This window comes from Arvicola amphibius, chromosome 13, assembly GCF_903992535.2.
Source record: "Arvicola amphibius chromosome 13, mArvAmp1.2, whole genome shotgun sequence".
In the NCBI taxonomy this organism is placed as follows: Eukaryota; Metazoa; Chordata; class Mammalia; order Rodentia; family Cricetidae; genus Arvicola; species Arvicola amphibius.
In genome coordinates this window covers 5823646-5895734 of record NC_052059.1, presented here as the reverse complement: position 1 = coordinate 5895734, position 72089 = coordinate 5823646, and the positions used below count along the sequence as shown (strand labels likewise).

At 44.8% G+C, this 72089-nt stretch overlaps 1 protein-coding gene across 2 annotated transcripts; it reads right to left on the bottom strand.

Annotated features, from left to right (window-relative positions):
- Positions 1-27575: 27575 nt before the first annotated feature.
- Positions 27576-62705, bottom strand: Dct (dopachrome tautomerase). Of its 2 annotated transcripts, XM_038310588.1 has the most exons (9): positions 62411-62705; positions 54804-55103; positions 52453-52553; positions 51633-51799; positions 48244-48423; positions 46308-46443; positions 31341-31542; positions 28822-28827; positions 27576-27748 (listed from the first exon to the last, which is right to left on the bottom strand). In XM_038310588.1, exons 1-9 carry the CDS (start codon positions 62703-62705, stop codon positions 27576-27578), a joined length of 1560 nt encoding a protein of 519 aa, XP_038166516.1. The 2 variants fall into 2 exon arrangements, with proteins under 2 accessions (XP_038166516.1, XP_038166517.1); XM_038310589.1 differs by lacking the exon at positions 28822-28827.
- Between the last annotated feature and the right edge of the window lie 9384 nt (positions 62706-72089).

Genomic DNA, 72089 nt, shown 5'->3' with positions numbered 1-72089 from the left:
TGAGTTCGAGACCAGCCTGGTCTACAAGAGCTAGTTCCAGGACAGGCTCTAAAAAAGCTGCAGAGAAACCTTGTCTCGAAACCCCCCCCCCAAAAAAAGGAAAAAGAATGCGGCATTTAGCTGTGAGGAATGCTACAATTCAATTATCACCATCGTGATTTTTATCAAGCAATGCAGTTTTCACAAGACCATTTGGGGGCTCTAGAACAAATGCACCTCCAAAAAGAGTGCAACAGATTTCATTTAAAAGCAAACTGAAACCAGTTTAATGGGAAGGAAAAAAAAAAACCATGAAATGCAAAGTACTTTTCATTAAGTAGTAAGAACGTTTATTTTGAATAAATAGTCTGGGAAATACTTATCAAACATGAGCATCAACATATAAGTTTTTGAAACAGTGGCAATTAGAGGTCAAATATCGTTTTGTGTTTGAGAGCTAGAGAGGCACGGCTGCCAGTGTAAGCCTAAGTGAGCAGATGTGCACACTGATGTGGTCTCTGTGTGCCGTTTATTTGACAGTGTAAACAAGCAGGCAAGCATACAGTGTTGGTTTATACGTGGGGCACACAGAAAAGCCAGGAGGAATCCAAAGCCTCCTTTCTAACCTGCCAAGGCAGCCTGGGCTCTTGTGCTCCCGGAAGCACAACCAGAGCAAGAACGGGGAAATGTTGTCCTGAGAATGCACCAGCGTGGAGAGCAACAGAAAGGAGGGAAACACACTGGATTCCAGCATGGAGAGCAACAGACACACTGGATCCCAGAATGCAGAGAAATATCTACCTTAAACGAGCACACATAGACATGTCTGTTTTAAGAAATTTTTCATTGACTTAGGTAAATGACCTTTCTTTCCAGAGATATGTGATGACCTGTTATCACAGGCCAGCAACAGTTACAGGTCTAAAAGCAGGTGGCATGAGCTCTTCTTCTTTCTAAGCATCTTGCATCTCACCCGGAGTTAGGCAGATACAGCCAACGTACAAGTGAACACGTGAACATGGTAACTTTAAAATGTGGGAGACGACATGACAGGACTTACATGGGAATGGCACTAGGGAGGGGTTCAGGTCAAAGAGAGCCTTCCAGGGGTGTGTGAGCTCCCATCTAGTGAAATGAAGGAGCAATCACACCCTCCGATGGGACGCTGGCTACTCGCCAGACCCACAAAAACTAAAGATGGTGCACAGAAGACACCTACAGCACGCTTGGTCATTTAACTGTGTTCTCTCTTGAATTTTTTTCTTAATTAAAACCCTAAGTAAAGAAACTATGTGCTCCGGGTGCTTGCATGCCTTTGAACATGTAAGTACTGTGAATCAAAGCATGATGCATGGACAAGAAGTACATGAAGTCTGCATTCCCTTGCCTGTCAGTTTGTCCTACATATCACGTTCAGGAGAAAAGCAAATTCTGTACAGTGTCTTGTAGATCCAGGGACTCTGCCTTTCATTGGTCTTTCTTGCAGTTTATTTACCTGGTGCAATGGTCAACCTGACTCCAGATAGAGGTTTAAACAACTGAACAGCCAAGCCTCACAGGCAGGAACAGGCATGGCACTTGCTGACCACTGTAGCAGCATCCTGGAAAGGACTTTGACGCTGGACCCTTGTCCATCTAAGTCCTGATACTGTGGCCGTGTCTGTCCTGAACTTTTCTCTTTAGACATTTGGAAATGTGACTGTCAAGTTAAAGAAAGGTCTTTCTAAAGAACGAGATTATTCTCTTTCTTGACACAGCATGCCCTATATTCGTAAGAAGCAGCACATACAAAAGGGAAATGTCACATTCATCTTCCTATCATGATCAATGTCACATGTCTCTGGATGAAGGCAGACGTTCCTGCCTTGGCCATACAGAGCAAAAAACCTGTGTGGTGAAGCCTCCGTCCTCTTCTAATGTGTGAACATGACACGGCCATTCAGCAACAGGATTCTAGTTGCCAGTTCTGAAGCTGATGCTGGCACAGAGACACCAGCGTTTCCATTCACCTCCAGTTCTGAATCATATACTGTGAGTTTCATGTGGATTCTGGTACCCTGCTCCTGCGTGTGAAAAGTGAGATGCCACAGATTATAGTATGCAATGAAGTCTTATGCAAAGACATTATGAAAAGCTTGACAATAATTCCGGGATAATTTTAATGTTTTATTTGTTTAAACAAGTTCGTGTAAATTAGCACTTTGAAACTGTCTTAATAGAGTCACAGATACACCTGGCGTTTTACACGCGTTTGATTTTAAGAAGGAAGCCTTTTTTTGTTTAAAGGAAATCTATATACCAAGCAATCTGTATTTGGGCAGAGAACTTGAACCAAGAAAGCTAGGTAAACAAAACTGGCTTTTTCTAGAAAACAATGGCAGTAGCTTTCCCACACCTGAAATCTTACTTCTTCTGGGACAAGGATGTGATTTCTGTCCTCCTGTGTCTTAGGAGCAGAGAAGGCTGGACTTGGGGTAGCATGGGAAGAGGTAAAGGGGAGATGGAGTAGAAATCATCCCTCTATCGTGAGCTTCATCTCGCCAAGGAAGATACCCACAGTGAGGTAAATCAATAATAAAAAAATCATAAAGGAACTTTAGTACTTGAGAGAATCTTCATATCTATTCACAAAGTACAGGTCAGAAACCAATGTGTCTCAGACTTTTCAAGATAATCCCCTGCTTCTGTCCCAGTATAATGAGTGACAGTATCTCTTTTACTCTCCATAATGTCTTTAGCTTGCGTGATAAATTATAAATTCACTGAAGGTTTAATAGTACCCATTTACAAGATCAAGTTATACTCACGTGCATATAACCCCTCATGGTTTTTCCAGATATTTTCCCAGCCGAAACAGACTAGGTAACCTCAGTCAACACCAACTCCTGAGCTTACAAGCATTCTACCTACTTGTTGCATTGGAAAAAAATTCTGGAATTAGAATCAAGAGTCCAATACCAACTCTGGCGTCATCAAGTACACAATGCTTGGCACTAACCCTGAGCCTGCGTTCATCCTAAAATGGACTGCACTTGGCACAGGACCTCAGGAGAATGGTCTTTCTGCACCTCAGCATTTGGGGGGGGGGGATGTCAGTAAATGAAACACCCAGTGGCTAGAGCTTTCGCACAGTTGTGCTGTGATTCATTCACTACTGTCGAGAGAAAGAATTTGAGCTCCCCAGTTTCCATTTGCCAATCTTAGCAAGACCAGACCAACTATAAGCATTGTCTTCCTTCCTTCCTTCTTGAAAGTCAAATGTAGGATTGACCAGTGTTTCTGGCTTGGCCATATAAACCAGAATTCCTCTGTGTCCTAACATAGCACACGTGATACATGAGATTTGCATTAGATAGTACCAGTCATTCCCTAGGCATTACTGTGACCTCCGGCAACTTGCCTCCTTCTCCTCTCAAAGAAGTAGAAAAAAATGCAAGGAAATAACAGGCCTCAAGTTTTTAGGCAGTGAGTCCACTCCGACTCAGAGAAAGGCGTTTTAGAGCTGCGTCCATTCGGTTATCAATTTAAAACGCTACTGGCAACGTTTTCCATCTGATGCTGGCGTTGGAATAATAAAAGCCTTGTGGTGTTCCACTTATCATCTGGAAGGATGAGCTCCATGAGAGAGCAAAGTGTGATATAAAGAGTGTCACCTGCTGATACCCAGCATATGAAATAACCATTTGCTTAAATCATTCAGCCCTCCACTGAGCGCTCCCGGCCTCCTCCTGCAAGATCACCTGGTCCTGGAGACTTTTCCTTGAAGGATTAGTTGGACACAAATGTGCACATTTGCATGGCCTACAGAATAGAGATGGGGATTTCTTCTAGAGTTTGCAGCGTTAGATAAGATGCGAGATGGAAATTCTCCTCAAATGCATTTAATTATTCAGAGCCCTGTACTCCGACATTAGCTTAGGAAGATGCATAATTCATCCCAACACGTTCCTTCTCATCAAAGAGAAAACAGTAACATAGGCTGAAAAATAGTGTAAGCAACACCGTAATAACGATGCCTGGGACCTGTGCTCAGCGTTCACCATATATGAATTAGTTCATCTTGTTCTAAATACAGAACACTCACTTGGTGCGAGGATGCATGTTTCGAATCCCAGCACTCAGGAGGCAGAGACAGGAGGATCTCTGTGAGTTTGAAGCCTCAGTGTGGTAGTTATTCTTGGTTGTCAACCTGATTGCATCTGGAATTAACTAAAACCAAAGCGGTTTGGCACCCCATAGGGATTTTTTTCTTCTTAATTAGGTCATTTGAAGTGGGAAGACCCACTCCTAGTCCAGATCTTCTGAGATGAGATCTACCGTGAATCCAGATCATTTGAGGTGGTAAGATCCACCTTTAATATGGGTTACTCCTTCTGCTGGCAGCCTATAGAACATGGGGAAAGGAAGCTCTCTCCTCTCTCACTGTTCACCATCACTGGCAAGTCTATTCATTCACTGGCATCGGAGCCTACGATCAGATGAGACATCCAGCCTCATGAACAGAACAACTCCTGGATTCTTGAACCTGCCAGTGGTAGACAGCCATTGTTGGAGTATGTGGAACATAGCTTGTAATCCATTCCAATAAATCGTGTGAGTGTGTGTGTGTGCAAGCGCACGTGTTGTAGTTATGTATTCATTCTATAAATCCTGTTCCTCTAGATAGCTCTGACCAATACACCTGGCCTAGATAGTAAGTTCCAGGCTAACCAGGGCTACATAGTGAGACCTTGTTTCAATAAATAAATAAATGTAAAAATAGAACATTGTAAAAACAACAAGAATGGATAGCTATTATTGTTCTAATTAGATGAGGAATCTAAGGTACAGATAAGCTGAATTTCTTACTCAAGTCCCAACTAGTGAAAGATTGGCACCCAAAAGATGATTAAGTCAGTGGACCTGGAAGCAGACATGTTCCCCAGGGAGGGGCGTTCTCTGAGTGGAAACAGAGCATGCTCTCAGCCTGCTGGGAGGAAGCACAAAGGGAGGAAAAAGTTTACTTTGGAAACAGCGGTCTGTCTCCTTGTAGGTTCCACTGTAGATGAGGCAGATGAGAAACTATCAGCAGCCATGTCTTTCACATGTGTGCTTTAACATGCCCAGAAGGTGAAAAAATGTTTCCAGTCCATGTCCTGGGGCCTGAGGAGGCTGCTGTCCTCTGGGAGGAGGTACCCAGAGACACGTATGTGTGTACATAAATATCTGTGGAGCCGGGCAGCAGGGGCGCTCGCCCTTAATCCCAGCACTTGAAAGGCAGAGAAAGGCGGATCTCTGTGAGTTCGAGGCCAGCCTGCTCTACAAGAGCTAGTTCCAGGACAGCTAGGACTGTTACACAGAGAAACCTTGTCTCAAAAAAACCTAAATTAATTAATTAATATCTGTGGAGCATGGAGATAAGGTTTTAACCTCCATTCCCCACGCTCTGAGAAACACACAGGGTACCCCACTGGCTAGCAAGACTCCATCCCATGTTAAGGTCTAGAAATGCCACTGTGGCTTTGTGTTGGCTATGAATGAGCTCACCCAACCTCTTAGCTGAATTGTAACTCTCTCATCACATGTTCCCTGTTTATTACCCCACGGACCACACCCCGTGGTCAAAGTGTCAGCAGCACCTTCCCTGACCACTAGGCTGTTCCTGCCCAACATTGTGGGGCTGTTGTACTGGCAAGGCACAGAGAGAGAAAAGAGTAACCTGATGTTCAGGGACGAGAAGGCGCCTAACCTACTCCGTATGTACCCTCCAGGGCTACAAGGATGCTTTCCTTCCACCTCCCCACTGAGACTTCATTAACCCAATGTGGCAATCTCCTAAGCCAAGCTTGTTAAAGGAAATGTTAAAGTTGCATGCCCTGGCCAAATGGTGTTCAGAGTTCACCAAGTTGCTAATTGTAAAAGCTCGGTTCTCACCCAGAGAGGCTGGAGTGAGACTGAGATGTAGTGTTTTGTATTTGCTTTAATCAATGATGTGTTTCTTGCTGAATGGGCCTTTCCCACAAATATTGAAGACAGCTGCCTAATGACTCTCTATTAGCACCAGCTCACATCAGCGGTTAGGCACCTTCCAAAAGTACTTAACAAATACTATTTGAAGATTTGCTTCACAAGGATGGCAGTCTCACCAGATGCAACGTTGTGTTACTAGACAAAGGCGGTCTTAAAATGCTTTCAAGGTAGCATTTTAAAAGTAATCTTTCATTAGGTGGCTTCGTGAGACACCCTGTGAACACTTAAGACTCAGGAGAGGTTGAGTTCACACAAAGAACACGCTACCAGATGGTGACAGTAATTAGCCTATCCCAACTTAGATTGTTTTACCCCGCCTTTTCACCTACAGAACTGACAACACAGTGTCTTCCTTTGGAGGGGAGGCAGGTCGTGTCTGTCTTCCTGCTGGTCCAGATGTCTTAATGAACAGGTACTTTATATTACCAAGTATAAGACAAGAATGTTTCGGTCCTGCTAGCCTACACTGGCTGATATAATCATAAAGGATAAGAATACATTTTAATCTGCAATAACTCTTTGGAGCCAAGGTTCACTTTCAAAGCTTCTTGGCTTTCACTAAGTTATCAGTTATTAAATTCTTTTCAACTCCCGCTGATGCTGCCAGGAAACACCCAGAATCTCTAAAAGAGGCATTCTCCTAATCCTTAAATCATTGGAAAAAAATCCTTAGCATCTGTTAAATGTCTTTTGCCTCCTAATCTGCTCAAAAGTAACAGGAAGAAAATACTGGGGCATTTCTTAATTAAACAGTAAGGGATATATAAGGGGGATTTGACATCACCGCCAGGGAAAAGTCAGAAAGATGAAGATAATTAAGCATCCCTGAGTCCTAAGATATCTGATGTCCCTTTGGATGGAACTAGTTGGTCTATCAAGTGATCTCTAAGACCAAGCCTCTAATCCATGTGTGTATGTTGTTCTGTTGGGGTAAATGTAAGTAGAGGTCATAAAACCAGAAAGGGGACCGTGGTGGGGGACATGGGTACACAGGTCTGATGTGGAAAGGGGTGTGCTGGGAATGGGAGGGTACAGGATAGGGGAAGAAGGGGGATAGAGGACAGCAAGGAGGAGGGGTCAACAAAAATAATGTAAATAGGACACAGGAAATCTGTCACTTGAAATCCAACACTGAAACACAAGAGTAAAGTCTGGGTGTGGGGTGCACACCTCCAGCCTCTAAACCTAATTTTTGGGCTATGCATCAGCAAGGACAAGAGCTAGAAACTGAGCAGATAAGCCTCTCAGCTGAACTGTGCCAATCGAGCCGCAACCTGGACCCAGTTTTTCCTACTGTGTTTATTCATATTTGGAGTCAACAAATTCTAGAACTGTCTTTTGCACTGTGGAACTGTACTCATGCCTTAGTGGTTATCAACATATCAGATGATGTATGACAGTCTGGACTGACTGTCATGTAGTTGACTTCATGCTTCAGACGGCAGCATTAACCTTTGCTCCTCTGTTTGAGCGTCAGTGTCACCCGTAGGAGCTCAGGATGCACCATCCCACACTGTACCTGAAGACTGGGACTCTCCCGCCTCCCTATTTCTAATGAAAATCTGTCATCTGTGTTTCCATTATAAATGTGTTTCCGTTTGTAAAGTTGTCTGCTCTGCCTTCTGAGAAACAGCACTCTTATCTGTGCAACCTTAGGAACAACAAGCTTTTGTTATCTTACATGCCAATCACCTTCTCACAATTTCCCTAAGAGCCCAAGCCTCTTCGCCACTCACAGACAGCCCCCCACCCTGCTTCATGGCTCTCTGGGAGAGTGTGCAAGTTCTCCCTAGTGGGCACCTACGTGTGTGATTGCGCCCTCCTCTTCGCCCTTTCAAACTTGTCTTTTGTCAGTTCAATTTGCAAGTCTTGGTGACTGATCTCAGCAGAATAAAGGGGGTTTTCCTCTTTCATAGACTCCGATGAGGAATCTATGGAATAGGTGTGTCTTGTGCCATCTGTTAGCAGATGGTTATTAATTTTCAGACCAAACTTTGGTAGTCCAAAACAATTCATTAAGTACTAAAATTAAGGATGATTTTTTTTGTTTGTTTGTTTTGTACTTTCTTCCTGGTATACATCATAGTCGGTATTCACAGATTCCATACATAAAAATTCACCTATTCGTTGGAATGTATTTCCGCCACCCACAGGCTTGCACGAGGTGGAGCATCAGAGACCCAACCCTCCTGATGGTCTTGCCCCTCGCTGAGTTTTACACAGCAGCTCTCGACTCTCCCATAGAATGAGTGTCCATTCTCCTGTCCATTTTGCAACCTTTGGCTCATTTTTTCATACTTCTCGCCAATGATGTTGCTGTCCCGTGAGCCAGCAAACTGCTCACAGCATAATTCTGAATCACTGTCCTTTGTCCCTAAATGCAAAGAAATCTGTAGCGTGTCCTACAGAGAAAATATCCTTCAGACAGGGGTGTTCCAGAGCTCCTGGACGGGAGCTGCATACAATGTATATGTATTTACACAGCTATGATGAAGCTTTTCACCATTTGCCTATACACTCTCTCATCACAATTGATTATTAATGTGCTATTTAAGGAAGTGTATGAGCAAATAAAATACTGGGAGGAATTTAATTGTCGTGTTTCTGCTGCGTACTGCCAGCTTCACATGAAAACATAGAGGCATAGAATTTATGAGAGGATCACTGAAACTCTACAGCCTGGATTCCACAGCTTGTCCACACATCTGTATCCTGTTCTTGCAGAGCCATGCAACACTGCACAAGACAGGCGAGGCAGCTTTTATTTCTTCCCTACCTTCAGCTTCGGGTGAGAAAGGACAAACTGAAAGGAAGAGGAGCCACAGGTGTCCCCTTTGCTCTTTGTTGCTAGGCCATCATTTTGAGAGGAAGTTCCGGACTAATGGGGAAATGGTGTGAGTAAGAGGAGACGCAGTAGCTTGCCTGGTGATTTGTTGCGTTATAACATTGCTGCTGTCTTCCCGAGGTGCGGGCAAGTCCTCAATCAAATGGAAGCATGGCCCTGGGGGCGCTGGCTCCTCTACCGTCTCTTTGTGGGAAGAATATGCTCACTGGGACTCCAGATCTCACGGGGTGCTGCTAACGTCACAAAAGGAACAATAGACATGCATATTCTGGAGTTTTCCTCTGTTCAGTGATTATATTGTCTCTTCGGACTTTATATTAAAATACAAATTTAAATAAAGAATTACCAAGAATTTTGAGATGGTGATGACAGAGCAGTAATGCGAGTCCCTTCTGAGCATGGGACACGCGGAGAGTTAGACTAGTCAGCTTCATGGTACTACAGGAAATACATCTAAGGGAAAGGGTCCAATTGGCTCACCAGAGATTCATCTCAACAAACCAGGCCACTGATGGAGGTGTCAGAGAGCAGGAACATGTACAGCTTGAACGGGAGCACCGTGAGAGACCACGCAACTCTACTCCCGCAGTCTCCTTGGAAGGCGTGTACGAAATCACCCACAGACCTTCCATTAAGCTCTAACTCCTAAAGGTCCTTCCAACTTCCAACTGCATCGCTACCCCCAAGGGCTCCTGGAGGACATTAACCCTATGTGAACCACAGCTTGACCACACAGGTCGTATATCTGTGAAACTGACCCTGACACCCAGCCCCCACTGAGCTGTCCACCTGGAATTCACAAGTGGCTTCTAGTATAGAAAACACTCGCTCATCTAAGTAAGGACGTTTTCAAAGTAAGTGTCCTCTCCCTAGATGACAATGAGACCTTGAATAGTGGTGGCATCATTCAGCCTTGGTATTTGCCAGTTATCGAAAAAGGATTTAACTGAGCAAACTGGAGAAAATCACTGAAAAGCACACTGAGAACTGAGGTATAGATGAGGGGCAGAGGATCCGCCTCAGGCCTGAGACCCTGGGTTCAGTCTCCAGCATCACTGGTACATGAGCACATATATATGCACACACTTATCTGTTACAAGCTAAGTTCTGAATTTGAGTGCAGAGGCACGCAGGGAAGCTCGGCTGTATGAAATACACATCTTTACAAAGAGATGAGCTTCAGCAGGATTTTCGAAATCAATGGTGCCCACGGGGAATGTCTGGAAGAAAAAAGAAAATCTCCAGAGTATCAGGTGGGAAGATGTTCAAAGCTAGAAGAGGGAGCAAACAGAACAAGAAAAGGAAGGAAAAGAGCCCATGCCAGCCGCAGCCGCAGCAGCAGCAGCAGGGGTAGCCTTGGGAATGAGCGAGGCTGGCAAGTGCTGCTCTCTGAACCCTCAAGGTGACGCTGAGAGTTGAAACTTCAGAAAAATGAGAGGAAGAAATGGCCAGAAACTCTGAATACAGATCTTCAGGGGAGAGCAGCCTGGAGGGACAGAAACATCAGTAGAAGGTTCTGAGGGAAGATAAAAGGAAGAGGCAGCAGCCGGGCCCGGAAATGGTTAGTAATTGATCGCAGGCCGTGCGGCCTTGACACAAGTGACTGAAGAAAGGGTTTATTGGGCTCATGGCTCCGAAGTGACAGAGTACATCACGACGGGGAGGAGGCATGATGACAGGCAAGGAAAGCGTGGTGGCTGGAGCAACAGACGGGTAGCTCCTGTTTCCGTTCCCACACAAAAGCTGAAAGAAAGAACAGAAAGTGTGGTGAGGCTAAAAGTCCTCAGACCCCACTCCCCTTACAAGCCCTCAGCAAGACTCAACCTCCCAAAGCTTTCCTGTCCTTCCCAGATAGGGCCACCAATTGGGGACCAAGTGTTCAAATACATGAGCGTTCTGGGGGCACATTTCTCATTCAAACCACCATTTACTCCAAAACCACGTATGCATCTTCTGCTTACACCAGGCTGCAGCTCATCAGTGCTGGTGGCGGAGCACAGACTCTCACGGGGCCCTCTACTGCCGTGCCCTCTCCATTCAAGGAGTGGTGGAACCCATAATTTGCTTCTAACCAATTGAAATCTGTGAAAGCAAAAAGCACATCACATACATGACATTATTTTACGGAAGATAGCCGTGTCTGTCACTCAGGTTTCCCTTGACTGCTGACTGGTAGCCCTGTTGCTAAAGGTCAGTTAGGGAGGAACAGAGGCCTATAACCAGAGAAGGCAGGTAGAAGCTGCAACCCTGGGGCAGACAGGGCAGGGAAACCTGCTGCTGCCAATAACCATGTGAACTCCCTGCCCTGACTCAAATAAGACCCCACCTTTCACTGAGACCTTGACTGCAGCCTTGTGAAACCCTTATTCTATACGTGGGATCCAGAAAGCATTTCTTTCAGTCTTGCTTACCCACCAGAACTTGATCGCAAGACTGTTGTTGAAGATATGGCACATTTGGCCACAGGACATAAAGAAACCAAGCTGGAGTTGACTGAGAAGCTTCTGCTCCTCCTCTGGCCTGTGCAGAGGCGGTGATGCAGGCTGCTGGGGTCCCGCACAGTACCGGAGGGTGTGACGCAGGCTGCTGGGGTTCCAGACAGCACCTGAGAGGCATGATGAGGGCTGCTGGGGTCCTGCACAGCACCAGAGGGAGTGATGCAGGCTGCTGGGGCGAGAAGTCGTCAGCTGTAAATACCCCTAACCAGAACACTGACCTGTCAGTCAGGATGAGGCCTGTAGTCAAAGCTGAGATTGATGACTTATTTAATATTTGCTAAGTGCCTTGCATATTCCAGGCATTGTTCTGAGTGCTCCATCTTCATACAGTGTACATCATTGCTCACCATCCGCCATCTCAAAAGGCAAAGGCAGACAACTGTGCCGGGGTCCTTCCAGGACAGAGTGAAGCCATGAAGCCTGTGGAACTATTTACAACCATTTCCCAATATCCGCTCCTTCACATGATGAGAAACAGCAAGCACAGACTCATAACTTGCTAGTGGTTTTATTCTTGAAGTGGAAGTCACACTGGAGAGCACATAAACCCCAGGTGGTTTTGGCTAATTCAAGGCGAAAGCTAAGAAAGAAATTCCAGGTGTCCTACTAATATAGCAAACGGGTCATCTATTAATTAACTGGAAAAAGGGAGATGTCGTATTTAGACCTCATGGCTGCAGATTGCTTTTGAAAATAGGCTTTTTAATTGGGGTCAGGAGCCTGGCTTCCAAGTGTTCGATTGGTATTGCTCATGACTGATAATAGGAATGGCTCACACCTGCTTGAGTGTTCTCAACTTTTCTCCGGTGCATGAATAATGTCTGTAGGGTATGTTCGCTCTGCTCGGTTTCAACCATCCAGTGTTCCGATCTTTCGTAACATGATGATTTGTAGCAGAAAGTTCAGACTGGGATCACAGGTTAAAATTAGCCTCATCCAAGGGCTGTGGAGATGGCTCAGTGCTTACACTGCTTGCCAGGCAAGCTGGTTCAGATCTCCAGCACCCACATCCAGGGTGGGCCACAGGGTACCAGGACAATGGAGACAGGCAGACCCTGAGATTTGCTGGCCCACTAGTCTAGCCAAAAGGTGAGCTCCAAGTTCTCCATTTCCAGGAGAATATGTCGTGCAACAGGTTCAAATTATACTAAGTCTCCTTTGGGTCTGTGACTAAGCAGAATGAGAATCTTCCTGTCACACCCTGTCTCTCTCTGTGACCCAATCCCTTACTGTTTCTCTCAGTCCAGAGCAAAACAAAGGCAAACTAAGAAAAACCAGACTCTGATTACCCAAGGCAATCCCCTTCTGCACTCTTGAACCCAACCAACATCAGAGATCCTCATGTAAGAGAAGGAACCAGAAACTGGGCTTCTCTGGCTGTACTGAAAAAGTAAATGAAACCAGTAATGAAAGCCACATCCCACTGAGCATTGTCCAGTAAAGAAAAGGCCACGGTGCCCTTTGGGATTGAGCTTCCCTGAACTGCCCACTCCTCTCTCTCTCTCTCTGCCATCTTCCACAGCGGTGGGGAGATCTTGGCACCACCTGAAACCATCAGAGCTCATTGGGCACTGGAGTGCCAGCAAGTCACCCAGCTCCTACCTGGCTGCACTGAAAGACTTGCAGAGAAGCCTTGTTGGGCTTTTCTTTCATATTATTTATTTATTTATGTATTTATTTATTTTAAGGTCTATTTGTTTAATTTTAATTTACATGTATGTATGTAAGCCTTCTGCCAGGACGACCAGAAGGTTCTTTGTGGAGTTACAGGTGGTTGTGACAGGACACCTGATGTGGGTACCAGGAACTGAACCCCCATCCTCTGCAAACACAAACATTTTTAACAGTGGGACCATCTCTGTAGCCCCTCTTTTGCTTTCTGATCTCTTTCCATATGCATCATGATCCGAGGGCCAGGATTACTAATTTTTTAAATTAGTAAAATTTAAACTTAGTAAAATTTAAACTTAATAAAATTTAAACTTGTCAGCTCTCTCTCCAGAGAGGGCTGAGAGATAAAACCAGCACTCACCGAGTACTTTCTCTGTTTCAGGATGGCACAGGCTAGGTTTTAGACCCAGAAATTCACACACTGAAGTATGCCAGAATGCAAAACATCTGGAGACAGGGCTTTTAAAATGTGTGATTCAGTAAAAATGAGGCCATTTGCTGGTCTAAGTCTAAACCGACAGGTGCCTTTACAGGAGGAAATATGTAGACAAGCAGACAGCAAGGATTTGCCCACATGGAGTAGAAATGGTTGGGTGCGGGGGAGCAAACAAAAACAGGAGAAAGCTGCCGAGCTGGTGCCTGGATCTTGACTTTCCAGTCACTCAATAATGAGAGGGGAGAAAAAAAAATCTGTCTGTCTCTATGCACATTTTACAGATAGATGATAGGTAGATAGATAGATAGATGATAGATAGATAGATAGATAGATAGATAGATGATAGATAGATAGATAGATAGATGATAGATAGATAGATAGATAGATAGATGATAGATAGATAGATAGATAGATAGATAGATAGATAGATGATAGATAGATGATAGATAGATAGATAGATAGATAGATAGATGATAGATTGATAGATAGATACATAGATAGATGATAGATAGATAGATAGATAGATAGATAGATAGATGATAGATAGATAGATAGATAGATGATAGATAGATGATAGATAGATAGATGATAGATAGATAGATAGATAGATAGATAGATGATAGATAGATAGATAGATAGATAGATAGATAGATAGATAGATATAGATATAGATCTTGCTTTGTCGTTGTTTACAGTATTCTATTACTATCCTTTTGTAGGAAAAGAAATGAAAAGCCTCACAGTTAGGAATACAGGTTTTAAAACCGTGACACAGTGAGTGTCTTATCTAGAGTTTAATTCCTGTCCTCTGCCTGCCTCCAGAGGCCACAGGATGAACCACCACACACTCCTGTGCCTCTCTCCCAGAAAATCCTTCACACAGTGTTCACACATGGCTTTAGTTTTCTTCATATCTTAAAAACAACAACAACAACAAAACCTTTGTGTTTAGATCAAGGCAGGGATTACAGTGTCTGGAAATAAAGAAGCAACCAGGCCAACACCTCTGCTTCCTCTGTTCTTCAGTAAGTGTGTTTATTAGTTAGAATTCTTATACTGTGGAAACAGCTCCACTTTCACTGGCTTGAATCTTAGAAAGAAAGGAAAAAGGAAATTGAAGACAGGAGTAACTACCCACTTTCCCTTCCCCCTGGTTACATCAAGGACAGGGCTCTCTGACCACCTCTACACCACACCACTGGGAGCTGAGACCAAGGCTTCGGTGATCTTTCCCAGAAGCCTCAGGGAAGACCCCCTCCCAGCCTTCTGTTTCAAGCTCCACAGCAGGAACTCTGTGGCCAAGGGCACAGAACAGAGGACCTGGTTTGAGATAAGCAGGTTCTTAGGAGATAAGTAGATTCTTATGCAATCTCAGAGATTCCAGGCAGAAGTGGGAGGGGCTTCCTCAAGCCTTTTCCAGGCTGCCAGCTGCTGGAGAAGCCGGAGTGCAGTGAGTGTGTGGCAGGTCCAGGGCTCCTGTTTGGAGGCTGAGACATACATGAATAGGGGAGCACTTTAGCAGCACGCCTGGGGCACTGGGTACCATCCCCGGAAATGAAGGAACTTAAAGATCCAGTTGGGAACCAGGCAAACATAGCCTGGTAGCATAGCATGCCTGGGGCACTGGGTACCATCCCCCCCCCCAATCGAAAGAAAAAGTTCCTGTTAGGGATGATGAAAACCCTCCAGATCCAGGAGGTGGCAATAGCTGTGGAACAGTGTAGGTGTAGTTAATGCCACTAAATTGTACTCTTAAAATGGTTCAAATGTCAAATTTTCTATTATCATTATTTTACCACCAAAGTTCTTTTTTAAAAAATGAAAGAAAAATCTCAACATGTTTCACTTCCCCAGAAGCTGAAGTGGTCAGGATCTCCATCCTTCTGTAACACTGTGCCCACCTAACGACAGGCCTGGAGCACCTCCTGGAGCCCTTAAACAGTGCAGAGTCAATGAGTGTGACAGACACCTGCCCGCTGTCAGCATCCAGCACTTAATACTGGGCACAAACGCGAGACAGGATTCAAGACACATAACCACTTCGTGGGAGCCCAGAGCCCTTGTCTTGGTCTTTCAGAGAATTCTTATGGGGAAATAATTAAGATCAGACCACTCAGCGTTGGTTTAGATGGGTTGGACAGGATTAGCCTCCTTCATTGGTATCTTCCAAGGGCATTTAGTTTGCGTGTGGAGAGAAAGGTAGCAAGTCGGATGGTGGGGAAGGGCGTTTGCTGAGAGAGAAACACCAGTGGCTAGGGCTCCTAGAGGAGACTGTGTTCTCCTGCGGCTACACGGTTGGGGACGTACCCAACAGCCTCAGCAACACCAGATGTTTACTTTCTGACGGGAACAACTGAAATGAGCAGATCGCTCTGGGAGGAGGACACAATCCCATTATCGCCCTTGCAAAGCGAAAAGGGAAGTTCAAGGCAGCCACCTAGCTGTAAGGTGAGCGCTGGTGCTCAGGTGTTCTGAGAGACTGAGTTGAAAACAATGGCTTTACATCCCTTGCCTCGGAATGACTTTTATCACGCCCGCCTCTTTGCAGCTAAGCTGGGAAATGCCAGCTGTGACAGCTTCTCAGAAAAGGAACAAATTTACATGTTCCTGGGTTGTAAGAGCCCTTTGGTTATAGGAGAGGCCTGATAATGCTGTCAAGAGCCCAGCAGACAGAGCGGCACCCAACTGCACCAGCTCCTCTCTCGTGGTAGCTGACAGCAAACATCGCAGTCAGCACGGGATCAAAGGACTGGGAATATCTCAAGTGGAAATACTAAAAGCACAAAGAAGCCTGTATCTCGCTAAGAAGGCGCCGTTGAGAGGGGACGTGTGCAGAAAGAAAGGAAAATGATGTGGAGCGCATAAAAGTTACAGGCCTTGGACTGCACAGTGACGGAACGAGAAAGGAAATATGCAGCTTAAATGCAAGATTTTGAACTAGGGGAAAGGCCCGGAGTTGGGTGAGGAGGAGGAAGGGGGCAGGAACCACCACCGTCACTAAAGGCACGGGCAACAATACCATTGCATTGCTGTTTTCGGTGTTGGCCGTTGGCCCCTGTAAACACCTCCGAAAACACACTGTGACTGTGCTGGCAAGAATGGAGACCTTCTACACAGACACTTGACCCTCCATTTCCATAGCTGCTGAAACGAGAGTTCCCAAGAGATTAGAATTTCCCCAGGAGTATCATACGGAGAGAAGGGAGAGAAAGGCTGGGGCCTGAGGTTGTTCCCAGGAAGAGACAGGGCAAGGTTCTGAAAACTCAGCGCCATTTGTAACAGGGAGATGGACTTGGGAGAGGGGAAGAGGGATGACCACTGCTCCTCTTGGCTCCTCTTCTGGGTCTGGTCACATGGATGAAGTTTTCGTTTTCAGTCTTTCACCAGTTGTTATCCAGTGGCTCATTGAGGGCGGATGACTAAGCCTGGCTTGCTCGACTAGGCCTGAGTGGAGGAAGTGTGTCGCTGTGGGGGCGGGCTTTGAGGTCTCTTTGGATCAAGCTTCCTTCAGTGTGACCCTTACCAACACGTAGCAGCCCCTTCTCCAGCACCACGCCTGCCTACCTGCAACATGCTCCCACCATGATGATGATGGACTAGACCTCTGAAACGGTAGTCCCCACCTCAGTTAAATCGTTTCCTTGACAAGAGTTGCCACGATGTCTCTTCACAGCAATAGAAACCATAAATAAGTCAGAAGTTGTACTAGGGACTGGGATGTTGCTGCGATAGGACTTTCATGCTTCTGTTTGGAGGAATTTGGACGTTAGTACTTTAGGTGAAGAAAGCAGTGGAATGAATGCTCTAAGCACTGCTTAGTGGGCCATAGTAGTAGGAACATGGAAGACAATGGTACTGAGAATGACTTGAACTTGGGGAGCAAGAGGTTTCAGAGGAGAATATTAGTAGTATGTGCCCTAGCGACTGGTCTTATGATATTTTGTTGAAAAAATGTGGCTGCTTTCTGCCCTTGTCCAAAAAGTCTGCTTGAGGCTAGAGTGAAGAGTTTTAGATTAATTATGTTAGCAGAGGAAATCTCAAAACAGCCTAGTATAGACTCTGTCGTGTGGTTATTAGTGGTCACTCTAATGACGATTTAGAATGAAAAGGGACAAGCTGAACAAATAAAAATACAAAATGTACAGATTGAGAAAGGGGGCACCAGGAAGTGGAATAGAGCTACGGCCTGTGTTTTAAGGAAACAAACAGATTAAGAAAGGGAATAAAAGGAGCTGTGACCTGGGGCAAGATCCCACACAGCTAAGTTTCCAGCTGTGAAAGGAATTAAAGAAGAGTTTAGAGCCTGGTGTGCTGGAGCTCACCTGTAATCCCAGCTCTGGGAAGGCAGAGGCTGTCAGATCTCTGAGTTGAGAACAACCTGGTGTAACCATTGAAGAAAACAGAAAGTTGGTGAAGATGTAATTGAACAGGGGGTCATGCTCCAGTCCCAGCAAACAACACAACTTTTGCTTGGTATGACACTCAGTCTATTTTCTGTGGCCTGCGTTACCAACATGTATCTTCTCCTTCAGCACCATGCCTGCCTGCGTGCCGCATGTCCATGATGATAATGGACTAAACCTGTGAACTGTAAGCCACATCTTCAATTAAATGTTCTCCTTTATAAAAGTTGCCATGATCATGGTGTCTCTTCACAGCAGTAGAAACCCTAAGACCCGAAGTCTCTCTAGATTTCCCAAGCTAAACTTGACCCTCTGATCCTTCCCACCTCACCCTTTCAGGGAACTGGCATTTCAGGCCTGGAACCTGAGGAACAGATGTCAGTGTTTAATAGAAGAATAATTTTCTGAGCCTGGAGAGGGGGCTTAGTGGCTCAACAAGCTTGCTGATCTCATGGAGGACCAGAGAACCAGCTTTCAGGCTCCAGCAACTGCATGGAGCTGGCAACTCTAACTCCAGTTCCAGGAAACTGAACAACCTTGTCTGGCTTGTGTAGGCACCGCACGCACATGGCACACAATGCATGCATACAGACAAAACATCTGTGCATGTAAAATATAAATAAATCAGTCTTTAAAATTAAAAAAGCAATTTTTCCAGTCTCCGGATTGAATACACATCTATAAATAATAGTAACTAAATTGTGTCTGGTACAGATTTTCAAGGAGGGAAAGAATTTTCCAGCAGCCTGAATTATACCCCCAAACTTTGATTGTTTACTACCAAGTAAAAAGAGATGAAAATGAAGTTCTGACCATAAAACATTGCATTAAATTCTTCTAAAGTTAATAAAATTGACATTTTTAGAAAAATGAAGTTCTGGGCTGAGGAATGACTCATTGGCTCAGAGCACTTTCAGAGGACCTGAGCTGGATGACCAGCACCTGCAGGGTGACTCACAACCATCTGTAACCCTTGCCCCAGAGCATCTGAAGCTGCCTTCTAGCCTCTTCAGGCACCCAGAATGCCTGCCGTTCACAGACAGACAAGACGCCTATATTCATCAAAATAAATGAATCTTTGAACAAAATGAAGTTCTGAGAGTTTCCCAGGAAATCTTTTCCTTTGAAAAACTGTGTGCTTCATCCATCCCAGTTTCTGAATTCACAGAGAATCTTCTGGTATTTCACACATACACACATACCGACTCCCAGGGTTAAGCAAGTCACCAAGAAAAGGGCCAGAAGCATAGTGACGCTGTGCAATTTTCAAATCCAACACAAGAGGGCAGGTTTTGCTTTGTTGTAAACGTAATTCCATCTGGCTAGTGATGGATGGATGGTCATTGCAGTAAGGGCTAATTCAGAAACAGTCAACCGCAAGCGAAGCAAATGAGTCAAGGGGTGGACGACTTTGGCAGTGAGGTGGATATTCTTCTAATAAAGCCAAGCTCAAGCCTTCTTCCTACATGACACTGTTTACACATCGCATCCCGAAGGTCAGACTTGCATTGCTGTGGCAAAAAAGAAAAAAGAAAGAAAAAGGCAATTGGTCTCTCACAGGAACTGTAGTTCACAAACTAGCACAGAATATACCCAATCTGTAGTTCACAAACTAGCACAGAATATACCCAATCTGTAGTTCACAAACTAGCACAGAATATACCCAATCTGTAGTTCACAAACTAGCACAGAATATACCCTCTGGATTGGGGAGTTTTTATCTTTTAGTTTGTTTTGTTTTAGGAAACCTTGACATCTGCTCTGGCTCCCAATTTTCCTGGGTGTTATTTTCAAGATTTCATTTAATGACCTACCAAAGCGTGATTAAGTTTGCTGGAGTTATTTTCTATCCCAAATGCCATTACAGCCAAAGTCAAAGCATTGTCAGCCCTCTTGTGGGCTACTCCTCAGAAAATTCAACCAATAAAGGATGGAAATTTCACAGGGTAAAAAATAGTTCTGTGATGAATGTAGACAAATCCTTTCCCCGGTTGTCGTCACTACCTAAAGAATACCACGCAACATTTATTTGCCAGCATGAACCCTGGAATAAGAGCCATCTAAAGATGGCAAGACAGGCATGAGGATGTGTGCTCACTATTTGCCAAGGCTAGACCTTTTTATAAAAGGGGATTTGAGCATCCACGAACCCGTGGTACTCGGAGGCCTTGGGGTCATGGAAGTAGTCCACCCCAAGTATCCAGAAACCCTGGTTATCTTTATGGGGTGCTGCTGCTCAGATTGACAGCGTGGACACAGCGCCGGTGTGTCTGAGTGAGCAGCTCACCCTCTAGTCTCTTCCGCTGGAGCAAGGCTTAGACAACAGACATTGGAAGGCTCTGCAGTCATGAGTGTGAAGTCTTAGAAGAGATAAGTCGACATCTTAATTTTCTGCTTAGTCTCTGTCGGCAGAAGGATCAAGAATTGCTGAGATTAGGAAAGCTCACCTAGAAACCAAGTGAAGCGAAAGTGTCCACTGGCGTCAGGACCACACCTCATGCGGGCATCGCTCACAGCCTGAAGGGGGAGCTGGGAAATTCATGGCAGGGGTGTCATGTCTGATCGAATCCATATTACAACACACCCCAGAGGCTCTGAATGAAAAGTTTGAGGTTGATGCATCCACTCATTCACCCAAAAAATATTTACACGGCAGTCAGGATGAGCAAAGCTTCCTAGAAATGGGAAGGCTTGAAACTCGGTTTTCTCCCATTGCGTTGAGGACGATAATTATCCCCCACAAGGCAGAGGCTCTTTTATGCACATACCCCAGTTAACAACGTGCATTTCCTGAGTAAGGAAAGATACTTAACTACAAAGACCTCTCTCCAAGTCCAGATGAGGACCGAATGGCCACCACCTGGCTGCCTCTACCTTCCTTCTGAAACTCTTCTTGGAGGCTTCTTGGCATCCTCGACCTCGGAGTTTGGCCTGCAGAATTAGCAAGGTAACTCCAGCAGTGTCTCATGTCTGAGGGCAGGGATGAAGGAGCCACCCCACCCCAGGGTGGAACTGTGAAGACACGGCAAGAAACACTTCACATGGGAGAGGCTGGGATCTCTCTTTCAACCTGTACCTCAGAGATCCAGAGTCTGAAAAACTCACCCACAAAGTCAACCATCCGTCTAAGGGCAGATTTTTAGAAGTAACTATTATGTATGTGATATGTATACATATTTCAGTATATTTGTGTTGAGCACCTGAGAAATGGAAATGAATGCACACAACTTAAAAATCGATCAATGCCCCCCAAAGCAAAACAATAAATTGGAAAACATTTATTCTTATTGTCCCCTTTAAAAGCTTTCTACTGCCGGGCGGTGGTGGCGCACGCCTTTAATCCCAGCACTCGGGAGGCAGAGGCAGGCGGATCTCTGTGAGTTCGAGACCAGCCTGGTCTACAAGAGCTAGTTCCAGGACAGGCTCCAAAGCCACAGAGAAACCCTGTCTCGAAAAACCAAAAAAAAAAAAAAAAGCTTTCTACTTGTTTGTCAATATAAGATGATACAGATACGATTCAGATTGTTCATTTAAAGTATTATGTTCAACTATGAAATCCCAAGCAAGACACATCAAGGTCTGAGGATCTGGGACCTGTACGAGAACTGAATTCGCAGAAAGAGGTTTTCTACTGGACCCGATTTCACTTTGGGATGGCAACATCATGAACGCATCCTATGGAAATTGTCCTTCAGATACACACGCCTTCCCTTATACTGAGTGTGTAAGCGTGTAAAGTGATTTGTCCCTTTTCTTTAAAGTTGAATGTGCCCCTGCCATTGAGAAGAATCGCCCTGAAACCCTCAGTGACATTTTCTGAGTGTATTTGCATAATATTCAACATAAGTAACACCGACTCTCCACCATGTAAACTTATCCTACCTTTATGGTTGTTAAAAAGCTTCCCTAACTGATTTATTATGAGGTCAAGAGATTATATTCCTTTAATGTGAAGTACAAAATTAGAAAATTATTTCTTTTAAGAAAATATAAAGCATAATATTTATTTTTAAAAAGTTCCACATGCTCTGGATAAAAGAAGCTAAGAATGAGTGATTTCTATTTATCTCTACTTATGGTACAACTTGCTTTAATAAAATTTTAAGATAATGTGGTATATGAAAATTCTGATATGCCTGAAAAGTAAGATAGTGGTGATTATTTGCATTATAGAATTATGTATAAACACTCACCTTTAAAAACCTGATTTCCCATGGTACTTTTATTATATAATTGATTTATACATAACTTTTCCAGAGTGTATCCACCATGCACAATTTTATCTTCATTTTAGTATTTTTCTTTCATTTCAAAAGTAGGATCTGGAAATGGAGAGCCGACAGCCCTGACCACGTGAATAATAAGCATTGTGAACGGCAGGATTCAGATGTGGACGGGTGACTGTGACCTTCACTCCACAAAGGAAGCTGGGATCATCTGGGATGATTCTGCTGAGTTTTCCCTGGGATGCTCCTCTAACTTTACGTGACTTGGACGAAGTCCATCCCAGCTGGGCATCGTCCCTTTGCGCCATCCCTCCAAGAGCATGGCACTGTTCTTGGTAGTGTGCGCCCGTTAACCTCACAGCCCTCACTCAAGGCGATTCCAGAGACTGTCGAACACCCATTCTCTACGTCCACACACCAATTGCAACAAGAAAGGGGAAGACAAGCCCACGGAGGGGCCCCTGGGACTGCAGTGCAGGGGGGAGAGACGAGCCCTCAGAGGGGCCCCTGGGACTGCAGTGGGGCAGGGGGGGAGAGACGAGCCCACGGAGGGGCCCCTGGGACTGCAGTGCAGGGGGGAAGACGAGCCCTCAGAGGGGCCTCTGACTGCATCCTCATTCATGATGCACATATGTCAAATATTAAACAGATTCATTTTACTGTAAATTTTATTTTGTTTTTCCTTTGTGATGTAACTGTACTCGGCTAGATGGCATCTTTGTTAGGGTTAGGGGGTGGATATCACATGACTTCACCACCATCTTTAGGCAATCACATGGTTGGCAGCCCTATTTGCTCAGATTAGAGAGATAGATGTCATGTGACTTTACCACCATCTTGGTTAAAGGTGACTACATGGACTGGGCCTACCAAGGAGACAACAACAGGTCTTCAAGATTGTTGTTTTTTAAAAAAATGGGTCCCAGGCGGCAGTAGGCAGCAGAAATGCTGTAGGTCCCAAATGGTGGTTGCGGGCTATGTGGCGGCAGATAGCGGGCCCTGGGAGCAGCCAGTCCCAGGCAGAAACGGCTGCTGGTCCCAGAGCACAGTGACTGGTCCCAGGCAGGGAGACACACATGGCAGGCGGGCAGGAGACAGAGACATGGATAGACACGACATGCAGAGGTGAGGTTGAATATTTATTCAGGGGGTTATGAAGAGGGAAGGGAGAAGGGTGGGAGAGAGAGAGGGAGAGAGGGAGAGAGAGAGAGAGAGAGAGAGAGAGAGAGAGAGAGAGAGAGAGAGAGAGAGAGAGAGAGAGAGAGAGAGAGAGAGAGAGAGAGAGAGAGAGAGAGAGAGGAGAAGAGAAGGGGGGAGCGGAGAAGTCCAGAGAGAGGCAGAAGCGAACCTGCCTCTCTGAGAGGAAGATGGAAAACAGCGAGCTCAGGCCGGAAGCTGAAGATCAGCCTGTCTCAGCGGAAGGGGGAAAGGGTGGGCGTGGCTTGTCTCTGAAAGGGACCAGGGACCAAAACCATAACAAAGATATTTTGAATTAGGATGGATTTTTGTATGATAATTGCTGTGTTGTCCTGAAAGCAAGGTTTATGAAAGCTAGGATTTAATAACAATGCTTGTTTAAGAGTCACCTAGGTGGTATTGGTTTTAAGGGATCATAGAGAACAGCTGAGGCTTGCCACTGCACGGCAGGGCTAGAGTTTCTAAAAAGAGACCAGTTGCAATGGGGGACCTCAGCAGTTTTGGAAATGCCGCTGCCCTGTGATAGTCACCTGAAGCACCAGTCACGATGCAATGGCGCAGGCTGGGATCTAGAAGGCAGGCTAAGGATGGGGTCAAAGAGCTGATCCAAGCTCTCAAATAAAAACAAAAGGATTGTGAATGAATCCCAGATATGGAGCTTTGAATTGTTTGTTTGTACTATTGGAGCATGGTTTGTCACGTGCAGGTTAGGGCTATGCCCTGTACCTAAATCTTGTTTATTTTGATACTAAAAGGAGCTTCAGTTGAGAAATTGTTGTTTTTAACACTCCAACTTAACAGAGATAAGCCATAAAGTCCTTTTTCCAAGGTCAGGCATTTAGACAAAAGCCCCATTCCCTCAGGGCTTGAAGAAAATTTCTGCAAAAGCTAAAAAGGGAGTCTTCTCCTTATCTCTGGCAACAGGAATCTGTGGCCTTCAATTAACATAGGACTGTGCTGCTTATTAACTTCTCAAGGGCGATGCTAGACTCTAGGCTCCCCGAGTCCCTGTTCACAAGCCCTAACCCAGCAAGTCCTGGATTATTATGAAAGCTAATAACTATTGTAAACTGCTAATGATAATAGAAACACATGTTAATGGTCAGTCATCTTATAAATGGTCAGATTCATTAATGTGTTCAGAACTATACTTGTAGGCATATAAATATTCGTATGATTAATTACAGAAAAAAAGTTTTATTTAGTTTCATGTGTTTTCAAGGTTAAGCCTAGGTGTGTATAGCTCAGATATACTTAATAGATAATGGTCTTCAAACTTGTCAGAGATCTGGTGAATATGGCATTTAAAATGTTTACTGGAAAAGCTTACCATGACAGAGACTCCCAGCTCCTAGCAGTGACCCCAAGACCTCCAAAGAAGATGATGGAGCACCATGATGACTCCACCTAGATTGTGGTAACACTAATCACTGGGCAAGACTGCCCAGTGCCACATCTGCTGCCAAACTGTGTGCAAGCAGAACGCTGGAGACTTCGTTGCCCCACTTTGCCTAGACAAGGTAAGGTCAGCCACCACCCTCATGTGTCTCCTTCACAGGAAAGCCTCTCGCCTTCTGGGTCTGGTGACCAAAGACTGACGCTGTCCCGGTACCTCTGCCCCCAATGCCACGGAACCCACAGAAGCCTGGGATGACCGACTAGGTCATATACTAGTCTCTGTCATGTGTGTTGATACACAGGCCATTTGTTATGTTAGCTGCTGTAATTTATCCTTCTCGGGTCTTGATGGTTAGGGTAACTATAGCTTTGTCACCTTAGCTGCAGCAGACAACCAGGTTGTTTCCCCCTAAGACTGCAGCCAGCTTGTTGGCTTACTTCATATGTAAAAATCAAGTCTTGCCTTCTCTAAAGCTACTAGGTCTCCTGTTGAGAAAAGGACAGGTTTGCATTGCTAACAGGCTTCATATTAAAAGATAAGCAGGTCTCAGATCTAACTTTCCACCAAAGACACATGGTTTACAGTCATTATTCTCAGTAATAACTGCTTGTATCTCTGGTAAATGATTATATGGGAAAAGTATTAAAGTCTGTGCAAGTTTTGATGGTCTAAGAAAATGTCCTAAGCTATATAAAGGTCTGAGGATATGAGTGTCTGTGTAAGTTTTGAGGATCTAAGCTATATAAAGGTCTGAGGATGTAAAAGCTTAAGTGAGTCCTGAGGGTCTCAGAAAGTGATTTAAGATATAAATGCAGGTTGTAAATGTATAAGTAAGTGATTTAAAGTATGTGGAAATGGAAAATGTTTCTTATTTCTTTCCCATTCTGTTATTGTTACACTAAGATTTCAAAAGTTCAAAGCTTTAACTTTGACCAGTAAAGTTCCGATAAGCTAGTAAAGAATTGACTGCTTGCTGTTCAGTCAGAAGCCCCAGATTTGAAGGGTTTTTTTGGCTGTCTGCTGAGTGCAGATTTAAAGGTGCTTCTCATCAGGTCAAAGAGATCTGTGTCCAATCTATATCTAGCTCTCTGGACAGAGGAAAAAATTGTTCACGCTCCTGAAATGCTAGAGGCTATTGTTTATGAAATGTCACGCATTTTCAGTTCCCTAAACAAGTTTGTCTTACCCATCTGCACCAGATGTGTTTGATCGCATATTAGGGGGAAATTCACAGGCAGGAATTACAGCAGGATGTATACTTGTCCCTGATTGGATCTAGGTTGAAGGTACATCAGGATGTATATTTGCCCCTGATGGGAAATACTCAATCCACTGCAAAACTTGATTTGGGGCCATTTTTCTGGGAAACCAGAGATGGAGCTGGACAGAGTTCATCTACCTGGCCAGTATTCAATTAAAACTTGCTTCAAATTGGGCTTTAAACTGTGGTAGTGGTCTCATTCTCAATTGGTGGGATTAAGAGGGTGTGGTCTGAGTATGTTCCACACCTCCCCAGATGGTGGTATATCTCACAGATACCCTGTGAGTTTGCTCCACTCCCTCCCTTCCCTCCCAAAGTCTGGACATCGTCTGAGTGTGATCCTTCCAGCCCCCACCCTAGCTTCATGGATTAACACCTAACCCCCATTATGAAGAATTAAGAAGGTAAAATTTAAACTATTGTTTTAGAGGTGGGCAAGTAATTAAAATTCAATAAGACTGCCAGAATGAAGCCCCTGACTGAATTCTGGTGCATTCTGTAAAAAGGACAGAGACCACACAGATATAGTCATGTAGTGTTCTATACAACCTTACGATTATTTCAACAACAAAATCACCAAATTCAGCACCTTGTCTTTGACGCCTATAAAACAGTGATAAAAAAAAAACAAAAACTTCTTTTCATTATAAAGTTAGCTTGCTTCATGTGTTTCAATATAATAGTGGAGTGCTGACAAGCTACTCCCCACACACACTATTACTCGCAAAGATATTTTGACTGATCTCAAAACACACTGATCTGCAAGTTTAAAGGAATCTACTCAGTGTTTATACTGTTTTGGGTGGCAGTAGTAGTGGTAATGATGGTGGTGGTGGTGGTGATGATGATAATGGTGGTGGTTGATGTGGGGTTTCCCTCTGTGTGCTGTGATTACCATTAATGAATTAAAAAAAAAACTGCTTTGGACCTATAGCAGGGCAGAACTTAGCTAGGCAGGGAAAACTAAACAAAATGCTGGGGGAAGAAGGGCAGAGTCAGGGAGACACCACGTAGCCCCACGGGAGACAGACACCTGAAATTTAGCCGGTAAGCCACAGCCATGTGGCGATACACAGTTTAATAAAAATGGGTTAAATTCATATGTAAGAGTTAGCCAATAAGAAGCTAGAGCTAATGGGCCAAGCCGTGACTTAATTAATATGGTTTCTGTGTGATTATTTCCGTCTAAGCAGCCGGGGAGGTTGGAAACCAACAAGTGACCTCCCTACAACAGGCAGTGGTGATGATGTGGTGGTGATGGTGGTGGTGGAGGTGGAGGTGGTGGTGGCAGTGCTTTCAGAAAAGGAAGAGGCTTAATCAATATAAGGATTTTTAATCAAGGTCACAGATAACTGACCCCATCACACTTTGGTGATGTGATAGGGCCCAAGCATCGCTGCTAATATGAAATAAGCAAAGCAGCAACTATACGTAAGCATCTCTGTCAGGGCGGGGTGGTCACCATCACTACAGAAGATCACATGTGGGAGTCGTCACTACCAAAGAGCTCATGCAGGGGTCATCATCCCAAAGAAAGCATGCTGGAGACTTTCACCGAAAGCAAAATTAGTGAAGATATATTTAGTTACTGCCTATGCCAGGCAGGACTATGGCGTGGCCAGCCTCTTTCCTAGGGTAAGACAAGAGCACCCTAGGCGTCCTCCGTGTATCTCTTGCTGCTTAGATGTGTCTCCATTAAGGGTGCGTATCCTTTGCGAAGCCTTCTGTATTGAAGGAAAGCCAGCAGTCCCAAGAGACCGACGAAAGCTCCTAGCGTTCCTGTGACCGCCGAGAGGGTGGTGGTCCAAACTGGAGCTTTTTCCGCTGAAATGGAAACAGAGAAGATCCTGTGGTTACAGTTCCATCAGTCAGACACCACTAGTGGAGGAAAGGCTATTTGCCTTTCGCCTGCACATTTTTTTGCAAAGCAAAACTACCCTTGCTGGAATTTTATCTTCTGGTTTCTTGTAGTTTATAACACCCACAACTGTTTTTTTTTTTTTTTTTTTTTTTTTTAGGGAAGCTGGAAATGTTATTCCATTATTTAAATAAGGCTTATTATATTTTGTAAATCTGCTCCAGTAAATGTTTAGGTGCAGAACAAAACCTCTAAGGAAATACAGAACTGCTTTAGTAAGTTAGAAACTCATCAGAAGAGCCCAGATGGTCTTTGGGGGACCATTAAACGAACAGCCCTCAGTAGGAAATTCTGCTATTGTCTCTACCCTCACAATGGATGGCAAATGCATGTCAGAAATGCGATGGACTCTCCTGACAGAGATACTCGCCAGCAGAAGCAAACCGTATCTGCTTCAGTCATGTGAATAAAACCTGAGCCTCTCACATGGCAGCCCTCATCCTCCACTCACAGCCATAGCGTGGAGTCTCCCATGGAGTCAATGTGGTTTTTAAACATATTTATGGCTACGTGTCATTTCCTTACAGCTTAGCAACTGCTGCAGGTCCCCTCCAAGTCATCTCTTCCCACACCTGACCCTCACTTCCAGGACAGATTACATTTCTCATCCTTCCCCAGCCCCCCAAGGGCTATGGCCTGTCTTGGCTGTGTCTCTCCATATGGAATTTCATTGCCCTTTCCTGGCAGGATGCACAATCACTCCTTTGATGCTCGTTCTAACTGCTTTTTCTTTTTTCCTTTCATAATATAATATTTTTATTAATTATTCTAGAATTACATGTACTGTGTTTGGCTATACCTTCTACCCTTTCTCCCAACTCTTTTCAGACCCAGCCTCTATTTACCCACCCACCTCCAACGTCATGTCCTCTTTTTGTGATAACCCAATGAGTCCAATTTGTGCTGTTCATATTCCTGAGCACAGGGTCATTGGCTGGAGCATGCTGGACCTATCAGTGTTCTCACTCATAAAGAAAACTGCTGACTCTCCTCTCTCTCTGACTGTCTCTGTCTCTCTATCTCTGTCTCGCTGTCTCTCTTTCTCTTTCTTTCTCTCCCCAAGAAGCCATCCACTTGTGAGCAGTGCCTCAGCAGTGGATAATGGCTCCTGAGGCTACCTGCCTCAGTGGTAAGCTGTAGTCTGCCTGATCTAGTGTGGGTGACTGTGTAGGAGCTGTATTCTGTATACAGCTTCTTAAAACAGGAAGTTTTGCCAGGCATGTTGGCACACGCCTTTAATCCCAGCACTTGGGGGACAGAGGCAGGCAGATCTCTGAGTCTGAAGGCAGCCTGATTTGCAAAGTACATAGCAAGATCCAGGACTGCCAGAGCCACATGGGAAGATCCTGTCTCAAGGACAAACCAACAAACCACAGAGTTTTATACTGTCCTTTCTTTAAGGAGACACCAAAAAGGACTGCCTCTTACTGTCCAAATCCTGTTTGCCTTTTTAAAATTATTTTTGAATCGTGGTAGCATACATATATTACAGATTTTTACCATCATGGCTTTTTAAAATGTAGTTTGGTGGTATTAAAGTACCTTCACATTTGTATGTGACAGTCATCACCATTGTCTATAAACGATGTCTTGTTTTAGAAAACTGAGATGTTCTAACAAACCTAGGGCAATTCTTAGTCTTCCATAAGACCCAGTGACTCTCTGCCTAGGCCCTTCTGGTACAGCAAGGTGTGGGAGCAAAAGGACTTTCATTTCTGCTCTTTGAAGTTAAGATTGCTTGAGACCATAGAGAAAACAAACCAACAATAAGCTTGTTAGCAGGAGAAAAGGCCTCAAAAGCCACGGCTGTGTAAGTGCATGGGAGCTCCACACTGTGTGAGCCTCTGAGAACCATCCGGTGGGAACTGGGGTGATTGTAGGGAAAGACTCAGTGAGTTTTCAGGGGAAATTAATGGTGCTCCCTGGACTCTGAATGCACCATCAAATCTAGTCTGTTCTGTTGATCCTCTGTAGCACCGGGCTTTAGGTGAATGGGGACTTCAGAGAAAGCCGCTCCCTGCACTCTGGCAAGAAAAGACAATAAAGATGGCAAGAAGGGGGTAGACACATCTTATAGCTCTAGTTGAAAGCATCCAGCCTGCCAACATGCCACACTCTGAGCGAAACCAAGCTTTCCTCCTTTAGACTTCAATTAAAGCCACCTGTGCCCCTCCCTGTCCATCCTTCTCCTTCTTGTGTCTAAAGTACCTGCTCAGCTGCTTGGCAGCTCCCAGTCCTCTCAAGTCCAGTTTTCCATCCGTCGTGTAGGGAAAGTCTTTCCCAAGTCCCTCACTGCTTTCTAACTTGGGTTAGAAGGGGATGAGACTATCCCTCCTCACAACTGCCCAAGGATACAGGGTCATTTTGAGACAGAAGTGTTTGCCATGCGGCAGATGCCACGACCTAGAGCTTCCTTAGCTGCTAAATGAAAGAACTCGAAAGAAACAAGAACTGCGAGAAACCCCTGCGGGGAAACGGTCAGCTGTGAAAGCCAAAAGCTGAACAAGCTCCCAAACCCGCCCTGTCTCCAGCTTCTCCCCACAGTGTGCCACTCCTCAGAGGCCAAGCCCTTCATCTCATCTCCAGGACTTTCCACTCTTGGCAGAGAGTGTCATCTAAGTGCCCGGGCCACTGGCTTTTTTGAGTCTTTCTTCCCATTCTAGAAAAATATCCTTCCCTATTTTCAGTCGGTTGAAATCAGTTTTTCAAGTATCTACAATTTAAAAGCTAGACTAAGAAAGCATGGGTTTGGAAACATGCCATAACCTCCGCGTATCCCCGTCTGCTATGAGGCCCAGGGCCATCCCGGGTACACCTGTCCCTACACATCGGTGTTGCCAAGGCTGATTCAACACACCTGGTGCAGATGTAAAGTAATTTCTCTGTATCAATCAAATAAGCCACAGTTGGCCGTCAAAACTATGCAGTGACTATGTGTAACTAATAATAATAACAATAATAATAATAATAATAATAATAATCTTTTAACATGCCATATTCTATTACTTTCCACAAGAGCTGAGGTTTTGCTATTTTCTGGTCTTTGAATCTTGGGATGATCTCAAGTTTGTCTCAATAATCACAACTCTGCCTGCAGATGAGAGCGCCAGCTCCTGCCTGCCCACAGGTAAGTGAAAGTGGCTTGGACTTCATCAGCTGCGCATCTCAACAGTCACGGGGCAGATTTATGGATCTGATGATTGCAGATAAAACTGTCAGATCAGGCAGAAGAGTAAGGCAGCACCTCTGGAGAACAGGGTCTCTTAACAACTTACAGTTTTCCCAAATGATCTGCACCTAGCCCCTGCATGATGTTTAATTGCTAGCTTAATGACTTATCTTGTTAAATTCAAGGTATTCTCAAAAATAGCCAATAAACTTAACTCAGCCTGAATGCTTCAATTAACAGTGTTGCTTGTCATTACAAAGAAAGAGAGAGAGAAAGAAAGCTGCCTTAGAAGTTGAGTGAGTCATCCACTTAGAAGCTGTATTCCTTACCTGCCAGATCAATGGCATAATTGTAGCCAAGTTGGTCTGCGGTTAGGAAGAGTTCCTCATTAGTCACTGGTGGGAAGAAGGGAACCATGTTGTACATCCGATTGTGACCAATGGGTGCCAGCTCCTGAGGCCAGGCATCTGTGGGAGGGTTGTTTCTCTTCAGCCACTCATCAAAGATGGCGTCTGTAAAGGAGTGGAGGACCTGCAAGACAATCGAACATGGTGCTGATTGACTAACCCAGCTCGAGCCCTCTCAGACAATGGAATGCAGTTCTCAGCACAGGAGAAGCCGTACCCAGCCTAGCCCTGGTGACCGCGACTGATGCTTTCCTAAGCTCTTCGCAATGACATGGACACATCTCCTCGAAGGACATGGGGAAGCCTTTGATCAAGTGGACAATGAGAGTTCATGTTGCAGATGTCACACTGGTTTGGAAACATCTGAGCTCTTCAGCATATTGTGCTAATTATTTCTCTCAGGAGAGAGGCAAATATGATAAATACGTATTTTACTCAAGATTCACCCATTTGAGTTTAGCAGAACAGAAGAGGTAGCATTTACCATGACTGTAAAATAAATGAGCAATAAAGAGAGGAATAGAAACATTGAAAGTGGATTTTCAGATTTTGCTCACCCTTCACCTACTCGATTTATAAACCTTTCCCTTGAATTCTTCATATTGCACAGCAATAAAAAGTCCAAAACTGCTTGAATACACAAAATGCTTCTTTTTATTTTCTCAAAGAAGCTGTAAACAGCTCTTCAAACACTGCAATCGTTATACATTTCAAAACATTGCCTGTGCAATCCCCATATGCGCAGCCCTGATCTTTTTTTAACAGGGTGTAAAAGCAAGAGTTCAGCTGAGACTCCACACCTAGCTGTGAGACTTCTTTCTTGCCTCAACGGCAAGTTGAGGGTGATCATGGTTAACATCTGCTCTTCCTCCTATGTCCTAGAGTGGTCAACTCAGCCACCATACACAAACTCCACCTCACTGGAGAGGCAGCCATTTGGGGAAGAAGCCCAACTCAGTCATACAGAGACACTACATGGAGAAGCCAAGGGGAACAAAGAAGCTAGTCAGACCAGTGCATTGAGATCCTGACACATGCTGGCTCAGTAAAGCTATTCTAGAGGCTCTGTCCAAAGCATAAGAAATTATGAGAAATTAAATGGTTATAGAAGCTCCAAGCCTAAAGTAGATAATAAGAGGAGAGGAAAAGGGTCTAAACAGCCCAGGACAGACTTACACTTACACCAACATGCAGAGAGAAAACTGGCTTTTTTTAACCCTAGTGTGGGTAACTGAGAAGGAGGGGTCCAGAAGGCTTAAGATGAGGAAGACACCACTGAGAGCACTGCAGACATCAGTAGTGGACACCTGTGGGACACCCTACACGACATGTGACAGTGGAAAGATGGGAGTAACACACAACTATAATAGCTTCTATGGTGTGGGAGCTGTTAGCAATGGTGACTGTCACATCAACTATAGCGTACTCTCACTAGTTTAACATGGAACAATGGCTGATGGGAGAAGAAGGGAGGAATTCGTAATTTATCGCGATAAGCAGGCTACTCTTCCTCCGGCATCACATCTTTGTAGATTTAGCTAATAAAAAGACAAGCATTTAGGAGGGCATATGGTACATAATTAGCACTTAACAAATACACTAATTGATATTGTTAGTGCTTGTTCCGTGTCAAATACTACCCTAAGAACTTTACATATAATAACATATTGAAACCTCAAAACTGCCTGAGTTAATGGATGTTATTTTCCTGCAACGCTCAGAGTACTATAAGGAAGGACCACAGCCTGGGGGCCTTAAACACCACAAACTCCCAGTTCTACAAGACAGAGCTCCAAAATAAGATGGGAGTAGAATTAGTTCCCTCCAGTGATCTTTATCGTGGCTTCATCTCCACATAATGCGTGCTGGTCATGTCCAGACTCCTTCTGTCTGTAGAGACATCAATTACCACTGCTTGCATGTCTCTCTAAAGCCATGCTGGAATTCTGTTGCCACTGAAGGTAAACAGTCACGAGGGCTCTGACCCCACAGACAGGTTTCTCTGCTAACTGTGGAGAGGCTGCTCTGAGAGCCATTTCCTCACAGAAAAAATGATTTCTGCCTGCTCTCCCCTCCTTCATCAGACGCCCATCCACACACTGCCTTTCCGCCACTGCCACCATGCTTAGATCCAGCATGAAGACCCACACCAGATGCCTATGCCATGCTCTGGGACTTTCTGGCCTTCAGAACCATACACAACCATACACAAAATGAAATTTTATTGTTTACAATTCATGCAGTCTAGATTTCTGTTATAAGAGAGGGAAGTAAGCTAAGGTCCCTTGTATACTGGGATCAGGGACCTACAATCCTCTAACATGACCTTGTCTGAGCTCATGACATCCAAACGGTCATTTACCAAGTGGTTAGAGACTGGGGCTTCAGTATGCCGGTAAGGGGAGACACAATCTAACCAGAATATAAAGTACAGAGGCATTAAGAGTTTTGTCCCAAAGCACACAGATGGCATGATGAAGTAAGAGTTGGGACCCAGAGTTCTAAAGCCAGAGTTCATTTCACAATAAAATATTTACCTTAGTTAGAATTCACAGTACACCTCTGTACCTGAGAGCCAGGAGGTATGAGTGTGTGCTAGGTGCCTGCAGAGACATGAGAGCCAATGGAGCGAGAGCTACAATGATGGACCACCCCACATGGATGTTAACTTAGGTCTTCTGAAAGAGCCATCTAGTCTAGCCACCAAGCCATTTTGACAGCCTATCCTCATCCTTTTAAAGACAAAGTCAGAGTTCTTAAACCATGTATTTCTTTTCCCACACAATAAACTGTTTCCATCATTGCTCTAACTCTCAGGACTAAGCACAATAGAAATGAGTTTTTAAGGTTTGACAAGGCGGAAGCACAGAACTTGACTTAGGAGCTCCTAAGCCAGTTATAAACTGTTATGGCCACTGAATCCAAATCAGAGATAACACTGTCATTAGGAAAAAGACAAGAGACCCTCGAGACACAAGGAAGATGCAGGGTTCATGCTGCAAGAGGCTAATAACTTGTAGAAATCCTCCCAGTGCAGAGCATATAATTTAAAAAAGCAGACAAAACTCCAAAGCAATTTATAATTGGCAGAGATAAAAGAAAGGAGGAAAATCATGAAAGACAATAGGTCTCATAAGGGTCATAAAGCATACAATAAATGCTCTAGTAGGAACCGCGTACAGAGTGCCCAATTTACAGAATGCAGTAAAAGAGGGGGAGCAGTGTGTTCTGAAAAGATTCAAAGAGTATGATTAATATATGGTGAGTAATAACTTATCCAAGGCTACAAAGAGACAAAGTGTAGCCTGTACAATGAGTGCTTTTGCTAAAGTTGTGAACATCGTCCCTCAGCAAGCAACCTTGGGTTTTCCTTGGGACATTAATTATATCTTTGTTAGACACAAGTTGAAAATGAACTTGGGTATTACTGCTGTAATAGCCAAATGTTATTTCAGGGTCATCTATGAGGAGCAAAGGTCAAGTAAATGCACATTATTATGGACCTTTATCCACTACCTAAGGACATAACTGTATTTTGATATTAAAAATTTAACATTTAAGAAATAATGGGACAAAATTTTGCACAGTCCTTTTCTGCTCTGTTTAAGCAAAGTAAGGAGAGGTACAAGGAGTGGGTGTACTAACTCTCATCTCAGAAGCACAGTGACAGAAAATGTGAGCACATGGCTAAGAAACTTTTTAATGTAACCCTTGCAGGAGAAAGCAATCAATTAACAAACATTCTTCTCACAGGCAAGAAAATACCATACAAGAATGCGTATAAGGAAAAGGCTACTGCCTAAGGGCCTGAACTCAGAGGGCTATAAATCCAGATTCTCGCTGTAGTAGAGAAATGAGAAGACTTTGTGCACCTGGAGACAAGAAGCTTCAAGCAGCTGAGCCCAGCTGCAGAAGGATGTGTGCTTTATTGAGGACCAGCGTCCTGCAGCTTTGCTAACCCTCAGGAAGACATTCTTTGGAGTCAGAGACGCTCTCATGGTGGGAACATGTAGTGTTAGAGGATCTAGATCCGGAACTCAGGGGTGAGTTCAGCCTGATGGTTGAGAAGTCCCAAGGGTGGGTGGGAACGAGGACACACGGGTGCTGCGCTCTAAATAAAACTTCAGGTGAAGTCAGGCAGTGGTGGCGCACACCTTTAATTCCAGCACTCAGGAGGCAGAGGCAGGTGGTTCTCTCTGAGTTCAAGGCCAACCTGGGCTATGGAGTGAGCTCCAACTGTCTCAAAACCCACCCCCCAAAAACATAAGGTGATTGCTCAGCTTTGATACAGCAGGGAGGGCTTAGTCCTGCCTCAACCGGATATGCCAGATTTTGTTGACTTCCCAAGGGAGCCCTTACCCCCTCTGAGGAGTGGATGGAGGGAGGTAGATGGGGAGGTGGGAAAAGGGGTTGAAAGAGGAACTCGCGCTCGTATGTAAAATGAAAAAAAATTAATTTAAAAAAACTTAAGGTGAAAGGCATAAATAAACAAAAAGTTGAGCCAACCTGATACAGTAAAAGAATTCCTAAGGACACTTCGTTTTCAAAGCTATTAAGGCTAGTTGTGGTGGCTCATGCCTTTAGTCCCTGCCCTAGAGAGATCTCTGTGAGTTCTAGGCCAGCCTGTTCTACATAGTGAGTTCCAGGCCAGTCAGAGCTACATGACAAGGTAAAACAAAATCCATGTATGCATATATGGCTATGACTAAATTGTATATAAAGTGCATGGCATACAAGGCCAAACAGTACGATTGTAAAGGGAGCAATGGCGAACACTGGAATTCAGCTGTTACTTCCTTGAGGGGAAAAGTGTTTATGGTTTTGAAATTTCTGAGCACACACAAAGGCTGGGTGCAACGGGTTCTGCTATTAATGACTTTCAAAGGGGTGGCCAGTCAGCATGCATCCCTAAAGAGAGGGAACTCTGGAGGTGTTAATATGGAGTCTGCCCAGAGCTGCCCCCAGGCCATGTTTTTGTTGCAGAATCAGCAAAGCCCTCGGAGTTGAGAACTGAAGCTGATGCTACACCATCCTAGATCTTCACAGAAATCACGGTTTGCCACTAGAGTCATACTTTATCTGATCGATAAGGACATGCATTTAATTCAGTTCTTGGTACCGACTTAGTTCTCAACTGTGTGTGCTTGTGCTTATAAAGCCTAGTGTTGAAAAGGCCTTTAGCATCTGCCAAAGTAGCACTCCCAGATGACCCCAGGGAGACTTCTGCCAGCAGCGGCCAGTCATCCTCCACGGCACTTCTGCTCCTACTCAGACATGATGCGGCTTCGGAGCCAGTGACTGAATGTCTGTTACATGAAAGCTGCATATTAAATAAGTTGACACTGCATTTATGGAACATAAATATAGTAAAACCAATGACCCCCGTCTTTTCAAAAGCTGTGAAAAATTATTCAGACATGCCCTTCGCCAATTAGCATTCGCTCTGCCTAGCATGACCTAACATCACTAAATTAGCTCAGCTATAATGAAAGCAGTTGTGATGGGATCAAGTGAAGAATCGTCTCAACTGACAAAGGCAACGTTGTTGGAAGATTAACAGAGGAAATCGGTGAGTGGGAAACTCTGCTCAGGCACTTCCAACTTGAAGACTCCTCAGCGTCTCTGAATCTTGTGTTCTAGGCCTTGCAAACAAGGAGTGTGGTTTAGCCCAGAGAGCTGTGTGAAGTTAAAATACTATGTCTGCATTCACACCTCTAGAATAGGAGCTGTCATTGAATAAATGCTTGATAATAAAACAGCTTCTTAATAACAGAAAGTAAAATGGGGGATTTGGAGCGCTGAGCCCAGGACCCCACATCTGGCAGGCACACATTCTACCAACCTATGCCTGACCCTAAGAAAAAGTCACTGAGCACATAAGGGCCAGGCTAGATGTGGTATCAGTGACCACACCAGATTTGCATAAACTAAAAATAAATACATAAAATAAAATTTTTAAAATTACACGAACATGTTAGGCTTCCATAAAAATATCAACACAAAGAATGTTGCAACCTGTGAGTCACTTAGAGAAAAAAAAAATCCCTCTTACTAATTTTGATTGTATTGGATATTTGGAATTTAAAAATATTATACATAAGTTATGGTGAAATGAGCATACAGATCATATAAAAGCAAGTACAAGCAAGATTGTTAAATGCATAGAAAAGATGCTGGAGTTCACTTATAAGAGACATTCAAATGAAAATTTTTTCACCTGCCAAATTAGCAAAGAAGGGAAGGAAAGACAGCATAGGAGCGAAGTACATAATAACAAAAGGAAGAGCCAGTGGTGGGTGAGGGTGGTTTTGCCACATTGGAGTCAGGAAGGACGTGCTTTCTGGAGACAGGTTGAGATTTTTATCAAACATCAAATGTTTTATCTACCCTTCAGTCCAAGGACTCCATCTTGTCTGCTCACCTTACCTGCTCTATGTTATTTATCATGATATTAGTTGTAAAACAAAGAATTAGAAACTATTAAATGCCTGCTGTGACCTCAATGTGCTTTGTCCCCATCAAAACTCACATTGACTTTTAATTCCAAACCTAAAGCTGTAACGGGGTTGTGGGAACTTTAAGTGAGTAAGTCATGAGGGACCTGCCTCCTGATTGGCTAATACTCTCTTCCTGGTAGTCAGTAAGTGCCAGAGCTGCCTAAGAGGACCAGAGTCCAGCTACTAGAGTAACTATTACTGAAGGTAGCTTCCTCAGCTCTTGGCTTTCTCTCTTGAGGAACCCTTTCTTGCTGTATTTGCTGTGAGTTGGCTCTACATGAGCCCCTTAAGTCCAGGAGATCCCAGTACCTTCTCAGACCTCCAGAACACGAGCTAAATAAATCTGCCTTGTACAACTTAACCAGCTCCAGGCTTTCTGCTACTGCCACACACAGTGGACTAAAGCAGTGTCCACCTAGGAGAGACTGGTTAAAGTCTGATGATCAATCTGTGCAGCAGATCACCAACCAACCAGAAGACAAGGGAAAGAGTGCACCTTTTATGAAAGGGTGTGGGCTGGCACAGAAGGGAAGTAAAGGAGAATGGACAGGGAGGGGAGAGGAAAGGCAGGGAGGAGAGGGTAGAAAAGGTCTATTGTACATTTCCATTTAATTAAATATATAACTTTTTGCTTCTGTGTCTATAAAATATATGTAGGGTAAAAAAAACAGTAACGAAATGCCTGAAAGATAGCAATGATATTGAGATTTAATTTTAGATATTTTTACATTGTGAACCTCTCATGCACTTTATTCATTTCAAGATTCAAAATTTTAGGGAGAGTGGGAGGTACAGTCCAGGAGCAGAGCATATGGTTAGCATGCTTGAAGCCCTGGCTTAAATCCCCAGCACCAAATGAAACTAAAAAGTTAAGAAACTATGGAACAGCTTTATAATTATATGAGCTAAGTAGAAATATATTGCATATAATTTATAAATTATAATTACTACTATATACAACTTGAAACATGAAAGTAAGTATAAAAATTGAAATGGGGGCTAGAGAGATGCTTTGAAATCTCCTTCAGCCAATAGCCTTTAAGATACTAGCCCACTTGGGCGTGGTCTCTTATACTATAAATGCAGCTGTAAAGCCTGCACTCAGTCTCTTGTTCCAGCTCTCACTTCCGGCTGCTAGATTTGGTTCCTGTTCTTCATTTGTACAGAGGATTTAATCTAGGACTGTGATCTGTGAGTCTACCCCTAAATAAATAACCCTTTATTATACATAATTATGAACTAGTTTGGGATTATTTTGTAACTTCCATCATCAGAGAGACAGTTCAGGGTTAAGAGTGCTTGCTACTCTTGCAGAAGACCAGCTCCCACATAGAGTTCACAGGATGTGACTACTCCAGGTTTTCAATGCCCTCTTCTGGTCTCTGCACTGAAGATGCACATGGTGCAAACGGGAATAAGCACACACACACACACACACACACACACACACACACACGTGAATTTAAAACATCTAAATGTAAAAACTGAAAATGGAATTATGAGAATTTTAAAGCCTTTTTTCAGGCTGGGGAGATGTCTCAGTGGGTAAAGGACTTGCCACACAAGCATGAGGACCTGAGTTCAGATCCTCAGAACCCACATGAAAAGGCAGGAGCTATTGTGTATACACCTATAGTGAAAATTTGGAAAGAGATGTATTGCAGGGTCCCCTGGCCAGTCTGTTTAGCTAAGCCACTGAGTTACAGATTTAGTGAGACATTGTCTCAAAAAAATAAATGGAGACTAATTGAGATACTTTATAGTAATCTGTGGTCTGCACATGCATACATGTGTGTACACATGCACACACAGACATACTATCCTAACAACTCGGGTTTCTATCACTGCAATACAGACTATGACTAAAAGCAACCCGAGGAGAAGTGGTTTGTTTCAGTTTACAGTTGCAGCCCATCATGAAAGAAGACAGGAACTCAGGGAAAGAACCAAAACAAAGACACAGAGAAGTGCTGCTCACTGGCTTGCTTCTCTTGACTTCTCAGTTTGTTTTCCTATACACCCAGGACTCCCTGCCTGAGGCTAGCACCACCTATAATGAGCTGAACCAGCCTACACCAATCACCAATCAATCAAGAAAATGCCCATGGCTCTATCTGATCGAGGCATTTTCTTCCAGTCGAGATTCCTTCCTCTCAGATGATGGTACCTTACATCAAATGACAAAAACTAGATGGGGGGGAGGGTGGTGGTAATAAGACTGGCTTTGGAGTCTCAGTGCATTTAGAATTATAGTAGATTTGGTGGAAAGCAAACATATGAGTTAGCTATTACCACCTAGCCAACTCATGGGCTTCCCAACCAACTTGAAGAACTCACCACATGTAGCTTGTAAAAAGATAATGCTGAAGCCACAAAGAGAAGTCACCTCTTTCCAGCTAGAGGACTTCTACCAAGAAGATGAAGAGTCCTGATGAGGCTGTGGAGAAAGGTGAACACTTCCACACTGTTGGTGTGGACTTAGTAAGGCCATGATAGAAAACAACAGAGAAGGGCCTTGGAAATGAGAATGGGAGCGACTCCACCCCAGGGTTTACATCTAAAGGGCATAGTATATCAAAGGACACCTTCTGTTTCTCACCATGCTAGTCACAGTGGCCAAGATGGGGAGTCAATCTCCATGCACCACAGAGGACTTGACCTTGAAAAGATGATGCAAGGGCCAGAAACATAACACAGGTAGTAGGGTTCATGCCTACATGGCAGATCCCATCCCCTCAAACCACATAAACTAGGTCTTGAAATATAACTTTAAATTACATGGAAAAGTTGTGTGTATATACAATGAAAGACTGTTCAGTTACCTTTTTTATTTAACTTAGGGTCTCATGTAGGCCAGGTTAGCTCTAAAATTACTACGCAGCCAATGATTGCCCAGAATTGTCAATTCTCCTGCCTCTACCTCTTGAGTGTTGAGATTACAGGCATGTAGTACCATTCTTAGCTTCTTCTCAGTTCTTACGGGTAGTTTGTGGCCTTCAGTGAAAACACAGGTGATCTGGAACACATGGTGGGAGGTAGAATAAGCTAGGCACAGAGACAACTGTGCCCTATTTAAAGAGAGTTCCCAAAAGAGCATCCTGAGGGTCTAGCACAGCTTCCTTCTCAACAGTTAACTATTTAACGTTACAGTGTACTGGATTTTTCATATTTTATGAACTATATCAAAATCTGATACAGAAGAGAGCAATGATTAGCTTTCTAGTGGCCTAACCTCATTTTCCATGATAAATGCATGGATTTTCTGTAACTCATAAGAATTATTACAATTTCAGATATTGCTTCAGAGTTTTTTCCTCCATCTAAATGCTCTGCCTTCTCTTCCTTCTCATTGTGACCCTACAGAACTTCGCAGTTTTCTTGCTTGTAGATATTTCATGAGAAAAATCTTAATAAAAACAGTATGCAGCATAGTTCCATAAATTGCCTCAGGAATTTGAAATTCCTGAAGCTATAACTCTGTCAACTAAAATGGTTTAAACCTAAATCTCAATATGCAAAATCATTTAAAGCCAAATTGGCTTCAGCAGAACCTCTCTGTACACAGCCTTAAGTACGCATGGGTTCTGATACCAGTGCCAAGATGTTATTCCCCCCACCTAACAAAGGCTCCGGCTTTCTGTTTCATTTTATTTTTCATATGTATACAATAATATATTATTACTCCTCCCCTAAATTTTCAACATGAAAGGCACCAAAAGTAATGAAGAGCAAGGCAACTTGATGTCTAGTCCCCTTGAACTGCATTTGAGCTGTAGTGTGTTTCATTAATAGAGCTGACGTGTGGGCTCTCAGCTAGGACAGTAGAAGAATATGACTAAAGGAAATATTCCACAAGCTAAGACAGAAGTTCAAAGCCAGCATGGGTGAGATAGTGAGACTTCATTGCCAAACAGAAAACATGAAAGGTATAGGGAAAGATTGGGGACGGGGAGAATGCCCTACAACCTGACTTCAAATGAAGAATGTAATTCCCTTGTTTTAAGGGCCAGCAACATGAAAATCTGTGAGCTCATAGCGTTCAGTGAAATAAGACAAGCATGCTCCTACTGCCTGTTTCTCCACACCACTTTTTACTGGGCACTGCACTCGGTAGTTTGCACATTATCTATGGCAGCTTTCAGGCTTCAGTGAAGGTGCTGAGGATACAGCTCTGTACCTACTGAGCAGGCCCTAGAACCCGGGTTCAGTTGTTCAGTTCCCAGGACCAATTACAAATAAATAAAGAAAAGCAAGGGAGGTAGGCAAGGATGGAGAGAAAGCAACAGAGGAGGTGGAGAGGAGAAAGAAGGGAGTTGAGGAATTAAGTAAGTGCAACAGAGTCTCTCCGGCACAGAAACCTCAGAATTTTGCTCTCTGGCCATTTACAGAAAAATCTGGCCTGTGCCTGTAGGCTTTAATGAGGTTCATGGGCTTCCTCACAGAGACAGGAGTCCTAGAGAAAACTGGTTTACTAGCATCTTGCTATTATTTCCTTTAGGAGCAGGGGGAGGCTTGTGATCTCACCCTCAATCTGTTAAAGAACTGCACGATTCTCCTGAAAACCATTTGAAATACTGACAAAAGAAGTTATGACATTTTCCTAATGAACAGGGCTTGTGTGCTCAAGTTTATGGTCAAAGGTGCACACTTTAATAAAACCTTAGCTAGAGACCTAGTATCAGTGAAGAGAAGAAATGACAGATAGATTCTGGAAACCTGGGCATGAGCTGATGGCTGAAGTGGGGTAGCCAAGGACATGATCTGAAACAGGAAGCAAGAGACGGCAAGCAATATCTTAGCTAGAATTTCTACTGCCATGAAGAGACACCATGACCACAGTAACTCCTATAAAGGAAGTCATTTAACTGAGGTCGTGGCTCACAGTTACAGAGCTTCAGTCCGTTATCATCCTGGTGGGACATGACCGCATGCAGGCAGACATGACGCTGGAGAGGTAGCTGAGAGTTCTGCATCTTGCAGGCAACAGGAAGTGAACTGAGACACTAGGTGGTACCTTGAGCATATATGAGACTGAAAAGCCTGTCGCCTCAGTGACACACTTCCTCCAACAATGCCATACCCACTCCAACCAGGCCACACCTCCTAATAGTGCCACTCCCTTTGGGGGCCATTTTCTTTCAACTCACTACAGCCAGCATGATGGAGATGACATAAATGTCACAGATTAGTCCCCACCTGGTCAGAGACAAGGGCCAACAGGCCACACTCCCGAGAACCTCATCACATATTATTGCTATACATACTTGACAGGAGAAGCAATTTCTAGCAGGAATAACTAACCCATCACCTTTGACGTCAGTATTTACTAAAGCTCATTTTGGCCACCATTGAATGCACCCAGGATCCCCAGCAATATATTGATTCCCGGGGACTGCACCCTTCACACCCCTGGGCGAGCTGACGTCACTGGAAACTATGCTTTCATTGACACCCTCTTCTTTGTATCACAGGTCCAGTAAAGGACAGTGAGTCACCTTTGAAATCCCAGGGACTCTGTAGCAGCAGCCTCAGGGCAGGACTGTCTGCACTAGACGAGAAGAAGGTAAGGAATGTCAATGAAGGTTTGGGAATTCAAACCCAAGGTGTAGTTCTCTAATCCTCGCCCACAGACTACCACAAAAAAACAGTGTTATTTTTAATGATGACATTCAAATTCTCTGTGGAGTGTCTAGAGCATCGTCATGTTATCCCGAGGTAAAGTTACCTTAATAATTAATAAGCACAGTGTTTATCCTACTCAGAGAATAAGACATGTGACCTGCAGACAGGAAAAGAGGCCCCGTGTTGTTCGGTGATACTCTCCTGATTGAACAAGTCGGGGCTAAATGAAGTCAAGCTGACTTAGAGTCCAATGTTTTTCCCCGTGTCACCTGGCCTCCCAGCAGTCTGTGAAGACAAACTTCTCTAAACTGCTGAAGCTGTGAACTGACAAGTTCACTCAAGTTCATGTGTTGACGATCTCTCTCATTGACGAGCCTGAGTTTAGACATGTGACCTAAGAGGAGGTAACTAGGTTTGTTGAGGTCTTCAGAGTGAAGCCCTGGTGAGACATGATTCGTGTCCTTCTAAGAAACAGCACACGAGACCCCTCTCTTTCCACCATCAAGGTTACAGCCAGGAGGCCCAGGAGGAGAGCTGTCGCAGCTTGAATGTAAAATGTCCCCTATAGATTCTTGTGTTGGGATGCCTCATTTACACCTAGTGGCACTGTTCAGGAAGATTCGATGGACATTTAGAGAGTGGAAGCTGGCTACAGGAAGAGGCTCGTTGGGGGAGGACTTTGAGGTTTTATAAGCCAGCCACACTTCCTGCTCACTCTGCTTCCTGTCTGTTGATGCACTGTGATTGGCAGCTTCACATCCTTCCTGCCTTGCTTTTCCACCTTGATCACCTTGCGTTCTAAGCCACTTTCTCCCTTCCTGCTGCTTCTCGTCAGGTATACTGGTCACAGAGATGAGAAAAACTAACACAAAAGCCTCATTTGATGCTAACTGTGCCCACATTTGAACCTTAAGCTGACCGACCCCCTGCCCAGAACAGGGGCTGCTGTTTAAGCTAACAAGTCAGTCAGGAGTTTCTATAAAGACCTGAGCAAGCTAAGATACATTAATAAAGTTCAACAAATGAATGAAAAAATCCTGGAAGAATCTAAATCCAAAATACTACCCAAAAGTGAAAGCACGTTTCCTTTTATGAAGGATCCTAAATCATCTACCTAAGACACACAGCTCTGAGGAGAGCCGGCAAGCTTGTTGTGTGACTTGAGGGCCTCCAAGGTAGACGCTTGCTGGAGGTCAGCACTTGGAAACCAGTTTTGCTGGTCTGTAAATCTTCCCAGCTGACTTTAATGAATGGCTCTGGAGAAAGAAAAAGCATCCTCAACACAGGAACTGGCCTGGTAGTGTCAGCTAGGCCAGGCTGTGCTCTATCAGACAGAGCTGTTCCATGGAGCATCGGCATCAGACAGGGTCCCCTGTGACTGTAATGGATCCGGACCAAGCCAATATAACCTATAGGCATGTCTGAGCACAGACAAAATACCCAGGGTCCTCTTTGCTGTCTGCCACAAACAACTGCTGCTGATTGACCAATAAACACTGTCTAGTCTGCCTTCCCTACAGTTAAGTGCTTTGAGTCCCCAAAGATAGAATCACCCTTTCTTCCTGACAGGATTGACCCAGAGTGAAAATCCCATGCTTGTTTCTACAAACCACCTGGCACAGACCCAAGGCTGACCAGTCTTCTCTAATGTCCCCTGGCCAAGACCCTCCCACCTTTCTCCATTCTTTCCCTGTAAGATCTGATAACCCATTGTGTTCATCTGTGGTAGAAGTGAACAGATGCCGTATGTTCCAAGCCCTCAGTGGATGCCTGAACCTTAGGTAATAACACACCTCATGCATGCTATGTATTTCCTCTACATGCATACTATGATGAATATCACCCAGGAATAGTAAGAGATTAACAAACTAATAAGATGATGATATAAAACAATAGCATACTATAATAAAATTGATATGACCATATTCAACTTTTGCTTCTCCATACCATGGTAGGACTGCTTTGTAGCTGTGCTCACTGAGGACCACCTCTTAGGGAAACACATTATGATGTGCATTTGCATACTGTGGCTCTGTCTGGCCCCGTCCCCATTCGAGCTGTCTCCGGAGAACTCCTGGGGACACTTCTCTTTAAGAACTCATGTAGCTTGGGGTTTTGAAGGCGATAACCCCACTGCCAAGCATTGCCAAAAATCCCTGTTTAAAGTGAGACTGAAATCAGATTTCTCAAAGCAAATCATTGCGTGTGGGATGTTAAAGAGCCATAAGGACCTTGAGTAGCCAGTGCCAGCTCTTTCTAATGGTTGTCTTCTCTTCTCATGGAAGGGTGAAGTCAAACAGTACGTGATTCGAAATCTTGGTTTCATGTCACCACCATGATTGAAGCATTTTCGGTTCTCATCAAGCCAGCATTCCTTGCCCCACCTTCTTCTAGCCAAGCCTTTGTTGTCTATAGGCAACAAGCTGACGGCCTTTTTGCGCAGTTAACACTTTCAACACCACTCATTGGCCAGTAAAACAAGATTTACAGCTGTGCTAATTTATGGTATACATTTTTGTTTTATTATTGACAGAACTCTGCTAATTGTAAACCACCTTCTAGACCGTAACTCCTAGTTAAGCTTATTTAAATCCAGCCATCCCTACAGGACAGACTTCTGAGTAGGGGCTTCACATGCTTTCCAGCCACGCTTCCCCTGTGGACTAAAATCAGTGTATATGTACACCAAACCTTCACTGCACCGGGAACCCAATGAGGCCGACAGACTGTGGAAAAAAGAGTTTCATCTGGTCTGAGTCTCTGAACATACCACAAACACAGGGTCATTGGCGGCTGAGTGTGGCGAAGCATTTGTTCCATTCAGGAAGGAGTGGACCAGATTATGAAGGCTCGTGACTTGAGAATCCAGGGTGCCGTCTGCTTTATCAAAACCTTCCAGAGCATTCCTGGGAGAAACCAAAGCGTCAGTGACTTCAGTAAAGACTGGCACAGGTCTCTGTGCTATCTCGCCATCTTCTAGTCTAACTCTGGATAAGGAAGAGAGAGGCTCTGCAGCTGACTGGCTGAGGGTTCTTTCCTTTACCATTTTGTAAGGATCTTCAAGAAGGGGAAGGAACTCAATCAATGCTGCCCCAGCCCCTGCTGGGTTATATTGCTTTCTTTTGTGCACACTATAGCTATTTATCTTTATTCTTGTTTTCTAAGCCTTGAAAGACAGGGACTATGTTTCCTTCAGATTTTTATGGCCAGGGCTTCTTGTCCTGTTCAACACATGGGCTGTGTTCAATAAATGAATAAATTGAACCAACACAGATAGGATCTTATATTCATATTTCTTGGTGAAAGAGACTGTTGGCTTAGCTGGAAGACACTTATGCTTCTAAACATACCCCAGCATTTCCCTTCTTCTTCTCTCTTTTCCATCTATATCTTCAGGAAATCTAAACATCTGCACACTGGCATGGTGATATTCCAAAGTAAGATGGCCTTGGGATCGCTGAAGAAATCAATGAGGACAGGTGGGGTCCTAACAATGTGTGTCCCTTACCGACTTCTAGAGAAGCCGTGATTGGGGCCACTCTCAGATCAAGTCTAGAGAGACTGCAGCCTGGCTTAAGAGTATTTTTGTCATAAGGAAAGATGAATGCACGGTTATTTTTAAAGCACTCTTAAATATTACCCTTGACATACTTTTTTCTTAGTTTATTTCAGACAGGGTCTCATTATGTGTCTTTGGCTGGCCTACAAGTCACTCTATAAACCAGGTGGCCTCAGACTCATAGAGATCCGTCTGCCTCTGCCTGCCCGTACTGGGATTAAAGGCATGTGCCACCATGGCCAGTTCTTTGCCTACTTTTCAAATAAATCTCAGGGCCATATCCACTTCTAGTACCAGCTCCAGAGCCCTGCAACAGTCAGTAAAATTCCTGGAATTATGTTTGGTCTGCCCTGTGGCTAACCCCATGTAAGTTACTCGATTTATGTGGGATGTGGTGAGTTCTAGAGAATGAGAACAAATCTGGCTTGGAGAAGGCCACGCTCCCTTCCTGGAGGGCTGCACACTTGGTTAGAACCCTATTTGCATACATACTCCTAACTCTCACTTTTTGGGGTGTGATAAGACTGATAGTTGGTCTCTAAGTTATTATGCTGCACAATACTTTGAGTAAATCTGAAAAACTCCTCTGAGAGTCAGACCCAGTACCAGGACCTGTGACTGATGAGCTTCTAATGCCAACATTAAAGAAAGTAAGAAAGGAATAATAAATGGTATGAACACTGCTAAAGTATGACAGTTAATGAGGCACCTTGATCCCGAGGCAATTCCTATATGTAAACAGAAATCAGAAATGAGGATGACATTTAGAAACCAATGAAACCGCAGTATTGGTAAGAGTGTGTTTCTCAGCACCAACCCTTCCTTACTCTATGCTTTTAAGCCTTTCTCCAATATTTGGATTTATAGATGTCTGCCAATACCCTGGGTTCCTTTTTGGCCCCACACAACTACAAGCATAGAGTCTAATGCAGTGATTCTCAGCCTGTGGGCTGAGACCCTGCTGGCAAACCTCCGTCTCCAAAAAATTTACATCTCAATTCATAACCACAGCAAAATTACAGTTATGAAGTAGAAACGAAAATTATGGGGGGGTCACCGTACCATGAGGCACTGCATTAAAGGGTCGCAGCATTGGGAAGGTTGAGAACCACTGCTCTGAGGTGTTGTAGAAGAGGTGAGTGCCCACCTGAAGCTGAAGGTAGAGTTCTGGAAGAAAGGTGGGTTGTCGAACGTTTGGAGAGACAAGCAATCTTGCACATTCTTTAAGGTTGGCAATTTCTCGCTATTTCTTCCTACTTGGTTTCTTCTTAACAAACCTTCATAGGTTCCGTTACACAGTGTGACCCGGCGGTTGTAGTCATCCAAGCTAAGATGTTCAGAATTGAAAACAACATACCTTAACTTTGTGGGTGACATCATGAATTTTTTTCCAAGCACTCAGGGAGGGGCACAGTCATTAGTTACTTTACACGGTCAGAAATAGGTGTGAAACTATGACCATTCCGAAGTCATCATGGACAGAAACACTTCAAAAATGCAGGTGCCCAAAACATGAATACAGGAGTCAGTGTGATAATAATTTCCATTCCGTCCAAGAGAATGTGAGAGTGTTTACAAGCCAGATGGTGGCAACTGTGATTGTAACTGAGTCTGAAAAAGTTAAAGGAGTAATATAGCAGCCTCTGTTACACTGAACCAAGCCAGTTTGGGAGGGATATATGTGTTGAGCTGGGGGAAGCATTTAGGCCAACTGGAGACAAACAGGAAGCCAGAAAAACAGATAAACTTATACAGATAAAATGCAGTACTCATATGGGAAGTCCTTCCGTATATGTGTTGCTTTTATTGGTTAATGAATAAGAAGCTGCTTTGGCCTGTGATAAGGCAGAGTAGAGCTCGGCGGGAAAAATAAACCTAATGCTGGGAGAAAGAAGGTGGAGTCAGTGAGATGCCACGAAGCTGCTACAGGAGACAGCCGCACCGGAACCTTGCCAGTAAACCACGAGCCTCATGGTAAAATATAAAATAACAGAAATGGGTTAACTTGAGATGTAAGAGCTAGCCAATAAGAAGCTAGAGCTAATAGGCCAAGCTGTGATTGATACAGTTTCTGTGTGATTATTTTGGATCTGGGCTGCTAGGAATGATCTACCAGTCTCTTAATACAAAGTACTAAACATTTCTTAATATTTAAAGTGATAAAGGTCCCAAGAACCTCAATTTGATTGTCCTACATTAAATACATACATGCATACACATACACACACCCACACATACAAAGTTATCAATATTATACCCCATAATTTATATAATTAAAATAGTCGTAACAATTATTAAATAATTATGACTTTAAAATAATAGGTGCATATGTTTATAAATAAATCATAATGTATAAATAATAATTTTTAGTTTATATACTTATTTATGTGAGTCTGTGCACACATGTGTGTAGGGGCACACAAACCTGGGGGGTTATGTTTCCTTGGCAAGAAGCCAGCAAGCACCACCAGGCCTCTTAAGTCTGACCTCCATGAATCTGGGGTGACGGACCTGCTGTTATGTTATGTTACAGATGCCTGGCTTATTATGTTTTCATGACTCTTCGTCAAGTCCCTTAACCACACTGTCACCTCCGCAGGTTATGAAACAAACGTCTTTTAAAGTGAAAACTAAAAGTCACATAGGGAACCGAGTGAACGCAGTTGGATCTCAGTAGTTAGGCGGTAAACGTGAGGGTCAGAGGGGGTTCACAAGGCCTGCTGCGGGCAGCTTGGAGTCTCAGAGTACTAGTTCATGGGTAGAGAGATTTTAATGACATTCCTGCATGGGCTTCAAAGAGTGAGGGGGGAAACTGGCAAGTGAGAATAGATGTACAGAGATGGAGGAACGCCAGGACCCTAACACCAGCTCCCAAAAGGCCCCGAAGCCTCACTTCCACAGTGTGTTCCAGTGAGACAGTCCGTGAAGTGAGCTCCAGATCCAGGCATGCTTAGGCTCCCCTCAACGAGGAATACTATGTCCACTAATGGAGGCTGGAAGATGGTCCAAGTAGCCTTTAAAACACTCACATTTTGAGCTCAGTATTCTCTAGACTTATACGATCACAGAAACTTCTTACCACATCACTTAGGAATACACAAAGGTGTGGTGGGAAACGGTCTTCTATGGGACCTACGGAAGCTGTGCAAAGGTATCTGGGACATCCTACCAGCTGAGGTCTGGCCTGAGCGCTTCAGGATGTGAAGAATACAGCAGACAGTCTCCTGAGGCAGGGCTGGGCCCCTCAGAAGAGCTGCGTGCCCAGGAGCCGTGACTGGCCAGGGAGGTACCTGAATCATGGAGGATAGGGAGGCAGAGCAGTGCAAGTCAAAACATGGGCATGTGGGAGAGACTAAATAAATAAAGGAAGGCAGAGGAGCCTGTTGGGGAATCTTTTTCTGATGCACAGTTGTTATCCCTTATCCACAATTTTGTTTTTCATGGGTAGTTACCTGCAGCCAACTCTGGTGTAAAATATTGTACAGTGAGCTGAGAAAGTATTTGGAAAGAAGAAGCAAGACTGTGTACACATCGGTCTCACCCCAGAACACTTTGAGATTGTGCTGCTTTATTATTAGCTTTTGTTGTTGATCTCTTGCTGTACCTAATTCATAAATTAAATTTGATTGTAAGTAGGAAAAATCAGAGTGCATAGGGTTTGGTACTACCTGCAGTATCAGGGGTCCCTGGGAATCTTGGAACAGATCCCCAAAGAACAGGCGGGTTACTGAGCCGCACCTGGAAAGGACGTGCTGAAGGAAGAATTCTTCCAGGACTCTGGCCCTCCCGTTTGCTCATGTGGCTTTGAAGGATTAAGAAATGTTGTTTTTGAGTCTCCCACACCCCAAGGTCTGTGCTTCTGTGCTGCACAACCCCTTGGGAACCTGTGAGCTAGCTTACTTCCAGAGGCTTCTACAGAGTCACAGGTGGTGCCCCCTTACCTAGAGCCTGCCATCTACCCACACCCTCCTCATCTCCCCCATATGTAGCCAGGGTCTCTATGTCCCTCCTGTCTCAGAACCATCAGCTCCACACACCTGTGGACTTGTCCTGACTCTCTTCTTGGCTTTACACACACACACATACACACACACACACACACACACACACACACACACACACCTGTTATAGAATTTTATAGACTGCTTGGCAATTCATTTGTCACAAACTGATCTCTGTAAATGCAGAAGGGCTGGATCTTATTCATCCTTCTGTTCCCAGCAGTGTGCTTGATGCTCGGCAACTGCTGGCTGAAGGCCGGAACTGCTTCTGAGTGTAAACCCATGCCCCTGGTCTCCAAACGATGCCCAAGCACACTCAACCCATTTGTATGATTTCCACACATTTACTTTTTAATTTGAGAAGTTTGAATGTTTAAGCTCCTACCTCCCCTGCGGGGGTGGGGGTGGGGGGCGGGTGGGGGCTGCTTTAAGGACTGTGTAAGCAAAGCTCCACGTACCAGAGACAGAAAGAGAGAAACACAGTCCTGTCACCCAGAACTGAGGGAAAGCAGTCTCGAGAGCTCCGTTGTGTTACCTGTCACACACAATCTCCCAGGTGGAGAATCTTGAGTTCTGACTAATCAGCATTGGATCATCTTGTCTTGCTGCTCCGAACAGCTCATCTGTGCAAACGTCGCACTCCGTCTTTCCGGTTGCAAAGTTCCAGTAGGGCAAAGCAAAGGACTCATTGCCAATGAGTCTCTGAAAGCAAAGGAAGGTCCTGTTACTCTGTGTATGTGCCAGATACGACGCAAAGGTGCGTAAGACAATGGCTGGCATGTTTCTTGGCCAATTTTATAGCAAAACTAGAAATACCAATCAAATGGGTTTTTTAAAAGTCAGTATACAAAAACATGTTCGTATATGTCCACGTGAATGCATAAATGTCACATATGCATTTGTGCATATGTGTAGATAAGCACAATGCAACTGTTCTGATTTAATGCAGAAGATCCCACCATTTGCAACAAAGTAGACAAACCTTGAAAACTTTATACTGAACGAAACAAACCAGATTTTAAAAAGAAAAAGGGAAATGCTGTATAATCTTATGCACATATAACATCTGAAAAAGAAATAATATCAAATGCGTAAAAAGTAGGGAGAATTGGGAAGAGGAAACAGTCTAGAATTCTAATTACAACAGGAGGGCAAAATTCACAACATCTTCACACACAGTTAATTTGTCAAGAGAGCCCACTTTAGATACTCAACACACACAGAAAGGAAAGCCATCTGAAATGCTGAGCGTATTACTTTTCTTGATTAGTTACCACTGAAATAAGTGTATCAAACATCACGTATTCCTCAAATGCAAACACTGTTTAGATAGTGTGTGCATGGTTTTCACCAACCTGGAGATCTCTTTCCAGCCACAACAAATGGTATCTGTGCCAGGTGACAAACGCAGGTCCTTGGTGTGAGAAATCTATGGCCTTATAGGGACGTCCTGGTCCTAACACAGTTGGGAAACAGACATCAAAGAACAGAATATTTGAGATGTTAAACCTTATCAGGAGTGTGTCTGTGTCCAAGAAGTCCACAGTACCTTAATTTAAAAACTATCTGTCTATTTAGAAGGCAACAGTAAGAAGAATGATAAAAAGAGTTCAAAGGCAATCTGCATTGCACAAAGGAGTCTCTTCCATTTCTTCAAGGTTTGATTTTTTAGCAGAGAACCCAGAAACTCAAGCCATTTTCAGTAGTCAGTGTCCTGTTACATAGTTCAATTTTTCCACAGTAATGCATGAACCTAAAAGGCTGTCTAAAAGCGTGGATCATTAAGACCTAAATGAAATGTATTTTAAAGATATTTTGTGACTTGTTTTTTAAAATTGCATAAATTTATAACAGAGAGATTACTTAATAATGAATCAACGGCGACCATGTTAACGCAGCCTTTGTACAACCAAAAGGAACCTTCAGGAATTCTGCCTCAACCATCAATCAGTGAGAACCAGCAGCTGACAAGCGTGGTCACTGAGACCAGAAGGCTACGCTGGAACCAATTTAGCTGGCCACTGGAACTGCCAATTTTAGTGAGGCGCTGTGGGCAATTTAACGCCCTTCTTGGTGCCTGCTCCATCCTTCTTCTGCCTTTCCACAGCAGCTTCGGATGGCCCGCAGAAGCCTCAGCTCTCTTTAGTTCTTTCAAAGCACCTGTAATAACTTCAGAGAGCTGAGCAGACACGAATATAAATTGAGTCCCTAGACAGGACCAGAAGCCACAGTTTTCCTTTCCTCCTGAGAGGCTTACCCTCTCATAAAGCAAAAATTCCTCAGAGTAATGACGGGAGAGCGATAAAGGCTCATAGCCAGAGGAGTCCCGTCATCTGGATGAAGGAAGACGGATGCTCAGCTGCGAGGCAGGCTTTAACAACGCTCTCACTAAAAACAGGGCTCCTGCTGCTGCTGTTGGCCACAGAGCCTTTTTAATAAATGAGTTTTTGGACTAAAGAAAAGTTTCAAGTTTTCTACACAGAATTATGAGAGGGACAGCAAAAGATGGGAACCAGTAACGAGCGGGACAGAGTGAGACGCCAAGGGAGAACTGTACCAGCCCAAGTGCACTGGGGATTGCGTCCACCCTCACCCCGGGGGGCGGGGACCAAGAAGGAGGGACAGCAGCAGAGAGAGCCAAGTGTGCAGACTACTCTGAGACGTTGTGAGAAGAATCTAGAACGGATTTAAACTTTCCAGAAACAAACCAATGGCTTCTCCCCAATCCATCGGTCACAGGGGATGAAGCTGCCGCTATTTGATTAATGACGTGAGTGACCGTCAACCTCCTGTGCCATACCCACCCGGCACCCAAGGTTTAGGTTCCGGGGCGGGGGAGTCCTCGACATTTCACAAGTGTTACTGTTGTGGCGGCAGAGGAACACGTGTATGGTAGATAGTGCACGCATGCGTGGGTGTCCAAGGACAACTGTGTGGAATCCGAGGAGCCTCCGAGCATTTTGGAATTGTGCTATCTAGGAAAGTCTACGCCAAGCCAAGCCATAGCAATGTCGAGTTCTTCCTGCTTAGCCTTGTGGATGATTTTTGCCTCTGTTGGATGCTTCGGAAAGCGGTGAGGTGAAAACCATGCTGATGGCCAGTGAGAAAGTAAAGACACTTGCCGAGTGAGCCTGAGCCTGACCCACGCAACCCACATCAAGGTGCAAGGAGAGAGCTGAGCTTGACAGAAGCCGCCTGTCCCTACTAGGAAGCAACCTCGAGTAAACTTCCAAGGGAAAGTCTAAAGACCTGTGGGTTTCAGGAGCCCCGCGCTGGTAGCCCAGAGACACAGTTCTGAACAAGGAAACGCTGCTCCTGGCATACGTTCAATTGATTCTCGCATTTGAAGAAAAGGCCAAGACCGGCTTTTAAGTCAAAGTTGATTTTTTTTTTTCTTTTCTGGAATCAAAAGGAATTTGCCTCCACTTTCCCAGCTCGCACCTTTGAGGATTTGGTTTCACAGAGAGCAAGGATTAGGCTTTGAAACCAGGAATATAAGCGAGGAGGGGCTTGCCGTGTCTGCCGAACAGGAAGAAACGGCCCCATTTGAACTACAGGCGGTGTTTGGTGATTCTGCCAGTGCAAAGAGTAACCCTCGCTTGAGGTTGCTTCCCGTTAATTAACTTGTATTGAATGACTTCCACTCCATGCCCAACCCAGACACAAGCCTCTAATAACGGAGGTTAAACCTATGGGGAAAACCCACCTAATAACGTGTCTCGAACAGAATAGTAATGGAGCCAGACAAAAAAGTCATACACGCTGCAGTTGGCGACCTGTGGCTGGGTTCGGTTGGGTCCCAGCAGTCCCAGCCAGTGCTGTGTGGTGATCACGTAGTCTGGATGGACAGTTTTCTTCGCCAGGTCTAAGGCGGCCAGGAACTGCTCCCTCTCCTGGGGAGTCAGGGAATGGATATTCTGCCGCACAACACGTGGCTTCCTCTCCTCACAGCTGGGGCCGGTCCAGCCAAACTTGCAGTCTCCACAATTATAACCAGCGAAGTTTCCTGGTTCATAACAAGGGGACAATGGGGAGTGGGGGTGAGGTTATTCACTTTGGAAGAAAGTTCTCATTTGGAATTCCGGGTAGAATGGAAGAGCCGAGATGTTAGGAGGACCCACACAGAGAAAGCACAGGACAGGGCCCCTGAGAACCCAGGCCCGATGCTGCTGCCTTATTCTTGGCCTTACAGCCTCTATGACTATATTACTGTACAACAATCATTTTTCTCGTTCCCAGGACCTCAGCATGTGTCTAGTTTTGGAAATCAGGTTTTCAAGATGGCAGTTAAGCCAAATGAGGATGTTGGAGCATCATCCCCTCACCCAGTATGAATGCAATCTCTGTACACACAGAAGGAGGGACACGTGAGAATACACGGAGCTCACCTGGACCAAGGGATCTGAGAATCAGAAACCAGCCCTGCTCACACCTTGTTCTCGGGCCTCCACCTCGAGAACTAGTAGAAAATGAATTCTGCTCCTTCTGCCACACAGTTTGCAAAGGCTTGTTGTGGCAACCCTAGCAAAGGGACTCTCCTAACCCTTGTGTCCTGAAGCTCTCTCTTCGGACATCCTCTCCACGTCCCAACCTGGCATGACCTCACTAAGCTCTGCTGTCCAACAGCCCACACCACTGGGCCATCACAGACTGATCCATTGGCTTAACAATTCCAACACACAGGAGACAGAGGCAGGTTGATCTCTGTGAGTTCAAGGCTAGCCTGGTCTACTAGTGAGTTCCAGGACAAGACAGCCAGGTTTGCACTGAGAAATCCTGTCTCTAAATAATTATGATAGCAAAGAAGCTGACTTCAGCATTACTCTAAAAATCCTGGTTTATTTCACCAAGGAGACTGTGTTAAGACAAAAAAAAAAATCAATGGTGTCTGGCAGATCATAAAAGTGAATTACAGACCATAATGTCAAGAAGTGCAAATCGTTTAGAATTTGCTGTCTGCGACCAAACACCTGTGCTCTCCCACACGCAGGGAACAAGAACTAGTGAGCAAGTTCTACGGCGTCCCTGAGGACTGGTGGCCAAGTCCAAGTTCTTTGCCTGCCTTTGCCTCTTATACCTGTTGGTTTCCTTTGGGCATAATCAGCGCCTCACCCTTAGGTGCTCATCCATCTGAGAAGGAAAGTTCAGCTATTATTCCCACAAGAAGATAAAAGTGCTTATCTCCAGAACATTAAAGTCATTCCGAGATGTAATGCCAACAACCAGGACCCTGCTCAGCCACAGTCTCTACCTCACGCCCCCGCGATTATTACCTGTTCCTTCTTGTGCCTGGGACACTTTCTCTTACCTTCTTCCTAAATCCCTTTCTGCATGAGCTACTCGCCCACCGTTTATGCCATGTTCTACCAGAACTGGCTGAGGAGGTGTGGAACCCAGAGCTTCGCACATGCAAGGCACTGAGCTGCACTCCCAGCCTGGGTCCCAGCAGATGGAAGGACCCAAGCTGCATCCCCTCAGCCACTTCCACTCCCCTTTATTCAAGTATTTACTTTTAATCATCAAGGAGCCCTGGCTCAGTGGTGGAACTCATGATTTCTACCGCAGCATCATCAGGACAAAAAGAGAGAGCAAGAAAAGACATGCCACCCACTGGGGTAACTTTTACAGAGATAAGTGATTGAACGAATTTTATCTCTGACCAACACTTACTACTCAATTGAGCACTCCATTAAACTTGCAGCTGTTTTTAAAAGTCTACTCTGAAAGTACATAGTCATCCATGGGATGGCTTCAATGGGAGAGAAGCAAGACCAGTGTGGAGCAGGAGGCCAACAGCGGTGGACAGGGGGATGTACAAAGGCAAAGGGTATATGTGCCTTTTGCTCTCAGTGTGTGTGTGTGTGTGTGTGTGTGTGTGTGTGTGTGTGTGTGTGTGTGTTGTTGTTGTTGTTGTTGATGATGATGATGCTGTGTGTTCAATGTCTATGTGAGTCTGTGTACATGTGTGAATGTGTGCATGTCGGAGGTCAACATCAAGTGTCTTCTATTCTGTGAAACACTCTCTCACTAAGCCTAGGGCTCACCAATTCAGCTAGGCTGTCTGTCTGGCCAACAGGCTCCAGGAAGTCATCTGTCTCCACCTCCAGCGCTGGAGTTACAAGCGCACATGGAGAGCTGGAGAGCTGGTTCAGAGGACCCAGGATGAATTCCAAGCCTGCACATGGTAGTTCACAGCTGTCAGCAACTCCTGTTCCAAGGGATCTGATGCCTTCTGGCTCCCGCCATCTTCCAGGTACCAGGCATGCACTCACCTGGTACACATATATACATGCAAGAAGATGCTCGTAGACACGAAATAAAAATAAATAAATAAATAAATAAATAAATAAATAAATAAATAAATAAATAAATAAAGGCTTGTAAAAAGAATGAAGTCTTTTAGAGGGAGACCTGAGGGACATGGAAGGCAGTAAGCTGGATTGTCTGAAGGCACTGTCTAGCCTGTGATGCTTACTGGACCTTAATGAAAGGCCTATAGTCACAGAAACCCAAGTGGTAGGCACTAGGAGCAAAATCTGAAAGGCTGATAGTTGGCATTGTGTTATCTTACACAAACACTCTCTTTCATTAAAATAAATCAATAAAGTCGTAACAGAAGGTCAACAAAGTTCTGAACCTCTCTGAGCTTGCCATATCAAAATAAGGGTTCTGCTCCACAGAGTTCTTGTGAGAAATAAGTGTGTTGCTGTAGGGAGGGCACAGGGAACAGTGTCCCGGGCACAACAAGCTCCACTCTACTGTTCCGTCTTCCAATGGCAGCGCGATGGCTAGTCTTCACTTGTCCCTATCTTGTGCCCTTGAACACTACGTCCATCGCCCCCTTTCTACACAAAACAGGATCAACACAACACTAAGTAAACGTCATTTACGTGAGTGATGGGAAGAACACTGGAAATTGGGGAAGGGGCATTTTTTAGGTACTGGGAAATACAAACATAAACAAGACACTGTTGTAGAGTAGAGGAAATGGGGAACGCGGGCACCAACACCACTGTAACTATAGGAGAGGTAAAAATGGGAAGAACCCGAGGTTTGGGATCTGACAAAAGACATGACCAGCATTCCTGGCTTAGAAGACAGCACTGCTTCACAGCTGAGAGGAACACAAAATTGTAATGGAAGTGAGTCTCACGTGCGGGCACTCATGCGCACATGCACACACACACACACACAGAGTCAACCACTCACCAGAATGTACTTGCTACTTGTGTATAATCCAGAAGCTTACTCAGTTAGAAAATTCCTTTTCTACATGTACATTGGTTCCCTTCTACTTTTAGCTTACAGACCTACCTGGTCTGTAGAATTTGTCAAAAGACCGGAAACAACGAGAAAATGTAACGTGTCAGCTTGGCACACATGCTGTGTATTTTTTTTTCTTTTTATTTTCTGGTTGTATCTTGCACCAGGCTAATACAAGTTACTCCTCTCCTTCATGGGTCAGTGGTAAGAAGTGCAAGAGGGACATAAAAAAAACCCAAAATAAAACAACAACAACTACATATTGTTGCTGCTGCTATTGCTGGGAAACAGGGAAGGAGAGAGGAGGACTCTAAGTCACACTGAGTGTGTTCTTGAGCAAAAACTAAATTTCAAGAGTCCAAATTCTCTCCCAACTTAAAACTAGGATGAGGAGGAGAAAACAGCCCCACACCACATGTCCCTACATGCACTGCGCGGCCCAAACTCAAAACGCTATTAGACTAACTAAGCTTAACGACCACCGATTAGTGAGTTTACAAGGAAGTCTAAATAGCCTACTCCTTTTAATTAGAGATTCTATTATTTTAATAACAATACTTTATACTCACAGAGTTTCTTTCATCTGCAGAGCTCAAAAAGGCTTTACAAGTGTGGTTTCATCATTATCCCCATTTCAGAGATTGGAAAATGAGGCACTTAGTCACTTGTACAAACAAGAAGTTCTCAGCCAACTGTTCACAAACTAGGTGGTGCCCAAGGATTTCAAAAGCCCAAAGGTACAGCTGCAACTGGCGTCTGCTCATAAATGCTAACTGTCAGGTGAGCCTCCGAATGTGGTGGCCAACACCCAAGCCTCCCGACTTTATAATTAATTCTTGACAATTGTATTCAGTACTTTTTCCCCAGTTTATCCCAATAGAGAATAGGAAAATGATTTATCCCAATGGAGAATAAAGAAATGCTCTGTAGAGAATTGGGGCACAGAATTTGCTTATTTTAGTTTAGTTTTTTTTTTTTTTTAAGTTTTCCTTTATGGATCCTATAGTAGAAAGCTTGGAATCACGATTTTCTCAACGAATCAGCAAGTGCAAAGGTCACAGCACTCTGGTGGCCAGATGTTAATATCCATTTCTGCCTTAGAAACTTCGGGGTGACCAGGAGAGTCCCAGGTTCTCTGTTTGCAAGATATTTTGAGGGCTCCCAGAGCCTTTGGGAGGCTAAAAGTCAGACACAAATTCCACAGAGTACCTGAAAACTACGAAAACACTACCCAATGACGGTAAATCGCTCACTCTTTAAGGAGGAAAAAAAACGGCCATGTGTTTGTCTTTGAAACTTCGACGTGTCACAGAATGATGACAGCTAGGACACAAAGCGGCTTTCCATTGAAAGCCTCTAAGATTTAGTCCTGTGTCTCAAGACTCCGGGAAACACCAAGAAAAATGGAGCCGAAGGGGGACTGAGCATGTAGCTCAGTGGGAGAGTGTCTGCTTAGTGTGGGTAAGCCCCAGCTGGGTTCAGGTTCCAGAATTTCAAAAGGAAAGGTTTTGTTAAGTTGAGAAAAGGAGAAGGAAGAGGCGGTGGGCCCATCACTTCCTCTTACAACCTGTGGACCGGCCTGAAACACACTGTGTTCAGTGAAACAAACCCCCCAATGCCCAGTAATGCCTGGCTCCTCCTAACGGAGGCATTTGACGTGGGCAGCTAACCAGAAGGGATGGGAGTGGTGGGTTAGCAGGGACAAGGGCGGAGGAGGAAACACAGCGGGGAAGGAGCACAGAGACAGAGTAGCACAGTGTGACTAAGGTTTGGATATTCATTCTCCGTTCAGCACGGTTCAATATGAGATATTGTACATGTAAGAACGCGCTGCCAGGCTAAAATGCATTTTAAGTCTCCCTGCAAAGCCACAAAGTCAAGAAAGGCAAGGGAACTTCTTGGAGGTGGTGGACGTGTTCATTACCTTAATTAATGTAAGAGGAACAGGAAAGTGAGGCTACACTTACTAAATTGCACATATAGATTGTGTGCAGAATTTTCTGTAACAATTGTGCTTTTTTAGTCTTTTTTATGTATGCGTCTGGATGTTTGTCTGATTGTACATCTGCACACCAGAAGAGGGCATCAGATCCCATGGGATGAGTGATAGATGGCTGTGTGCCATGTGGGTGTGAGATTTGAACTCAGGACCTCTGGTAGAGCATCCCGTGCACGTAACCACTGGGCCATCTCTTCAGTCACAGCAACTACCCTTCCTAAAGCTGGATAAAAGGAATAATTTACCAAACTAAGTATTACGAGCAGTAGCTCTTAAGCCGTCTTAACAGACGTGTGCATGCAGCAGAGAAGGAGCTGGGGTCCTGAGTGAGCAGCAGGCAAATGAACCATGGGAAGGAGGCAAACACAGGCAGAGGATGGGTCCTCGAGGGTGGTCAGGGGTGATCAGTGCGGGGACTTGGAGACTCAGCGCCGTGAGGAAGCCCTGCTTCTAGGAATTGGCCTCTGGAAATGGGATGTCTTTCCATGTGAAAGGGTGTCACTCTGACTCTTCCCGGTGAATAACCAAACACTTCCTCAACAAAGAGAAGCAACAAGCCTTCTATTCTGCTACACCCAGCCATTTTTACTTCTGCTTCCTAAAAGCAAGTGTGCTTGTGCTGAGTGGAAACTACACGGGTGGGGTAGCATGAGCTAACTGCTTTATCTGACCGACTAGAGCATTCTGCCCATCTACCAAAGAGATCCTCAGCTTTTGGAAGACAGGGAGTTTGCCATCTATTGATATGGAAATCACTGCCATAAAAGGCTCTGAAGGTTTGGAGCCAAGGTTACCCCTGCTAGTGTGGTTTCAAATACCACCAGTGTGGAATCCAGGGTCCCTCCCCCAGCGGGACTGAACACCTACAAAATATGTCTATGAAAACAAATGCTTTAATGGCTCAAAAACTGATATATTCAATATGCAATCACAACTTTAGTCACCATTGATATGCAGAGCAAAACCACCTGAAAAAAAAAAGGACCTGAAAAATCCTTTGACTCACGCAGTGTAAAACAATTACAAGGACTGAGGACACAGTTTACTGTTAGAGCCCTTGCCTGGCATAAGCACGGTCCTAGGTCCAGACTCTCGGGGCTTCTAACATGACGGCAAAAGCAGCATGACAAAATTATAAGGGCAGAACTTTCTAGGGTCTTGCACCTTCCCTTTCTGATAGCGTTTCGGACCCTGACACAGCTGGACCCTGTGTTTCAGCAGCATGTGAGAAGGCAGAAACATGCCGGAAGGGAAGGCGGCATGAAGCTGGCCACTGAGGGACAATGTCCAGGGGCTGTGGTGGAGGGGCTGCTCGCCCTCCCAGACACTGAATTCTCATCACAATGGTTTCTGGAAACCAGAATGACTGGGATAGAGAAAGAGTGAAAAAGCCTGGAAAGGCAGAGAAAATGCAGATTTCAAACAAACAGGTATTGGGGGAAACAGGATTACACGGGAAGGACAGTGAGCAGGTCTGTTAGTGGCTCGGGTGGAGCTCAGACAGCGAACAAAAGCTGCTGAATCCTCACAACACTTTACTGAGGAAACTGCTTTGCTCCATCTCCCCAACGTTGGCCAAGTTACAGTCCAGTCCTGGCTTGAACAGGGCAGGCGGACAGTTAGTGGTCTCTTCAAATCATGAGAAACGCTGAGGCCAGGTATCGGCAGCACCTGCCTCCTCCTATGGCCGGCTGCCAAGCCGTACCCAACACCCAGCAAGTGTGAACCCATTGCAGGAGAGGCCCCGAACCATCTTGAAAGGACTTGTTCTTGTTTCAAAAGCAGGCTCCCCAACTCTACAGCCTCCCCTCCCAACAGACAAGCCAAAGGTATGTTGGCATGTGTTCAGAAATCCAGGTTTGGCCCACAGAGTGTTGATTTAGTTTTCCTAAGTACATGTACATGGAGCGGAAGATGCACCCAGCCTTACTGAACAGACTTGCCCCCGAAACACCAGTCTCATCTCCGACTCAGGAGGGCTCACTTTCCCTGTGAGGATTCTCCACCGAGGTCAGATTCAAAGTGAAGCAGCATCTACCCAAGGGCCTCACCTGCACACTTGCACGTCCGGTTGAAGAATTTTCTTGGCCATTGTTCACGGTCATCCTGGTTCCGGAGGATGTAAGGGCCACTCCAGGGCCTGGTGTCTGTCTGCACCTCTGCGCACTGCCCGCGGCCCTCTAGAGATCCACAGATGTTGGCCAGCTCAGGGCCCAGGGGTGGGCAGCACTCTTTGCTCAGCACCCCTTCCAAAGTCATGCAGACCCGGGGAAACTGAGCCCGAACTCCTGGCAGAATTCCGCACCCCAGGCAAGCCAGCAGAAGCCCCCATTGCACAAGGCCCATGCCTTCGTAATTGGGAGACCCGAGCAGGCGTCCCACCTCTGTTCTGCCTGGCTTTCCCTCTTGCCTTCTACTCCTGAATTCAGGGGCGTTCGCTCACTCAAATTCCCTTCCCTTTCCTGATCTTTTCTTTTTTCCTGTTTGTTTGTTTTTCAGTTCCAGCCCTTTTCTCTCCCTCTCAAAATTCCCACCTAAATTGCAGAAACTGCACGTGTGCACATGCGTACATGCCTGTGCACATTTGTGTGACTCAGACAGCTAACACAAATTTAATTTCGGCAGAAGCTCCTCCACCATCAAATTTAATGAGGGGAACACTTCTCGCCAGCCCTCCCCGTTAAATCAGGCTCTGTCTAATTGAGTTAATTTACAGAGTGCTCTAGCCATACTGCTTATTATGCTGCTGTTCCTAGGCCCCCTCCTTCTTCCCTTAGCCCTTGACTTTAATTGCCTTGAACTCAGTTCAAAAGCCAAGCACCGTGCTGCCTTTATTCTCTCTGCCTCGCCAAGCCACGGGGCCTGATGGGGTTGGGGGAAAGGCTGGGAGAAGCCATCATTAGGGGGATTATAACTAGAGAAATCCTCTTTGTTAGCACATGACCCTAGGTACACAATGAAGCTGATAAAGTGTCTGGCTTTGTGTCAGGAGGGCAAAGCCAGCCTCTTTATTGGGCTCATGTGCCCCAGCCAAGCTTGTGACCTCAGATTTGCCAGTGTGTCAATAGACGCAGTGAGCATTCCGTCAAAGGCCCCTTACGGACCTGCACAACGACTGAGCACGGCTCCCCTCATGACTGCCTACTGACGTGGGAGAGAGGCCGCCACAGGAGATCATGCAGCCCCTGGAATAAAGAAGCGTTTATCTAAGGCAGGGTACAAGGAACTGCTTTGTTGTGCAATTAGGAATCCTCTTGCCTCCAGATAATAACCCCCTCTTCTCTTGCCTAGCTCATCCATGCAGCAGGCTGTTTTTGATTTTCATGGGAGAGAATGGTACCCGCGATTCACAATGACCATCTTGCTGTAAGGACGGCAATGGGACAAGTCGGACTGAGGTTTGCAAGGAAATCTTTTGACATAATCAAGCTTAAGCCTAGGAAGCAATGATCCTGCATGCTTCTTCTGGGGGAAGCTTGCAAGCGTGCAGATGGGCAATGGTGGCCAACTGTCAGAGTGTTTGCTCCTTCGTGGCGGGGACAGGACTGTCTTGGTGCTGGGAGATCTAGACAAACTGCTGACTTGAAATTGCTCCTGCTGGAGTCTGAGAATATCTTATACATGGACATAAAGCACCTAGTATTAAATTTCTAAGGAAATCTTAAGGTTGAATTAAGAATTGCATGTGTAGTGGCCCATGAGTTTAAGCCCTGCATTCAGAATGTAGAGGCAGGTGAATCTGTATGAGTTCAAGGCCATCCTTGTTTGCCCATGAGTTTCAGGATGGATATAGCTATGTAGAGAGACACGAAGGAGGAGGAGGAGGAGGAGGAGGAGGAGGAGGAGGAGGAGGAGGAGGAGGAGGAGGAGGAGAAGAAGAAGAAGAAGAAGAAGAAGAAGAAGAAGAAGAAGAAGAAGAAGAAGAAGAAGAAGAAGAAGAAGAAGAAGAAGAGTGGGAGGAGGAGAAGGAGGAGGGAGGAGGGAAGAAGAGGGAAGAGGGAAGGAGGGAAGAGAAGGGAGGAAGGAAGGAAGGAAGGAAGGAAGGAAGGAGAAAGAAAGAAAGAAAGAAAGAAAGAAAGAAAGAAAGAAAGAAAGAAAGAAAGAAAGAAAAAGAAAAAAAGAAAGAAAAGATAAGAGATCAAGAAAAAAGAAAGAAAGAAAAAGAAACATGGGTTTCCCTCTGCATGCATTCTGCTCTACCCCTATGGTACTAAGCTGTGACTACTCAACGGCAGTTTGTACCTCTGGGTTCTCAACCTTGAGTCAGACTCTTGATGATGTCACAGGGCATCAGCAGTGTGTGTGTGTGTGTGTGTGTGTGTGTGTGTGCTCGCGCGCATTTCTGCATGCAGGTGTGGGCTCTCACAGTACACATGCTTTGGCAGGCATGCATGTGTACATGTTTGTATGTGCAATCAGAGGCCAAAGATGAACACAAAGTGTCTTCCCCTGTCACTTTCCACTTGCTGTTTTGAGACGGAGTCCCCAGTGAACCATTTGGTAGAGCATCTGACGAGGAAGTTTCAGGGATCTACCTCTTTCTGCCCCCCAGCACTGGGACTGCAAGGCTGTGTCGCCATTCCTGCTTTCTTCTGTGGATGCTGGGGATCTGAACTCGCACCATCAGGCTAACACAGCAGGCACGTTCCTGACTGATCATCTTCCCAGACTCACATCGGCATTGTCGAAAATCCTCCTGGTTCTGCTGCACAGCCAGCGTGTGGCAAGCCACAGTGTGGGAATAAACTCGAGCCCCAAATGGAGGCTTGCAGTGGTGTCAGCGGAAACCACGTATATTCTTTTCTTACGCCGTTGGAGTCGATTTCCACAAACTAGGGAGCGTCTACAGGAGACATTTGTTCTCTTGCAGTTCTGGGGACCCAGGGTCTGAAATCCAGGCATTGGTAAGGATAGCGTGTGTCAACAATCTGCAATCCTGTGGTAACCCTGCCCCTTCCAGCTGCTGACAGTCCTGGGTGTCTGCCTCTGACTTGAGTGTACCGTGCTGCAACTCCTGACATGGTCAGCAAGCATTTTCCTTCTTCATTTCTGCACCTGCCCTGAGTCTATCTCTTCCAAGGACACCAGCTGTGGGATAATGAGCCAACTGGGATAGTTCAGGATGCTGCCAGCTTGAGGTGATTATACCCATAAAAAGTTTTTTTTTTTCAAACTGGACCACATTTGCAGGGTCCGAGATTTGCATCTTTTGGAGGGTGATGTCAACTCCAGATACCACTGACAGAAAGAAACTTTACTATACTAGAATCATAATGCCTAAGAGTTGGAAAGGCCTAAAGACTTTTTGGACCCTATCATTCCATCTGTCTGTCTACTGATGTCCTCTCCAGGCCAGCACTGGAAGCCTGGGGACTTTAGTTTGTGCTCTGTGCGGTGGTGATGCTCTGTAGTTGTCAGAATCAAATTTCTAGGCCCCTGAAACTGGTGGACTTTGAACATTTCCCATCTCAGACTGTCCTGTTTCCTTTTCATTGCAGCTCCTGCCACGTAACCCATGCAATCTGACAACCCAGAGTCATTTTCCTGGCCCTGGTCTGAACTGTGAACCTCAGACCCAACTTTCACCTACACCAGTCCTGTCCAAGATCTAGACGCCGTCAAAGCAAAATCACGCTGTCTCGTCACATCTGCCCTCCTCCGGCCCCAGGACCAGACCCCACCACCGTCCTGGAATCTTCGAGTCCTCTCTTTCCTCCTTCCCTGTCAATGCTTCCTAACGCACTTCCGGTGAGATCAAACATCTCTCCACACGCTACTCATAGAACAGTCAGTGGAGCACAACCCGTGTTCCTGGCCTGCATCAGGATGAATACAGTACGGACAGAGAGTGGGAACCAGTGTTTAGAGGCTTGGCATTGCTCCAAGCTCCAGTACATGATCAGTCAGGTGCAAGCGTCATATGCACAGAGACCATGCGTGTTTTGATTCCATGTTGGCCTTCAAACTACTTTTCAGAAGTTCTGTACCATAGATAGCTTGGGAAGAACTAGACTAGAAGATCCAGCTGGCTCTGTCCACCGCCTGCCTCTCTCCTCCTCTGCAGAGCGCTGAAGACACTGAGACACAAACAGGTCCATTCATCTCCAGCTCGGCCATTGTGCTGCCTTTTCTCCTGCCTGGATTGCGCTCTCCTGGCTTCTGTCATTCGAGTGTCAGCTCCTGAGAGGAGCTGTCCTTTGCCGTTTGCTTTAGCAGCTTCTCAACCGGGGCACCTTGCTATCATGTGCATGGTTTCATGTTCTCCCTAGAACTCATCTACTCGCTCGTTGTTATTTGGGCTTACAGAAGAGGAAGTGGAGGCTATGAGAGCTGGAGCTCGGTTAACACGGCAGTAGGAAAACCGTGTTTCCCTCTTTCGAGGTCCTGATCTTCTCAGTATGCTGCCTTGCTACCTTTATCTTCCCCGAGGAATCTGGGGCAATCCCTCAAAATGAGGAAAAGAAGGAAACATATTTCTTTTAAGATTTTACTTTTATATGTATGTGTGTGAGCCTATATGGAGGTATATGTGTGTGAGCCTATGTGGATGTATATGTGTGTGAGCCTATGTGAATGCATATGTGTGGCCTATGTAGATGTATATGTATGTGAGCCTATGTGGATGCATATGTGTGGCCTATGTTGATGTATATGTGTGTGAACCTATGTGGATGCATATGTGTGGCCTATGCAGATGTATATGTGTGTCAGCCTATGTGGATGCCTATGCACATTCCATGCAGGAGCCCGTGGAGTCCAGAAGAGGGCATCAGACCCCCTGGGACTGGAGTTCCAGGCAGTTATAAGTCACCATGTTGATACTGGGGCCCGAATTCAGGTTCTCTGCTAGAGGATCACATAATCTTGACCACTGGATCACCTGTGCAGGCCCAGGTGATCTTAATCTCCTACTCTATGCCAGGTACGGAACTACGCTTGCTTTCTTTCCTTCCATTGTCTCACCCAAACCATGAAGTGGGACATGGGGCACAGTTCCAATGGTAGAGAGCTTGCCTGGCACGTTCGATGGCTAGCACCTCATAACCCAGGCGTGGTGGCACACACCACCCAGCACTTGGGGTGCGGAGGTAGCAGGATCCAGCCATCCTCTGCTGCAGGGCAAGTCAAATACAAAGGCGCTCCTCTTTTACATGTAAGCAAATGGTTTTGCCGTTGCTACCCCAGTGGAGGAGACCGATGGCAATTGAGAATAAGGGATCTTGCTAGTTGTGGTGGTGCATGCTGGTAGGATTCGCTGAAGGAAGCAGAAGCAGGAGGATCGTGAGTCTGAGAATAAGGGATCAGTCGCTCCAGCTCGGCACAAACTAAATCACCCTTGGTGTCCCAATGTCAGCCTCCACAAAAGTCTGTTATGATGAAGTATCACGTGACATTGATATTTATGAGATCATCTAAGACACTTCTCATTGGAGGAATTTCTCTGCCAGCCTAGTACCCTCCTTAGAGGTACCAGCTTGTCCTGAACCTTACAGCCTTCTGAATCTCCCATGGCGTTTCTTTCTTTGCCTTGGTCAGGGATGACAGTTCTAAACCCTTAGCCCTCACAATGCACAACGGACTTAGGCAAAACCTAGTCTGTTATTCTGAGATTCTTATTTTATCATTTTGTGAATTTGTATGTTGTGGAAGCTGTTTCAGGCTCTTTGGGAAATGAAACAGAAAGATAAGCTATACAAACACACACACAAAGATTTCTGTATACATCTAAATGTGATAAAGACATAGCAGAGACAGGACTTAGGAAAGAATTCAAAAGGATTGATCGCTGAGAGGTGGATGGAGGTGACCTCACGCTGCAGATATAAGACAAAGGACTCTCCAAGCACAGGTATGATTGCAACTCTAAGACATTACAAAAGGGACGTCTGTGGGGCATTGAGCAGCAGAATCCAGGAGGACACCACACAGGGAAGACTGAAACTAGCTGTTGTCAATAAGAACTATAAAAAATTAAGATTCCCTTTGCCACTATACAATTTTATTATTTTAAATTTATTTTTAAATAAAAAAAATGATAAGAGGAAAAAAATTAAGATTCCCGTAATGAATGTCTAAACCCCACTGAAACTTACCAACGTTAGAACATGGATTTCCTTTGGGCTCTTGGTTATATTTTCCTCTGGAAGCTTAGTCTGGCAAGTTCTGACATCTCCAAATTTTAAAAATGTTTAAGGAACAAAATAATAATCTCTGTGAAGAGAAGCCATGTGTATCACAGAGCTAAGTGATCTCAGAGAAGGAGAGTTCTCTTCTAGAGAGTTGTTCTTTGTACCTTTTCTTCATGGTTGAGGCAGGAGTGAATTTAAAAAGACCTTCTGTGGACATTCCTTTTGTTGACAGCTCTTAGCACCACATCGCCTAAAGACTGAATACATATCCGAGGAAGGGAGCTAGACATGAGGATCTTTGAACCCAGATGGTTCAGGGTCAGGGTGTAAACCTTTGGCATCTAGGATGGCAGTGCCTAGCTTCACTTCTGAAACAGGAAACGATAGCTTGAATCTGGGCGAGCCACTGACAATCAATGGCTTAGAGTTGTTGCCAAGATTAACGCAGAGAAAACACGTGTGTTTTTCTTCTGGCTGTCAGCAAGCTGCCTGCTCCTTTCTCAATGGCCTCCGAATGGGAAAATCCTCCTTGTGTTTTAGCCCCCCGCTGGATTCCTCTGTTTGATGTCTTTTAATCTGTTCTCTACTGCTGCATCATGGGGCCTGAGATTAGATTCTTTTGCCTCCTGTATCCAAATTGTTTACTAAATCCTGGGCATCTGTCCTCACATGGTTGTTGCTTTCTCTGTCTGAGCCCTTTTCTTTCCTGGTGGTGTGAGGTGTTTTGTTTCTGTTTTGTTTTGTTTCCAGAGGAATTAATGGTTAGGAATGGACTGTGTGGCTTCTATTAAGTAGTTTTTCCCATGTAATTTTGATCGTCTATCCTGAGGCTCTGCTAAAGACCTTCTAATTCTGCACTACTCACGTTCCTACCTCAGTCCTCGGTACACCCTCCTGGGCCTCGAGGGCTGATTTTGTCGTTGTAGCCTGATGCTTCACCTGGTCCATGGGTTTTTGGTTGGGTGTTCCTTACATGCACCTCTACAACTTAATGAGAGATTTGGATGAGCAATTGGACGACTTCTGCTTCAAAATACCGATCTGTGGGAGGGAGATATAACTTCCCATTTGGCCCATTCTGCAATAAACCCAGTGTGCATGCACTCTGCACTTGCAGGAGGCTCTACACTGGTCAAGAGAACCTTAGTCCTGGCTTCCTGGCTGGTGAGTGTGCCGTTGAGAATGCGTAGGAGACGAGTGAGTGAATGCACACTGTGAGAGCATGAGGAGCTGAGTGTGGACCCCCAGCATCTGTGAGAAGCCAGGCCTGTAACACAGGTGGCTCATGGCCAGGCAGCCTAGACAAAACGGCAAGCGTTTAGATCAATTAGAACCTTCACCCCCCAAGGTAATACGGTGAATAAATACAGAGGACTATGTCTGACAACCTACTCTGCCTCAATATACACACACACACACACACACACACCACACACACACACACACACACACACACACCATCCACTTAGGGTCCTAAGAGGAAATACGCATATATAGATGTATGTGTTGATGTGTGCGTGTGTGTGCGTGTGTGTACGTGTGCATGTGGATCCGTATGCATGTGTGTGTGTTCATGCGTGTTTGCGTGTGTGTACATGTGTGCACGTGTGCATTTGTACGCTCACGTGTGTGCATGTGCAGATCTGTGTGTGCATGCATGTGTTCATGCATACATGTGTGTGCGCACATGTGTGTTCATGCATGTGTGTACATTGTGCGTGTGTGTACGCACACGTGTGCATGTGCGTGTATGTGCATGCTTGTGTATGTGAGTGCGCATGTGTGTGCTTGTGTGCGCGTGTGTGCTGTCAGGAAACAACACGGGCACTGTGTTCACTCTGATACCTACTTGTAAAGGATCTGGCCAGAAGCGCATCTCTGTCATCTCTGTGTCTATCTGTTCCTGCCAATCTGGAGGTCTAATGCATAGCAAGAAGCAGGTTGTGCAGCTATCACTGGGAAGAGGGCTTGAATGGACTGAGAAACAAGGAAGGAAGAGCCATCTGCTCTTGTGCGGCCTCTGAACATCTTGACTTTGAGCTGTGCATGTGTAAAACTTCCTTTTAGAATTCATGGTCATTAATAAAGCTGGAAATTTTGTGACGGTGAATATTTGTGAGGGTGGGGGATGCACTGGAGGAGCGTCCTGCAGGTAGCAATGATGAATTCCCACAAGCTGCTTTGTGCAGAAGGACAACTGGTTTTAAAGTTTATGGGAGTCAGGTGTGGCGGGACACACCTTTATCCCAGCACTCGGGAGGCAGAGGCAGGAAGATCTCTCTCTGTGTTTGAGGCCAATCTGGTCTAGTCTACAGAGTGAGTTCCAGGACAATCAGGACTACAAAGAAACCTGTCTCAAAAAAAAATAAAGACAGAAAAAAGAAAAGACTGTGGGGAGAAACAAATAATTTAGTAGCTCCGTGACCATGAACAAAATGGTTATTTAGTTTTTTAATATTTATTTATTTTAATTTGATGTGTATGAGTATTTGCCTTTATGTATGCATTGCTAAACATGCAAGCCTGGTGCCCATGGAGGCCAGAAGAGGGTGTTGGGTCCCCTGAAACTGGAGTTACAGATTGCTGTGAGCTGAAACCAAGCCTGGTCGTCTACAAGGGCAGCAAGTATTCTTTCCCTCCAGACCATCTCTGTGAGTCTCGGTTCTCTGTTATAAACCCTAGAGGACAGTATGGACTTCATAAAGCTTCCTGCTAGGGATCAGACACGCAATATAACTGTAGAGCCTGACACAGACGAGGACAGCGAGCGTCAGCCTCCAACAAACAGTGGCTATGGTTATGTTATTACAGCCAGAAAATACTCACGTAGAACCATGTCTGCCTTAATCCCACAACCTGGCAAACCACTGATCAGGATGTCATTGTTTATTTTTAGGAAACAATAACCTGATAGTCATACACTATTTTTATTATGTTTCAATGGACAGCTATGAGTGGCCAGAAATCCCATTAGAATACTGAAAATCCCCACTGAAAAAATCTTGACTCTAGAAATTATCAATGTGTTCTCTCCCTCTCTCTCTCTTTCTCTCTGACAAACACTTAAACACACATACATATGTAACCCTAAAACCTAATTACAAATACTTTTTAAATATTTTTCTCCTGGCAACTAACTCAGCATTTTTAACTCTTAACATATGAAAAATATTTTTGTCCGCAGTTGTAATATTTCTAGCCAGAAAAGGAAGTAACTGTTCTTTCTTAGATTAGACTGAGTTAAATGCTATTTTCAAATACACTATGATCATCTTGGAACTTCAGGTCCCCATCATTAATTATAACAACTATATATGAGGACAAAGTGTATCAAGTCACAGAGGCCTGGGGATAAACTGGATGTGAGAAATAACTTCAAGAAGTGAAACAAACGAATAAAATAATTAAAAACAAGAAAAAATAGTGTTCAAAATGTCTTAACCTAAATCTGATGCCCGTAGAGACTAAATAATTTCTAACTGTGGTTGGAAAGTGCCGACCACTGTGTCTGTCACGCACTCTGCCATGGCTCCTTTTCATGTAACTGCACCTGTACTGGGTAAGCCGATCTTAATGGATCAATACACACATTCATGTAGAA

Bases quoted from the DNA above. Each gene is read 5' to 3' on its own strand.
- Dct (XM_038310588.1), bottom strand. From the start codon at position 62,705: ATGGGCCTTGTGCAATGGGGGCTTCTGCTGGCTTGCCTGGGGTGCGGA. The intron at 51,800-52,452 runs GTTGGTGAAAAC...CTTTGCTTTCAG, and splicing joins GGCTGGAAAGAGATCTCCAG to AGACTCATTGGCAATGAGTC. The intron at 48,424-51,632 runs GTAACACAACGG...TGAACATCTTAG, and splicing joins TGGGAGATTGTGTGTGACAG to CTTGGATGACTACAACCGCC.